Source organism: Oryctolagus cuniculus, chromosome 1, assembly GCF_051225735.1.
Source record: "Oryctolagus cuniculus isolate XC-2025 breed Fujian yellow rabbit chromosome 1, ASM5122573v1, whole genome shotgun sequence".
In the NCBI taxonomy this organism is placed as follows: domain Eukaryota; kingdom Metazoa; phylum Chordata; class Mammalia; order Lagomorpha; family Leporidae; genus Oryctolagus; species Oryctolagus cuniculus.
The window spans coordinates 106,714,164-106,786,252 of NC_142867.1; the positions used below are offsets into that span (position 1 = coordinate 106,714,164).

General features: G+C 40.1%; 1 protein-coding gene across 3 annotated transcripts; it reads left to right on the forward strand.

Annotated features, from left to right (window-relative positions):
* The first annotated feature begins 8,726 nt into the window (after positions 1-8,726).
* Positions 8,727-47,521, forward strand: LOC100357107 (NXPE family member 2). Of its 3 annotated transcripts, none has more exons than XM_089312786.1 (6): positions 8,727-8,954; positions 10,426-10,531; positions 21,404-22,164; positions 36,912-36,973; positions 38,829-39,044; positions 42,089-47,521. In XM_089312786.1, the coding sequence occupies exons 1-6, from the start codon at positions 8,929-8,931 to the stop codon at positions 42,229-42,231; spliced, it is 1,314 nt and encodes a 437-aa protein (XP_089168912.1). In that variant the 5' UTR covers positions 8,727-8,928; the 3' UTR covers positions 42,232-47,521. The 3 variants fall into 3 exon arrangements, with proteins under 3 accessions (XP_089168912.1, XP_051705073.3, XP_002708459.3); XM_051849113.3 differs by having other exon boundaries at positions 8,727-8,979; positions 39,418-42,169; XM_002708413.4 differs by having other exon boundaries at positions 39,418-42,169.
* The last annotated feature ends 24,568 nt before the right edge of the window (positions 47,522-72,089 follow it).

Sequence of the window (72,089 nt, forward strand, 5' to 3'; positions counted from 1 at the left end):
GAAATTTTAAAGGAGTGATACCTGATCCAGTCTGAAACCAGAAGTTCAGAGTGGGACCAGAAAGTGCCCTAGAGAGTTTCTTGAAGGTGGCCACCACAGGATTTTATAATAGGGATGAGGAGAGGACCAAAAGGCAGAAGCCAAAGGACAGAAGGAGATATCCGTGCCTTCCTGATGCTATCAGTGCAGAGGCAGTGAACACTTCCTCACAGGTACTCAGAATAGACCCCCAAGGCCATGTCCCATTATAAAGGAGATCATTGGAAGTTTAACTGCCCCTGAAGGCCAAGAACTCCATGGTCAGGCATCTCCACTAGACCTCCCACATGGGACTGAAGGGGCCTGAAGGGGCCTTCTTTACAGGCTCTGGTGACACAGGAGATTGGTACCCAGGAGCCCAGGGTAGTTCTGATAGTGGAAGGAAGACGTATAAATTTCATTCTGGACACTGGAGCAACTTTTTTCTATTCTCCACTCCAGCTTTGGGACTCCCTCCTCTTGTACTGCTACTGTAAAAGGTGTGTCGAAAGCACCTCAGGTTAAATATTTCACCCAACGTTTAGGCTGTGTCAGGAATGATCTAATATTTACTCACTCCTTTTCAATCATGCCAGGAAGCCCAGAACCTTCACTAGGTAGGGATCTCCTGGCCCAGATGAAGACCACAGTTCTTACAGGACCAGGGGAGATTTTATGCCTCCCTCTGACAGAGATGAACAATCCTGAAGTTCGGAGTACCTATTTGGGTTGGGCTATAACTGTTCAGCTTGTTCATCTTTTTTAAAATTTATAATGTTTTAATTGACATAAGGTAAAAAATTTTCATGTATTTCCTAAATATAGATTTAAGAGCACAATGACATTTCACACTCTATGCTCCCTCCTGGCCTGCCCAATGATATATTTTCAGATTATTTTATAATCACAGGCTTACTCCTCCACAAAATAAAAAATTCAAAAGTAGTAAGTGGAAAAACCACAGTTCCTCAAGAGTATATACAATGGTGGTAAGCAATAATCAAATCTCAAAATGTCAATTTTTGTGCACATATATGACATTTTTTTGTGTTCAGCATATTAATTAAAAATCAGGAAAAATATATTTGTCCTTTGGGGACTGTCTTATTTCACTAAGCATAATAGTTTATAGTTGGATCCATTTAGAATCAAGACAGGATTTCATTCTTTTTATTTATGGCTGAGTATAGTGTATATATACCACATTTTCTTTATCCAATCATCAACTGATGGGCATCTGAATTGATTCCATATCTTAGCAATTGTGAATCAAGCTGCAATAAACATGGGGGTTCAGATAACTCTTTTATATGCTAATTTCATTTTGTTTGGGTAAATTCCCAGGAGTGCAATGGCTAGGTCATATGGTAGATCTAGCTTCAGATTTCTGAGGAAACTTCATATTCTCTTCCACTGATTGCATTAGTATACTTTCTCACCACAGTGTATTAGGGTACCTTTCCCCCCACATCCTCAGCAGCATTTATTTATTTATTTATTTATTTTTGATTTTGGATGATAGCCATTCTAACTGTGGTAAGGTGAAACCTCACTATGATTTTGATTTGTATTTCTCTTATGACTAGTGATCCTGAGCAATTTTTTCATGTGTCTGTTAGCCATTTGAATTTCATCTTTTGAAAAATGCCTTTTTAAAGCACTCTGGCCTCAGAACCAGCCCTTAAGGCATTTGGATCTGGTTTTAGCCCATGAGAGTTACGCAGGCATGGAAAGCCAAGACACTGTGGCAAAAAATGACCTAAATGAAAGATCTCTACAAGTGAGATCCTAGTGGAAAGAATGGGCCATCAAAGAAGGAGGTACCTTTCTCTGAAGGGAGGAGAGAATGTCCACTTTGATTACAGCCCTTTCTAAATAATGCCATAGTTTGTGGACTCAAGAGGCTTCCATAGCCTTGGCAGCTCATGACAAGAGCCTTGGGTGATTACTGACATCATAAATAAGAGTGTCATTTGTTAAATCAACAACGGGAGTCACTGTGCACCTGCTCTCCATGTAGGACCTCTGTCCTTAATGTGTTGTACTATGCGAATTAATGGTAAAACTACTACTCAAATAGTACTTTATACTTTGGATGTCTGTGTGGATGCAAACTGTTGAAAATCTTTACTTAGTATAGAGTTGATCTTCTAAATATAAAGATAATTTAAAATGAATCTTAAGAAGAATGGGATGGGAGAGGGTATAGGAGATGGCATGGTTTGGGGGTGTGAAGGTGGGTATGGGAGGAAGAGGCACTATAATCCAAAAGTTGTACTTATTATGTATTTATTAAATAAAATCTTTCTATAAAAATAAAACAAAATACTTTTGTAAGCAAAAAAGGAAAAATGCCTGTTTAAGTCTTTTGCCAATTTCTTTTTTTAAAAAGATTTATTTATTTGAAAGTCAGAGTTGCACAGAGAGAGATGCAGAGAGAGAGAAAGAGGTCTTCTATCTGATGGTTCACTCCCCAATTGGCCACAACAGTCAGAACTATGCTGATCCGAACCCAGGAGCCAGGATCTTCTTCTGGATCTCCTGTATGGGTGCAGGGTTCCAAGGACTTGGGCCATCTTCTACTGCTTTCCCAGGCCATAGCAGAGAGCTGGATCAGAAGAGGAGCACTGAGACTAGAACTGGTACCCATATGGGATGCTGGTGCTTCAGGCCAGGGTGTTAACCCACTGTGCCACAGCATCAGCCCTGCCAATTTCTTGATTGTATTGTTCCTTTTGTTGTTTTAGAGTTTATTGAACTCTTTATAGCTAGTGGATATTAATCCTTTATCAGTTGCATAGTTTGTATATATTTTCTCCCATCTGTCAATTGCCTCTTGACTTTATTGAGTGTTTCCTTTGTAGTGCTGAAGCTTCTTTGCTTGATGTAATCCCATTTATCTGTTTTTGCTTTGATTACTTGTGCTTCTGGGGTCTTTTCCAAGAAGCCTTTCCCAATTCTAGTATCTTGCAGAATTTCCCCAATGTCAGTGATTTGTTGGTATCAGGTCATAGATTTGGATCCTTGATCCATTGTGAGTTGATTTTTATATAAGAGGTAAGGTAGGAGTATTGTTTCATACTTCTACATCTGGAGATCTAATTTCCTCAGGACCATTTGTTGAAGAGATTATTATTGCTCCAGAGATTGATTTTAACTCCTTTTTCAAAGGTTAGTTGGTGTTACATGCCTGGATTGATTTCTGGGGTTTCTATTCTATTCCATTGGTCTGCAAATCTATTTTTATGCCTCTACAAGGCTTTTTTATTATAGAATGTGTTAAAAATCTTGTATTTTTATGCCTCAGAATTTGTTTTTGTTGTTTAAGATTGCTTTAGCTATGCAGGGCCTCTTGTGCTTCAATATGAATATTAGCATCATTTTTTGTAGCTATTCAAAAACAATTGACTCATGTTGTTCAGACTCCATATGTTTGCATATTTTTTGGAGTTTCTTAAGTTGTTAACTTCCAGCTTCATTCCATGTGGTCAGAATCGATACATGTTATGATTTCCATTTTTTGAATTTGCTTGACTATGATGTGTCGTCATGAAGGTGTTTTCTGTTCATGTCTATTATGAGTTCTATGTGCTTTCTGTACTTGGGTGTATCTTTCTTTCCCCCAATTAGAGAAGTTTCCTGTTATTATTTCGCTGAATAGGCCTTTTAATTCAGTCTCTCTTTCCACACCTTTACAAACTCCTAAGAGCCGTATGTTATGTGTTTTGATAGTATCCCATAAATCTCAAACACTGTTTTCAGTTTTTCTAAATTTTTTTTAGTCTGAAAGAGATATTCAAATATTTGTCTTCTATCTAGGACATTCTTTCTACCTCACCAAGTCTGTTCTTAATGCTTTTCACTGTATAGTTATTTGACATATTGACCACTTCACTTCTAATATTTTGAGTTGATTTCTCTTCAATATCTCTTTCTCTCAGTAAAAGTTTTCATCCATGTTGTATATGGATTTCATTCTCTTGAATTTGTTTCTCATTGTTTTGAGTAATCTTATGATCTTTCTTTTGAATTCTTTTCAGACATTTCATCAACCTTTTCTTCTTCACATTCTAATACTGAATTACTCTGTGTTTCTTTGAGGAAGTCACATTGTCTCTCTTCTTCATTTTTTTTCTTGTGTTTCTATTTTTTAGGCATTTGTGGAACCACTTGTTCATTTTCTCTTCTGATGGCATTTATCTTTGAAATATGCCTCTTGGCTTAGTGAGTGTTCCTTCAGTGGATATTCAAAGGTGTGTTGGTGGGGACAGGAAGCTCCAGTCAGTGCTTGGGAGTGGTGCAAGTGTCCAGGGTGATACCCAAGTTGGGCATGATAGATCTTTTGTATTGTCAGCAAGGTGGAGTGTATGATCACATCAGCTGGTGTGAGCCTTGCTTCACCCTCTCTCTACCAAGGTATTCAATGACTAGATTGAGCCCCCAGTGTCTACACAACACACCCAAGCAAGCACATCTACCACACTAAGACATAAAGACCTGTGTGGGGCTCAACGTGAGCATGTTTCCCTCTGTAATAACTCACTATAAGCATTTAGGGAACTCTGAGCCTCTGAAGCCTGACAGTGATTGCTGAGAGACCCAGCAACATCCCACACATTGTCACGAAGTCACAGAATTCCCATAGTCATAATGCACAGGGCTCCCACAGTCACAAGGAACAAGAGATCCACTCTTAGCCCAGTGAGCCTGCTCCACCCATGGAGAGAGCTGAGGGATTCCCAGAGCCTGCTGCCTGTTGGTGTTTCACCTTGGTAGTTTGAGAGTACAGTCACCCATGATAGAGATAGGATAGGGGAGCACCTCACAGTCTTAAGTGGGTGCCCAACCCCCTTCTAACTCCCCTGAGAAGACTCAAAGTCAGTAGTGACCATGGATTTATCCCTCAGATAAAATCCCCTACTTGTACATGCATGAGCTACAACTGCCTGCACTCGCCTTATCAAGACGAGGCCTTCTCCCTGCTCATTGCCGGGAGTCTTTAGGAGGGGATGGGAAGCAGGCGATGTGCTTTCCTTTCATGGGGTTGGGTGGGCACCCTGCCTCTCCGCCAGATTTAAACTCAGTGTGGTCTGCAAGGTTCTCTCTAGACAATATCAGCAGGGACAGGGTTGCTGCACTTTCTGTTCTTTCACTTCTAAGAGGAATATGTCTCCTGGCTGCTCAACATTTCGCTGCTGGGTGTGGCACTTTGTAGGGATCGGGGAAGGGAAGGAAGCAGTTTCCCTGCTCTAAACCCAGCAGTTGCTCACGTCCCAGTCAGCTCCCCAGCTCCACATGATAAGAGATTAACACCCAAAGTATTTAAGAAATTCAATTCAATGGTAAGAAAAGAAATAATCTGATTAGAAAATGGGCCAAGAGAATGAATGAACACTTATCAAAAGAAAACATGCAAATAGCCAACAGATATATGAAGAACATGTTCAACATCAGTATACATCAAGGAAATGCAAATTAAAACCACAGTGAGGGGCCAGCACTGTGGCTCACTTGGTTAATCCTCCACCTGCGGCACCGGCACCCATATGGGCGCCGGGTTCTAGTCCCATCTGCTCCTCTTCCAGTCCAGCTCTCTGCTGTGGCCCGGGAGGGCAGTGGAGGATGGCCCAAGTGCTTGGGCTCCTGCACCTGCATGGGAGACCAGGAAGAAGCATCTGGCTCCTGGCTTAGGATCAGCATAGTGCCAGCTGTGGCAGCCATTTGGGGAGTGAACCAACGGAAGGAAGACCTTTCTGCTGTCTCTCTCTCTCTCTCTCTCACTGTCTATAACTCTACCTGTCAAACAAACAAACAAACAAAAAAAATCCATAAAAAAAAAACCACACTTAGACAACACCTTAAATGTGTTAAAATGACTATTATCTAGAAGAGAAATATATAAGGGTGGGAAGGATGTCTTGTAAACTGTTGGTGGGAATGCAAATTAGTATATCCATTATGGAAAACTGTGGGAAATAAGAATGCCTGAAGCCACCCACCCACCAAAGGATGGACTCAGAAACATGAAATAAGCAGAAAGTGAGGCTTCTATGGCTACCTGGTCTAGAGAATGGTGACAAGCAGGTGGAAACATGCAACTCCCTCAGAGCCTCAGCTCTTTCTATCCCTGGTATGCAGAGGTCCTTTCCCCCAGGTTTCTCATTGGATGGGAAACTTTGGAGGTACAATAAAAACCCAACATGGCACTAAGGCAGGGTGTGGGAAGGGTAACAGGGGTGGGTGTCGCTGGGCAGATCTAGGACAGGGGAAAGCATCAAGGCTCCAGGAACTGAGGTGCAAGAGCATAGTGTGACAGGCATCCAGTGGCTACAGATTACAGAACTGCTGAAAGTTGCTAAGATAACAAGTGGTGAATGGTTTGCAAAGCCACGCAGCCATTGATCTCCTTTGGGTTTGCAACACTCTCTCCTACATGCTACTGAAGCCTAGTATCTTGACTTCACCAAGGTAAGTTAAATTTTTATGAAAGTACTCCATGATCACTTCTCACAAAACTATGTGGACATTCCTCAAATTTAAAAATTAGATCTATCACATGATCCGCAATCCCACTACTAGGTATATATTTAAAGGAAATGATGTCAGTGTGATGAAGACATATCTATACTCCCAAGTTCATCAAAGCATTATTCACAATAGTAAAGATAGGGAAGTAACCTGATGAATAGATAAAGGAATCTATGAATAGTTTTTTTTTATAATATGGCTTTGCATAACCTTTTGGAAGTTTCCTTAATATGCATGGATTTGAAATTTTTTTGTACCAACATAAATTTATCTTTTAAATCCATCTTTACTCAAACTTTTAAAAAATATATATGTATTTATACATATATATGTACATACATATGTTATACATACATACGTACAACATATATATGTACATACATATGTTATACATACGTATGTACATATATATGTTTTTCAGTCTTATACAAAAAATAAATCCTGTCATTTGTAGAAACATGGATGAACCTGTAAGACATGCAAGTAGAATGATCCAAGCACAGAAAAACAAATATTGCATGATCATAATTACATGTGGAATCTTTAAAGTCAAATTCATAGATGTAGAGTAGAATGATATCTGTCAGGGGCTGGGAGGAAAGAGGGGAGAATAGAGAGATGTTGGTTGGAGAATACAAAGTTTCAGTTAGGGTGAATAAGTTCTGGAGATGACTGGTACCTACAGTTAGTAATAATGCATTTCATACTTGACACAAATTGCTAAGAGAGTAGATCTGAAATGTTCTTACCATGTCAACAAAAATGGTAATGTGAAATGATATAATTATATTACTATAATACATAACAATATATTATATAATATTAATATATTATGTTAATTAGCTGATTTTAGTAATTTCATAATGTATGCTCATGTGTACTAGACATGTGCATTTTTTATCTCCAGCAGCATCTCAATAAAGCTGGAGACAAAAGGAATCCTGAACCTCTGTCTTAATTGTCACAATAATATAGGACAAAGCAGTAGAGAGAAACAAGAAAGGAGAGAATTATATTTATTTATATAAATATATATATTTATATATTTATAATTATGCATTATAAAGTATGGGGAAAGATTGGAAGGAACTATAACCCTTTTCTTTGAGTAAATTCCTCTAGAAATTATCTGCTGACACCTGGTGATCACAATCCTGTTATCCATGCAGTTATAAAGACATGTACCTGGAGGGACTGGATCAGATGCAAACAAACATGATGTATTTTGAGATACACACACACATACACAAATATGAAAGACAAGCCTGTAAATATATGTATCTGTACCTACAGATCTATCTATCATCCATCTACACCAGTATAGAGAGAGCTAGATCAAAGGCCCCTCATGCAAAGTAATGTAGACTGATGTACCATGGCCACTTACCACCATTAATGTCATGCTATCTACAAAACACAGTTTGCTCTTTTGGATTCTCTCCTTTCTTGTTCCATATGCAGAATTGCAGCAGGATTTAGACTGGTGGCTACTCCTCTTACAGCCTGACATTTAATTTAAATCTTTAGGGCTGGAGTGCTTTTTGTTTGCAGTGGTTTAGAACAAGGAGGCAGAGTTTAAAAAGAAAGTACTCGGCCGGCGCTGTGGTGTAGCGGGTAAAGCTGCTGCCTGCAGTGCCAGCATCCCATATGGGCACCGGTTTGAGTTCTGGCTGCTCCACTTCCGATCCAACTCTCTGCTATGGCCTGGGAAAGCAGTAGAAGATGGCTCAAATCCTTGGGCCCCTGCATCCACGTGGGAGACCTGGAAGAAACTCCTGGCTCCTGGCTTCATATCGGCTTGGCTCTGGCTGTAGTGGCCAACTGGGGAGTGAACCAGTGGATGGAAAGCCTCTCTCTCTCTGCCTCTCCTTCTCTCTGTGTGTAACTCTGCCTTTCAAATAAAAATAAATCTTTTTTTCAAAAATAAAATACTCCAAATGTTGAGAGGAATCAGCTAAAGTGATTCTCCGGTGTTCTGAAACTGTGGACCAGGGCTTCTGTTTTTCTTGTTTCCAAGTTTTCAGGTATTTCCCCTTCTAATGTGGAGGTGACTACACATCACAGTCAAACAAAGGCATAAGCAAGGGAAGTACAGTTTGCACATAAATATATAATGCCTCAACCAACTGTTGACCTTGCCCTGCAATTAGCTGTCTGTTCTTTAAAAATCAAGCTTTGGAGCTTCCTCCTGCCACTGGCTGTGTAGAATAAACAGGAACAGATCCCTGAAAAGGAGAGCTGTGACTCCAGCTGGCACTCTGTGGACACAAATAACATTTCAGCTTTTGATTGATGAAGCTTATTGGGAAACTCTAACCCTGAAACCAAGGCTTCGATCAAGGAGACTGTGCAGCTGTCATTCATTGGAGATAAAACGAGAAAATGACGGAGAAGCTATGCATCCACAGGTGCAGTGCCTTCCAACTTTTGCTGGTAGGCTTTAATGGAGTGGGGAGAGGGCAGAGAGCTGTAGACCAGTGGTGCTTTGCAAATGGCATGTCGCAGCCCTTTAGGGGGATGGTCAAATTGTTTTATTTGGGTATTAAAAATACTTTTAATGCAGAATACAACTGGGTGGGATAAAATAGAATAACTAGAAAATATCCAAGTACATCACATGTAGTTAGGGTAAGTATTGTTTTAGAAGGATTGTGGTTTGTGTGTGTATGTGTGTGTGTGTGTGCATGTTCATGTGTCCTGAATTGGGACTTGGTGTGGTTTTATTCACTCTGGATCCCAGGAGGTAAATTTGAGAACCACAACCATAATTTAGTTCTTAAGCCACATATTCACATACTTTTGGGATTCTGAGTTTAAGAGATAAGCCAGACACAGAAGGACAAGTACTGCATGTTCCCTTTCATATATGGAAGCTAAAACAATGTCAATGTGAACTTAAAAAGGTGCTTATAGGAAACTGAGAAAGTGGTGGGAGGAGGGGTAGATTTAATCAGCTTTGCTGCCCTACAGTCCAGTGGGCAACTGTGATCCACAATCATGTATTCTACACATATAAAGAACTGGAGGAAAGGAGCTGGTAGGCTCCAAATACAAAGAAAAGATAAGGAAATTTAAAAGGCAACTGCCTGATTTAGTCAGCTGATACTGTATTTATGTGCTGAAATATTGTACCATATGCCATAAAACTCTACAACTCTTTCATGTTAATAAAATTTTAATTAAAAACTAGAACTAAAATATTGAGCTACCAAAATTTTTTGTGTTTTTTTTTTATATTTACTGAGCTTTTCTTGAGACTAAGTTTTTAAATTTTTTTTTTAGTGAGCTTTTCTAAAGACAATAACTCTTGGGCTTTTTGGCACTGTTTACTGACAACTTTGGCATGAGGGGATAAAACCCAAGATGGAAACAAGTGTCCTAAAAATATTAATGGGGGATTTATTGTGAAGCCTCTGGGGGCAGAGGAGACATGAGAGGGAGTGCATCAGAAAACTTGTGAGTATGCGTGTGCACATGTGTGTCAGAAAGATTTACAAACCAGGGTTTAGTAGAAGACATTTACTTTGGGTTAATGAAGCATTTACTTGGGTAAAAAGAAGCATTTACTGGGGTCAACAATGCTACAGCTTGCTGTCCACACTGAGTCTTCAATGAGAGAAGATGCAGAGGCCTGATGTGACTCCACACTTGTAGAAATAACTTGAGAGTCAGAAGCCAGGAATCCCTCAACTGGTTCTGATTCCTGCCCCAAGGAAGAACTTTGCTTCTTATTTCTAATAGAACATAGAAGGAACATTCTGAAAGCCTAGGAGACTCTCACCCTGTTCCAGAGATTACTGAGGAGGAACCAACATACCCAGACCAGTGCCATGTCTATTTGATTTCTTGTGTGACTATTTCTCCTGTCCTGTCTTGCAGGATATTCGTTTTGTTTCCAAATGCCATAGCTCGCAAGTCACTGGTGTTACTGATATTTACAATAGTTTTCTGGGTCATATACTTGGCTTCGGAAGACCACATGAAGGTAGGAATTGATTCCTTGTGTAAACTTTCACATAAAGTCACAATGAATGACTTCATTCTAATACCCCCTGCCTGAAAGGCAAGAAATAAAAGTTGAGAGGGTTCCCTAGTCAGCATTGCTCTTTTGGACAATATGTACTCCGTTGTTGCTATTTCTTAGGGGCAGGTGGAGCGTGGCCATCTCAGTGGTTTTTGGCACAGCCAACCAGCCCACCTTTCAATCCTTCCTTCTTTAGCCTCGGACACTGTACTCCAATTATATCTCCAATTAAGTTCCCTGTCTTATTCAGAACATTTTCATCATCTTTGTGTAGTCTGATTAACATGTGTCAGATTTTTCTTTTCCTGTGGTCTGTCTTTCTTTGTTCCTTTTCTTATTAATTTTTTCCAGTTTTTATTTTTTATTTATATAAGATGAACTCTGGCCTCATAATCAGCCCTTAAGGCATGCGGATCCGGCTGAAATGCCCATGAGAGTATTTCAGGCATGGAAAGCCAAGACACTCTGGGGGAAAAAAAAACCTAAATGAAAGATCTCCACAGGTGAGATCCCAGTGGAAAGAACAGGTCATCAAAGAAGGAGGTACCTTTCTCTGAAGGGAGGAGAGAACTTCCACTTTGACCATGGCCTTGTCTAAAAATTATCAGAGTCAGTGAACTCAGGGGGCTTCCATAGCCTTGGCAGCTCATGACAAGAGCCTAGGGTGATTACTGATGCCATAAACAAGAGTGTCAATTTGTTAAGTCAACAACAGGAGTCACTGTGCACTTACTCCTCATGTAGGATCTTTGTCCTTAGTGTGCTGTACATTGTGATTTAATGCTATAACTAGTACTCAAACAGTATTTTTCACTTTATGTTTCTGTGTGGGAGCAAACTGTTGAAATCTTTACTTAATGTATGCTAAACTGATCTTCTGTATATAAAGAGAATCGAAAATGAATCTTGATGTGAATGGAAGGGGAGAGGGAGTGGATAAGGGCAGGGTTGTGGGTTGGAGGGACGTTATGGGGGGGAAGCCATTGTAATCAATATTCTGTACTTTGGAAATTTATATTTATTAAATAAAAGTTAAAAAAAAAAGATAATGGGAACTAGCAAAAGAGCTTAGAGCATACTCAGGAGGTTTCTCTTCTTGGGTCATCTCTCCAAATTCTGAGTTCTTTAGATTTCTTCCTTTGATCTTCTTTTCTTGCACACTTGTAGGACTTCATTCATACCCCCCATACTCCTTTGTTACCCGTATTAGTGTTTCTTAAAGTTAGACTTGAGGGCTCTCTGCACCAGAACTTCCATGTTTGTGCCTGTGTGTGTATAATGCAGATTCCTGAGCCCTACTCCAGAGTTACTGAAAGTTTGGGGGTTGAGCCTATGTTGTATTCACAATCTCCCCTGCTGATTTTATATAATGCTGAAGCTTAACAACCTCTACAGTGTGTTCCCAGAGCAGAAGCCACTTCTGAGACCCACTGCTGTACATGTGTTGTTCATTGGATGTCTCCACTTAAGCCTCTCAAAAATGCTGCCCCACCCACATACACAAATACACAGTATGAGTGGGCCTTTGAACTTGTCATTAAGACACTTGTATCTCATATTTGAGTACCTGGGTTTGAGTCTATCTTTGGCTCTGGAGTCCAGCTCCCTGCTAGTGTAGATCCTGAGAAGCAGCAGGTGATAGCTGAAGTGGTTGGGTCCCTGCCACCCAGTAGGGAGACCTGGATGGAGTTCTTAGCTCCTGACTTCCACCCAGTTCAGTCCCAGCTGGTGTGAGCATTTGGGGGGTGCATTAGACCAGAATTCTCTACCCCCTCTCCACCCTCTCTGCCTCTTAAATAAAAAAAGAAAAGGTGGGCAAGACATATTTAAAAACACACTCTGAATCTGTTCTATCTCACACCATCTTCCCTTGGAAAAACAAACAAAACAAGTCTACAAGACCTAATGGAAAGAAATTTCCTGTGCTTTCCTGTATCTCTCCTATCTTGACTACTGACTGCAGACCATGTAGTCAACCAAGCAAAAACTCTCGACTAGGTAAAAACCAGTAAGTGTTAGAAAACCTGCCTCTCAAATCAGACCTTTTTTTCTCCATCCATATTCCTTGCTTTAAAGTTTAGTCCTTTGTCATTTCTCACTTAAAGTGCTGAAAAATAGCTACTAATTAATTTCCCTGCCTTCAGTCTCCATCAGTTCTAACCATTCATTCAACAAACATTTGCTGTTTGTACATTGTTTCAGGTTTTGATATAGACACAATATCATGGTTGTTTTTAATAATTTGAAATTACACTTCTAAAGGAAAATTTGAATATGGTACTCTAATCACCTTTAGTTTGGTATAGGTGAAATTCCTTGGCATATTGTTTCATTTAGTCTCATTTGGGTAAACGACACAGAACTTCCATTGTCCCAAGACATTCTTTCACTGCTGTCTCATCTACCTGCTCTTCCTTCAGGAGTCCACAAAGCTAACTTTTTAAAAAAATTATTTATTTTACTTGAAAGTAAGAGTTACACAGAGAGAGAAGGAGAGGTAGAGACAGACAGACAGACAGAGAGAGCGAGAGAGAGAGAGGAAGAGAGAGAGAGGTCTTCCATCCGCTGGTTCACTCCTCAGTTGGCCGCAATGGCCGGAGCTGCGCAGATCCAAAGCCAGGAGCCAAGAGCTTCTTCTGGGTCTGCCACGTGGGTGCAGGGGCCCAAGGACTTGGGTCATCCTCTACTGCTTTCCCAGGCCATAGCAGAGAGCTGGATGGGAAATGGAGCAGCAGGATCTCGAACTGGCGCCCATATGGGATGCTGGCACTTCAGGCCAGGGTGTTGTTGCACCACAGTGTGACCACAAAACTAGCTTATTACTTCCTTCAAGTCTTTCCTCAAATGTCATCTATTTGATTCTAGAAACAGCCCATCCTAACCTCTTAAAATTCCTCCTACCCTTTTGACTTCCTTTTTGCAATGGTGCTTTTCACTCCCTGCTGTACTCTATGAGTTACTGACTTATTATGTTCTTTGAATATTGTCTATCTTGATCTACCATAAGGTAACATATAAGAAGGAAAATATTTTTGTATTTATTTGTTGTTAACTTCCAAGTATCCAGAATATTGTGTGGCAAAAGGAGGTGCTTAATAAATAATTGATAAATAAAGAAAGATTGTTCAGTGATCTAGGTGAACGGTAATGGTAACTGAAAAATAGAACTAACAATAAGGATGGAAAAAAATCAATGAATTTGAAATAGAATTGGCAACAATAATGATTGGCTAGGAGGGTAAATGGTGGAGTTAACCAGGAACTGCATTCTAGGTTTGCAGAGCTATAGGGCTGTGATAACTTTCATTGAGTATATGAATATGTCAGAGTATGAGAAATACTGTTGAAGAACAGAAAATTAATTTATACAGAAACAATTTATATTTGAGATCCTTTCAGATCATCAAAATGGAGATATATCTTCAATAGACTATTGAATATGTAGATCTGAGTAAAACATGGTTTAATGGGTTAAGGTGCCATTTGGGAGGCCTGCATTCCATATTGGAGCACTTCGAGTCCTGGGTAGTTCACTCCTGATCCAACTTCCTGCTAATGCACCTGGGAAGCAGCAAGTGATGGCTCAAATACTTGGACCCTTGCTACCCATGTGGGAGACCTAGAAGACATGTTCCTTTCTTGGCTTCAGCCTGGCCCAGCCCCAGGCATTTGATTTTTCCATTTGAGGAGTGAGCCAGTCAATGGAAAGTCAATCCCACTCTTATTCTTACTGATTTCAAGTAAATAGTAAAACCTAAAAAAAGCACTGGGCTGAGATGTGAGTTGTAGGAGAGAAAGTGGGGAAAAGGGATGGAAGAGAACTTGCAACATATAATTGGCAGGAGTGGTGACTAAGTGAAAGCATGATAGTTAAAGGAGAACTGGAGTCTCAAAAAAGCACTTTGTTAATATGGGAGATACTTAAGTACATTTAAATTCTTATGGAAAGAGGCTAATGGAAAAAGTAGGAAGTAAACAAGAAAATATATGGTTATATTAAGTTAAACAGGATACTAGGAAGTGTAATTGCCAGCTAAGTATCATGGGTCTACAATGCTGACAAGTTTCAAAAAAAAAGAGATATTGGTACTGGAGGAGTACCTTCAACATAGATCTATTTTCAGTTAACTTTATACTCATAAGATTAACTCTACACTAAGTAGAGGGATTAAAAAGTAGTATGAAGAAAAATGTAAAAAACAAAAACAGACAAAAAACATTGTTCCTCAACAGTCAAGACAAGGGCTGGTCAAAATCACTGCATCACAAAATGTCAATTTCACTCCAATAGATTACCTTTTAGGTACTCTATTAGCTACTACAGATTGGAGAGACCATATGGTGTTTTTCTTTTTGGGACTGGCTTATTTCATTTATTTTTTTTTTATTTATTTTATTTTTTTATTTTATTTTTTTTTGACAGGCAGAGTGGACAGTGAGAGAGAGAGACAGAGAGAAAGGTCTTCCTTTGCCGTTGGTTCACCCTCCAATGGCCGCCGCGGCCGGCGTGCTGCGGCCGGCGCACCGCGCTGATCCGATGGCAGGAGCCAGGAGCCAGGTGCTTTTCCTGGTCTCCCATGGGGTGCAGGGCCCAAGCACCTGGGCCATCCTGGGACTGGCTTATTTCACTCAGTACAATGGTTTCCAGTTGTATCCATTTTGTGGCAAATGACAGGATTTCATTTTATTTTTTTTACTGCTGTGTAGTATTCAATAATATGCACATAGCATATTTCGATATTCAGTCTTTAGTTGATAGACATCTAGGTTGAATTCATATCTTAATATTGTAAATTGAGCTACACTGAATATGGCGTACAGCTGACTCATATACTGATTTCATTTCCTTTGGATAAATTCCTAGGAGTGGAATGGCTGGGTCATATGGTAGGTTTATATTCAGATTTTAGAAGTACCTCCATACTGTCTTCCACAGTGGCTACAACAGTTTACACTGCCACCAACAGTGGATTAGGGTACCTTTTTCCTAACATCCTGGTCAGCATTTGTTGTTTGTTGATTTCTGTATGAATGCCTTTCTGACAGGGGTGAGGTGAAACCTCACTGTGGTTTAGATTTACATTCCCCTAATGGCTAGGTATCTTGAGCATTTTTCATGTGTTTGTTGGCCATTTGAATTTCCTCTCTTGAAAAATACCTGTTCGAGTCCTTTGCCCATTTCGTAACTAGATTGCTTGTTTTCTTGTTGAGTTTCTTGAGCTCTCTATATATTCTGGATATTATTTTTTATCACTTGTATAGTTTTCAAATATTTTCTCCCGTTCAGTCAGTTACCTCGTCATTTTGCTGTGTTTTGCAGTGCAGAAGCTTCTCAGTTTAATGTAAACCCATTTGTCTATTTTGGGTTTGATTGCCTGTGATTCTGGGGTCTTTTCCAAGAAGTCTTTGCCTATGCTAACTTCTTGTAGAGTCTCCCCAATGTTCTCTAATAATTTGATGGTATTGGGTCATAGATTTAGGTCTTTGATTCATTTTGAGTGGATGTTTGTGTAAGGTGTAATGGAGGGGTCTTGCTTCATACTTCTGCATGTGGATATCCAGTTTTCCCAACACCATTTATTGAAAAGACTATCTTTGCTCCAGAGATTGATTTTTGCTCCTCTGTCAAAGATAAGTTGGCGGTAGATGACATGGATTGATTTCTGGATTTTCTATTCTGTTCCCTTTGTCTACATGTCTATTTTTGTGCCAGTACCAGGATGTTATGGTCATAACTGCACTGTAATATGTCTTGAGATCAAATATTGTGATGATTCCAGGTTAGTTTTTGCTTTTTAAGATTGCTTTAGCTATTTGGGTTCTCTTGTGTTTCCATATAAATTTTAACATCATTTCCCCAAATTTTCCAGTTTTGATTGGGATTTCATTGCATTTATACATTGCTTTTGGTAGTATGCACATTTTGATGATTTTGATTCTTCCAAACCATGAACCTGGAAGATTTTTCCACTTTTTATGTTTTCTATTTCTTTATTTAATGTTTTACAATGTTCATTGCAAAGATTATTGACATCCTTGGTTAAATTTATGCCTAGGTATTTAATTTTTTTGTGGCTATTGTGAATAGGATTGATCTTAGAGGTCTTTCTCAGCTCTGGGATTGTCTGTGTATAAAAAGCTACTAAGTTTTGTGTGTTAATTTTATATCCTGCAACTTTACCAAACTCTTTTATGAATTCCAATAGTCTCTTAGTGGTCTTTTGAATCCCCTATAGAATCATGTCATCTGCAAATAGGGATAGTTTGACTTCCTTCTTCCCAATTTGTATCCATTTGATTTATTTTTCTTGTCTAATGGCTCTGGTTAAAACTTCCAGGACTATGTATTTTTTAAAGATTTATTTTATTTATTTAAAAGACAGAGTTACAGAGAGAGGTAGAGACGGAGAGAGGTCTTCCATCCACTGGTTCACTCCCTAGATGGCTACAATGGCTGGAGCTGTGCTGATCTGAAGCCAGGAGCAAGGAGCTTCCTCCGGGTCTCCCATGTGGATGCAGGGACCCAAGGACTTGTGCCATCTTCTACCGCTATCTCTGGCCATAACAGAGAGATAGGTTGGAAGAAAGCAGCCAGGACTAGAACCAGCACCCATATAGGATGCTGGCGCTTCAGGCCAGGGCTTTAACCCACTGCGCCACAGCGCCAGACCCAGGACTATACTGAATATCAATGTTGAGAGTGAGCATCCTTGCCTGGTTCGAGATGTTAGTGTGAATGCCTCCAATTTTTTCCCATTCAATAAGATGTTGGTTGTGGGCTTGCCATGCATTTCCTTGATTATGTTGAGGAATGTTCCTTGTATACCCAATTTAATTAAAGTTTTCTTAATGAAAGAATGTTGTATTTTATCAAATGCTTTCTCTGCATCTATCAAGATAATAATGTGGTTTGTTCTTCCATTTGTCACATTTATTGATTTGCGGATGTTGAGCCATCCCTGCATATCAGAGATTAATCCCACTTGGTCAGGTGGATGTTCTTTCTGGTGTATTGTTGTATTCCATTGGCTAGAATTTTGTTGAGGATTTTGGAATTTATGTTCATCAGGGAAATTGGTCTATAGTTCTTTCTCTGTTGTTTCTTTTTTCTAAAAAAAAAAGATTTATTTATTTATTTGAAAGAGTTAAACAGAGAGAGAAGTAGAGGGAAGGAGGGAGGGAAGGAGAGAGAGAGAGAGAGAGAGGTCTTCCATCTGGTGGTTCACTCCCCAACTGGCCGCAACAGCTGCCAATCCAAAGCCAGGAGCCAGGAGCTTCTTCCGGGTCTCCCACGTGGGTGCAGGGGCCCCAGGACTTGAGCCATCTTCTACTGCTGTCCCAGACCATTTCAGAGAACTGTCTCAGAAGTTGAGCAGCTGGGACACAAACCAGCACCCACATGGAATGCTGGCACTGCAGGCAGCAACTTTACCTGCTCTGTCACAGCACTGGCCCTGATGTTTCTTTTCCTGGTTTTAAAATTAAAGAAATGCTGATTTCATAGAAGGATTTTTGAAGGGTCCCCCCCCTCCAATATTTTTGAGTAGCTTGAGAAGAATTGGAATCAGTTCTTTAAATGGCTGGTAGAATTCAGCAGTGAAGCCATTGGGATCTGCGCTTTTCTTTGTTGGGAGTATCTCTATTACTGATTCAATCTGTGCTTGGTTCTTGGTCTCTTTAGCTGTTCTATGTGTTTATGGCCCAATTTTGGTACATCGTACGTTTCTAGGAATTTATCCATTTCTTCTAGTTTTCCCAAATTATTCTATGTAGTAATTCCTGATGATTCTTTTTATTTCTGTGGTATCTGTTGTTGCATTTACTTTTTCATCTCTGATTTTAGTGATTTGGGTCTTCTCCCTCTTTTTTGGTTAGTTGGCTCAATGGTGTGTCAATTTTGAATTCCATTTCAAGCATTTCATCAATCTCTTCATCTTCACATTTTAATATTGAAGTACTGTTGTGTTCCTTTGAGGGGTTCATGCTGTCTTCCTTATTCTTGAATTTCTGCATTTATTTATAGGCATTTGTGAAGATACCTGTGGTTTTTTCCCTCTGATGGATTCTATCTTTGAACTATATGCTTCTGTGGCTTAGTGAAATATCTGCTCTTTCAATGAATTCCCAGAGGTTTATGCTGGGTTTGGCCAGGGAACTCTGGTCAGTGCTCCAAGGTGGTAAGAGTATCAAGGGTGACACCCAAGTTGGATGTGGTAGATCTCTTCTTGTTAACCGAAGGGGGCTAGGGTCACTTCCGTTGGCACAATCACACCCTCACCTCCTTTTCCAAGGATATCAATGCCTGGGTATTAGCCCTCAGTGAGTGTAACACTCATCTGTGATTCCTCATGAACTCTACAAAGGATCTGTGCATTCTTCAGTGTGAAGAATCCCGCTGCAATTATCCCTCCTAGGCAATCAGGGAGCTCTGATTATGTGGAGTCGCCTATAGTCATTGCCCCATGCCCTCTTGTGCCATCACAAAATTTCCACAATCTCAGCCCACAAGGCTCCCACAATCATGGGTTGCAGAAGATCGTCTCTGCCCCACTAGCCTGTCCCATCCACAGAGAGGCAGAGACAGTCCTAGGCCAGCTGCATGAGTGTGCTCCACCGAGGCAGTTTGAGTCCCAGTCTGCGGAATGTTGAGCGGCAGGGTCTGCATCAAAGTCGTGCATGTCCCAGGCCCTATCAGTGGGGAACACAGATTTTCCCCTTTGCTATAATCCCTGGATCACACTCATGCAACAAAAGTTGCTGGCTTAATGTAGCCTTCTCCCCAACAGTTGCTGGCTGCATGCACTGGAGCTGCTGCCACCAGTACTGCTGAGAAGACAGCATCTTGTCTCAGCCAGTTTCTGTGCACATGCACAAGAACTTCTGCAACAGCCTCTTATGCCCCAAATGGTGTCCACCCTCTCAGCTGGTTGCTGGGCACTGCTGTGGGGGGATGGGTGAGGTGAGAGAAACGTGCCCCCTCCCCTTTTTACTGGGTCAGCAGGTACCCTTTTCCCCTTTAGGGCTCCAGGCTGGACTCACACCTTTCTCTCCCTCTGGCTATATCACCAGTGGCATGGGTGCTGTAGGCTAATCTCACCTTAGTCTCCAAAGCTGGCACTTTCTCTGGCTCTCAGGTGCTGGGGTTGTGTGTTGTGTCTGTGTTCCTGTTGCATGTCTGCACCTTCCACATTCATGGCATTCCTCTTCCTTTGGTAGAATTTCCACTGTGATTTTCTACGTTTCCCCTGAGAACGTACTTCCTACACTTTTTTTTGTGTGTGTACTATTTATACCTTGCCTAGAGTAGTTTGCTGTTCCCCATTCTGCCATCTTGGGATCACAAAGTCATCAAGATTTGTAAAAGTTTTCCACTGATCTAATTATTAGAGTATGACATACATGATGCTATATCTTTTCTTTCACATAGCCAAATATCTTATTACAGAAGAAATTTTGACAGCAGTTAATGACAAAGGAAATAGCATTCATATACTTGGGCTTCAAGATTTTCTGTTCAATGGCCAGAGTTGGGCCAATTCAAAGCTGGGAGCCAGGGAATTCTTCTAGGTCTCCCACACAGGTACAGGGGCCCAACTCTTGGGTTATCCTCCAATGCTTTCCCATGTTATCAGCAGGGAGTTGGATCAGAAGTGGAGTAGTTGGGTCTCAAACCGGTGCAAAAATGGGAAGCTGGTGCCGCAGGCAGAGGCTTAACCTATTACACTACAGCTCTGGCCCTGTCTAAACACTCTTATTTTGAGAATATCTTTGATAATCAACATGAAGAAAAATGTTATCTTTTGAACTGATTGGTACTTAACACGATAATAAGTGATCTGGTAATTCTATCATGAGAAATCTATTATAAATATGTAATCTTATCTATATAAAGTTGGAAAATATCTCAATGTTCTGTAAAATGAAAACAAATAGATACAGTTCAATTGTACAATATTGTTGGCTACACAATCCAGGTTATATAAGCAACTGAAAAATAATGATCATAATAAGTAAATGACAACAACAACATAGTTATAGTATGTGATATTAACTGCTAAAAAGTGTTAACACTATATTTAGTATGACTAAAATTACACATGATATATACATGGGAGGAGAAAGAATGGACATAATAAATCAAATATGCAATAAAACAAATAAAAGTTAGGTACAGTCATATTTAAAAACTTGCTCTGGCTCTGGCTTCCAATATATATTAAATGATTTTATAAAGAAAAGATAAGTGAGGGAATGAAAGGAAAAAAATTAAAATTCAATCATAAAAAATTAAAATTCAATCATGAATCAAATCATATCAAGTTTTAAAAAAATGTATTTGAAAGTCAGAGTCACAGAGAGAGGAAGAGACAGAGAGAAAGAGAGATCTCCCATACGCTGGTTCACTCCCCAAATGGCTGCCATGAAGTCAGGAGTCAGGTGCTTCATCTGGGACTCCTATGTGGGTGGCATGGGCCCAATTACTTGGACTATCCAGCATGGAGCTGGATGGAAACGGGAGCAGCCAGGACATGAACTGGCATCCATATGGGATGCTAGTGTTGCAGGCAGTGTTCTTATCTACTACGCCACAACGCCGACCCTTATTGAGTTAATTTTTAAGCCAGGCCTCCCCAACAAAGCCATCTACTAACAGCAGGGGAGATCACACTATATGGAAATTGATTTTAGTGATTCCATAACTGAAAAATAGTTACAATTGATTTTTGATATGTAATTTCATCCCACTGAGATGTGAAATGAACCATAATAATTTGTATTGAAAGCAAGCCTTATTATTTGCTGATGCTATGCTTTTTCTCTTCCATACTTCAGCTCTTCTTCAGCTTGAGAAACCCTGCCCCTTTAATCCAATGGAGTATCTTCAAATGGAGCATTTCTCCATCTTCAATGGAGTATTTCTCACTCTCGGAAGCACTACTGAATCCAGTGGTTCCAGCAACAGAGACTGAGCTGAGAGTAAAGGAAATCCTGGAGAAACTGGATCGGCTGATCCCACCCAGACCTTTCACCCACGTGAACACCACCACCAGTGCCACACACAGCACAGCCACCATCCTCAACCCACGAGACAAGTACTGCGTGGGGGACCAGCTGGAAGTCTTGCTGGAGGTGAGGGACCACTTGGGACGCCGGAAGGAATATGGTGGGGATTTCCTGAGGGCCAGGATGTTCTCTCCAGCCCTGAAGGCGGGAGCCTCAGGAAAGGTGACCGACTTCAACAATGGTACCTACCTTGTCAGCTTCACTCTGTTCTGGGAGGGCCGGGTCTCCCTGTCTGTTCTGCTCATCCACCCCAGTGAAGGGGCATCAGCTCTCTGGAGGGCAAGGAACCAAGGCTATGATAGGGTGATCTTTGTGGGCCAGTTTGCTAATGGCACCTCCCAGGTCTTCTCTGAATGTGGCCTGACCCTAAATACAAGCAATGAACTCTGCCAGTACCTGGATGCCCGAGACCAAGAAGCCTTCTACTGCGAGAGGCCTCAACATGTTCCCTGTGATGCCCTGACCCACATGACCACCAGAACTAGAAATATTTCCTATCTTAGCAAAGAAGAATGGAACCTTTTCCACAGGTAAGCAGGCCCTCAAACACAATGATAGAGAAAAAGTATACTGAAGATTAGATCCACTGTGCCTAATATGAAGGTACTTCAATTGCTTCTCAGCCTTTTGGCTAAGATAAAGTGTAATATGAAGGTACTTCAAGAGATTTATAAGAAAGTGGAATTAAAAGCATGAATTTATTCTGATACAAAAACTTTTTGAAATCCATGCATAATTTTCTCATATTATACTCTTTCACATAATATGAGAAAAATTGCACCAAAATGAATGCATATATTTAATTCTATTTTCCATATACTTAAAAATAGTTTTTTATATTATTATTTGAGAGGTAGAGAGAAAGTGAGAGGGAGGGAGAGAAAATTAGCTTCTGTCCACTGGTTCTCTTCCGTCCTCCAATGTCTGCAATGACTCCAGCTGAGTCAGGGATAAAGCTGGGGGGCAGGAATTCAATCCAGGTCTTTGACTTGTGTGGCAGGAATCCAATTATGTGATCTGTCACTGTGGCCTGTGAGAGTCTGCATCAGCAAGATGTTGGAATCAGGAGTTGACCCTAGGCACTCTGATGTGGGATGTGGGTGTTCTACTCTGACTCCCTAGCTGCCAGGGCAAACACTTGCCCACTATGAAATTTTTGAAGTTGCCTGATAGCTTTAGCTTTTATCATGAAAATTGATGTTGTCTGAGTCCAATGTTCAGAGCTGATTCTGGTAATATGTTCACAAGACCCCACACAGGTCACCTCTAGAAACATTTGCTAAAAGGAGTATGACCAGTGGAACTCTTTCTATAATATATACTTATAATTTTTCATGGTCTATGATACTGACACATTCAGTAGGGCTGTTTTGTAGGCCAGCTTTTCCTATAATGCGTTCTATGAATATTAATCCTCCATAGCACTAACAGACAGTATGGAAAAGAAAAATGTGGTAAATGGTATCATTATTCAATCTCCTTTATCCTTTATATGTAACAAGTCATCAAATTCGGTAAATTATACCTCCCAACTCTCTCCCACACTCAGCTATTTGTATTGTTGTCGCTACTAGCCTGTATAAACTAGTATTATTCCTCAACCAGATTATCACAAAACCTCCAGAGCTGATTTCCCTGCCTCAGTCTTGCTTCTTCCTATCTAGTCTCCAAACCACACCTAACTAATTTTTTTAAATGCAGATTTGTCTTTTATTTTTTCATGTTTAAAAACCTTAACATATTAAGTTGTTCATCAACAGTCAGGGCAAGGGCTGGTCAAATCACCATTTCTCATAGTGTTCATTTCACTTCAAAAGGTTTCCTTTTTGGTGCTCGGTTAGCTGTTACCGATCAGGGAGAACATATGATATTTGTCCCTTTGGGACTGGCTTAGTTCACTCAGCATGATGTTTTCCAGATTCCTCCATCTTGTTGCAAATGACCGGATTTCATTGTTTTTGACTGCTGTATAGTATTCTATAGAGTACATGTCCCATAATTTCTTTATCCAGTCTACTGTTGATGGGCATTTGGGTTGGTTCCAGGTCTTAGCTAATGTGAATTGAGCTGCAATAAACATGAAGGTGCAGACAGCTTTTTTATTTGTTAATTTAATTTCCTTTGGGTAAATTCCAAGTAGTGGGATGGCTGGGTTGTATGGTAGGGTTATTTTCAGTTTTCTGAGGAATCTCCAGACTGACTTCCATAGTGGCTTGACCAGTTTGCATTCCCACCAACAGTGGGTTAGTGTCCCCTTTTCCCCACATCCTCTCCAGCATCTATTGTTCATAGATTTCTGAATGTGAGCCATTCTAACTGGGGTGAGGTGAAACCTCATTGTGGTTTTGATTTGCATTTCCCTGATTGCTAGTGATCTTGAACATTTTTTCATGTGTCTGTTGGCCATTTGGATTTCCTCTTTTGAAAAATGTCTATTGAGGTCCTTGGCCCATCTCTTAAGTGGGTTGTTTGTTTTGATGTTGTGGAGTTTATTGATTTCTTTGTAGATTCTGGTTATCAACCCTTTATCTGTTGCATAGTTTGCAAATATTTTTTCCCATTCTGTCAGTTGCCTCTTCACTTTCCTGACTGTTTCTTTTGCAATACAGAAAATTCTCAATTTGATGCAATCCGAAATGTTAATTTTGGCTTTGACTGCCTGTGCTTCTGAGGTATTTTCCAAGAAGTCTTTGCCAGTACCTATATCTTGCAGAGTTCCTCCAATGCTCTCTAATAATTTGATGGTGTCGGATTGTAGATTTAAGTCTTTAATCCATGTTGAGTGAATTTTTGTGTAAGGTGAAAGGTAGGGGTCTTGCTTCATGGTCCTGCATGTGGAAATCCAGTTTTCCCAGCACCATTTATTGAATAGACTGTCCTTACTCCAGGAATTGGTTTTGGATCTGATTTCAAATATGAGTTGGCTGTAGATGTTTGGATTGATTTCTGGTGTTTCAATTCTGTTCCATTTGTCTATCCATCTGTTTCTGTACCAGTACCATGCTGTTTTGATAACAACTGCCCTGTAGTATGTCCTGAAATCTGGTATTGTGATGCCTCCGGCTTTGTTTTTGTTGTAAAAGATTGCTTTAGCTATTCGAGATCTCCTGTGTCTCCACAGGAATTTCAGCATCATTTTTTCCAGATCTGAGAAGAAGGTCTTTGGTATCTTGATTGGTATTGCATTGAATATATAAATTGCTTTTGGGAAAATGGACATTTTGATGATATTAATTCTTCCAATCCATGAGCATGGAAGATTTTTCCATTTCTTGGTATTCTCTTCTATTTCTTCCTTTAAGGTTTTGTAATTTTCATCGTAGATATCTTTAACGTCCTTGGTTAAGTTTATTCCAAGGTATTTGATTGTTTTTGTAGCTATTGTGAATGGGATTGACCTTAGAAGTTCTTCCTCAGCCGTGGCATTGCCTGTGTATACAAAGGATGTTGATTTTTGTGCATTGATTTTATACCCTGCTACTTTGCCAAACTCTTCTATGAGTTCCAATGGTCTCTTAGTAGAGTTCTTTGGGTCCCCTAAATACAGAATCATGTCATCTGCAAAGAGGGATAGTTTGAGTTCTTCCTTCCCAATTTGTATCCCTTTAATTTCTTTTTCTTGCCTAATAGCTCTGGCTAGAACTTCCAGAACTATATTGAATAGCAGTGGTGAGCGTGGGCATCCCTGTCTGGTACCAGATCTCAGTGGAAATGCTTCCAACTTTTCCCCATTCAATAGGATGTTGGCTGTGGGTTTTTCATAGATTGCTTTGATTGTATTGAGGAATGTTCCTTCCATACCCAGTTTGCTTAGAGTTTTCATCATGAACGGGTGTTGTATTTTATCAAATGCTTTCTCGGCATCTATTGAGATAATCATATGGTTTTTCTTCTGCAGTCTGTTAATGTGGTCTATCACATTGATTGTTTTGCACACATTGAACCATCCTGCATACCAGGGATAAATCCCACTTGGTCTGGGTGGATGATCTTTCTGATGTGTTGTTGCATTCCAATGGCGAGAATTTTATTGAGGATTTTTGCATCTATGTTCATCAGGGATATTGGTCTGTAATTCTCTTTCAATGCTGCATCTTTTTCCGGCTTAGGAATTAAGGTGATGCTGGTTTCATAAAAAGAATTTGGGAGGATTCCCTCTTCTTCGATTGTTCTGAATAGTTTGAGAAGAATTGGAGTTAGTTCTTCTTAAATGTCTGGTAGAATTCAGCAGTGAATCCATCTGGTCCTGGGCTTTTCTTTGTTGGGAGGGCCTTTATTACTGTTTCAATTTCTGTTTCAGTTATGGGTCTGTTTAGGTTTTCAATGTCTTCCTGGTTCAATGTAGGTAGGTTGCATGTGTCCAGGAATCTATCCATTTCTGATAGGTTTCCCTTGTTGCTGGCATGCAAGTCCTTGTAGTAATTTCTGATGATTCTTTTTATTTCTGTGGTGTCTGTTGTTACATTTCCTTTTTCATCTCTGATTTTATTGATTTGGGTCTTTTCTTTTTTTAGTTAGTTGGGCCAATGGGGTGTCAATTTTGTTTATTTTTTCAAAAAACCAGCTCCTCTTTTGGCTGATTTTTTGTAATGTTTTTTTGGATTCAATCCTGTTGATTTCTTCCCTGATTTTAATTATTTCTCTTCTCCTACTAGATTTGGGTCTGGTTTGCTGTAGGTTTTCTAGATCCTTGAGGTGAATTGAAAGCTCATCTATTTGGTGCCTTTCCAATTTCTTGATGTAGGCACCTATTGATATAAACTTTCCTCTTAACACTGCTTTTGCTGTGTCCCGAAAGTTTTGGTATGTTGTGCTGTTATCCTCATTTACTTCCAGAAAGTTTTTGATTTCTCTTTTGATTTCTTCTATGACCCATTGTTCATTCAGGAGCCTGTTGTTCAATCTCCATGTGTTTGCGTATGCTCTAGGGATTCCTGAGTTGCTAATTTCCAACTTCATTCCTTTATGGTCTGAGAAGCTGCATGGTATGATTCTAATTCTTTTGAATTTGCTGAGACTTGCTTTATGTCCTAGTATGTGGTCAATCCTAGAGAAGGTTCCATGTACTGCTGAGAAGAATGTGAAGTCTGCAGATGTAGGATTGAAAGTTCTGTATATATCTGTTAGATCCATTTGGGCTATAGTGTCGTTTAAATCTACTGTATCCTTGTTGATCTTCTGTCCTATTGATCTGTCTATTTCTGAGAGTGGAGTATTGAAGTCCCCCAGTACTATTGTATTGGGGTCTAAGTCTCCCTTTAAGTCCGTTAATAAATCTTTTAGATAAACTGGTGCCCTGTAGTTAGGTGCATATACATTGATAATTGTTATATCTTCTTGTTGTATTGATCCCTTAATCATTATGTAGTGCCCTTCTTTGTCTCTCTTAACAGTTTTTGTGGTAAAGTTTATGTTGTCCGATATTAAGATGGCTACGCCCGCTCTTTTTTCATTTCTGTTGGCATGGTATATCTTTTTCCAGCCTTTCACTTTCAGTCTGCATGCATCTTTGTTGGAAAGATGCTTTTCTTGTAAGCAGCAAATAGATGGGTTTTGTTCCTTAACCCAATCAGCCAATCTGTGTCTTTTAACTGGACAGTTCAGGCCATTAACGTTCAATGTGACTAATGATAAGTGGTAACTTTGCCCTGCCATTTGCCAAAGATAAGTTCTAATATATGCTTTGAATTCCCTGTGATCTTTTGCTGTGAGGTTTCCTTCCTTTACCTTCTTTCCTATTGATGACCGTGTTTCTGTGTTTCTGTGTGTAACACATCTTTAAGCATCTTTTGCAGGGCTGGACGAGTGGCGACAAATTCTTTCAATTTCTGTTTGTTATGAAAAGTCTTTATTTCACCTTCATTCACAAATGATAGCTTTGCAGGATATAATATTCTGGGCTGGCAGTTGTTCTCTCTTCGTACCTGGGCTATATCTCACCATTCCCTCCTAGCTTGTAGAGTTTCTGATAAGTCAGCTGTGAGTCTGATTGGAGATCCTCTGAGAGTAATCTGACGTTTCTCTCTTGCACATTTTAGGATCTTTTCTTTATGTTTCACTGTGGAGAGTTTAATTACAATGTGTCGTGGTGAGGATCTCTTTTGGTCGTGTTTATTAGGGGTTCTGTGAGCTTCCTGTACTAGGATTTCTCTGTCCTTCTCCAAACCTGGGAAATTTTCTGCTAATATCTAATCCTTTCTAATCCTTTCTCCCTCTCCATGCCTTCAGGAACTCCTAGAACCCGAATGCTGGGTTTTTTAATAGTATCCTGAAGATTCCCGACAATATGTTTTAGATTTCTAATTTCCTCTTCTTTTCTTTGGTCTGACTGTATCCTTTCCTGTTCTCTGTCTTCTAAGTCCGATATTCTCTCTTCTGCTTCACCCATTCTGTTTGTAAGGCTCTCTAATGTGTTTTTCATTTGATCTATTGAATTCTTCACTTCAGTCACTATCACAGTTTCCTGTTGTACTAGTTGTTTCGTTTCATTTTGATTCCTCCTTAATATTTCATTTTCACGAGAGAGATTTTCTATCTTGTCCATTAAGGATTTCTGTAGTTCAAGAATTTGTTTTTGAGAACTTCTTAATGTTCTTATCAATTTTTTGAGATCTGCTTCTTGCATTTCTTCTATCTCATCATCTTCATAATCTTGAATTGGGGTGTCTTTTTCATTTGGGGGCATCATGGTGACTTCCTTGTTTTTATTATCTCGGTTTTTGCATTTGTTATTTGGCATATTGGAGATATTCGGTTTCTTCACTGTGGTGCTTTTTCTTGTTATACTATGACTCTAGATTAAGTGGACTGTCTGTTTTTGATGGAGCCTTAGAGGCTTGAGATGGGTGTGGCCTGAGAGCTCTGTTTGGTGTGCCAAAGGTGACACTCCCAGGTTAGGCGTGGTAGATCTCTCTCTCTCTTTCTTTTTTTGATTCAAAAGGGAAGTAATTCCGCACAGCTGAACGAAGTTGGAGGTAGTTAGCAGGCAAATGATATACCCACAGGAGCCAGAGATCGGAAGCTCTTTCCCAAGGACCACACAGGGAATCTGTTCTGCCCTCGGAGTGGGCTCAGATTCTCCTTCAGTCTCCCACTGGGTTGCCAAAGTTACGGAATTGTAGCGTCTCTGGAGAGTACTCACGTGAATTCCGTGAGTTCTCTCCCCCACCATCTCTTTTTTCACAGTCTCAGTTCAGTAGCACCACAAACTTATTAGGTCCTAATCTCCTGTTAATTCGGCCTGCCCAGAGTCAGGTTTTTCTGCTAGGCTCAGGGCTGGTGCAGACCTGAGGTCGCTCTGCTTATGACGTATGTCCAAGATGGCGCCTGCTCTTTGTCTTGCTTGCCCTTGAGAGGTGAGCAGAGAGAGAGAAACCCGTGCCCGTACCAGTCACCTTTTTTTTTTTTCTCTCTCTCTCTCTTCCAGTTAGCCTGGTGAACTTTCCCTCCCCGGGGGTCGTTCCCTCTAGTCTCCTCTCTCCACTTGCCTGCCGGTGTCTCGGGCTATTGAGGTTCAGCTCACCTCGCATTCCAGCGCTGGTGTGTTGAGTCTGCCGCTGGTGTCCCGAACTGTGGGCTCCCACGCTCTCCACGCAGGTCCACTGTGAATCACGCATTCCGGAAGGGTTTCTTCTGCTGTTTCCTCCCCACTCTTCCTTGAATCTGCAGTATCTCCACTTTTATTAAACTGTCTCTCCCCAGACTATCAGTGTGCTCCCTTCCTATTCTTCCATCTTGCCTCTCTCGAGACATCATTTCTTCCAGGAAGCATTCCATATCACTTTGCGAATTGCTGGTTTTATATTTTTCTATTGTGTTTTGTTCTTCACCAATAGAACACTTACTACACTATTGAATTTTCAATTTAATTTTTTATGTCCTCTGCTAAATTATAAGCTCTGTGAAGCAAGAGTATTTATCTGTTTCACCATTTACATATCCAATTTATAAATAGCACATTTTACATTCCAGACATAGCTCTCCGTGTTAGGAATTAACATTCTAGTGGGACAGAAAGATAACAAACATATAAATAAATAACAAACATATAAATAAAAAATAACAGAAAGTCATTATGATAAGGGATTTTTAAATATCTTTATTTATTTATTTGAGAAGTAGAGTTAGAGACTGAGAGAGACAGAGAGAAAGGTCTTCCATCCTCTGGTTCACTCCCTAAATGGCCACAACAGCCAAAAATGAGCTGATCCAAAGCCAAGAGCCAGGAACTTCTTCCAGATCTCTCATGTGGGTGCAGTCTCCCAAGTAATTGGGCTATCTTCTGCTGCTTTCCCAGACCTTAAGCAGGGAGCTTGATTGGAATGGGAGCAGATGGGATATGGACTGGCGCTCACATGGGATGTTGGTGCCAGAGGTGGAGACTCAGCCTACTGTGCCACAATGCCCACCCTTATGGTAAAGGATTTGAATGCAATGGTTTTAAAAGGTGCTCAGGTAAGATCTATTTTGAACAGTAGCCTGAATGTAGTGAGGAAGTTAGCCAGGTGAATTTTTGGAGAAATAACATTCTCTAGAGAAGGAGTAGGAACTGAGGCAAGAACATACCGGAATGGGATTGGGGAAGGGGGATGACGGAGACTTTGAGGCCAACTATGTGTTACTGTTGTGTCAGAGGTCTAGCACAATGCCTGCTTCCAAGAATGTTCTCACTACCTGTTTGTTGAATGAAAGTGAATTACAATCTGGGAAAATCACTAAATAGCTTTCTTTATAGTAGGATTTATCAGAAGCTTTAATGTGTGTCTTTTTTTTTTTTTGACAGGCAGAGTGGACAGTGAGAGAGAGAGAGAGACAAAGAGAAAGGTTTTCCTTTGCCGTTGGTTCACCCCCCAATGGCTGCTGCAGCAGGCGCACTGTGGCCGGCGCACCGCCCTGATCCAAAGCCAGGAGCCAGGTGCTTCTCCTGGTCTCCCATGGGGTGCAGGGCTCAAGCACTTGGGCCATCCTCCACTGCACTCCCAGGCCACATCAGAGAGCTGGACTGGAAGAGGGGCAACTGGGACAGAATCTGGTGCCCCGACTGGGACTAGAACCCAGTGTGCCAGTGCCACAGGCGGAGGATTAGCCTATTGAGCCATGGCACTGGCCTAATGTGTGTCTTTTCAAGCAGGGGTAGAAACTAAACATTTCCACACATTTGTTTTCTGGATCATTTTAAGAAATTGATTCCAGAGTCTGGCAACTGCTAATGTGGAAAGGACTTGGTTTTCTGATACATGTTTAGAAGAGCAAACTGGATGATATTTTACCCTGGAAATTCAGATTCAAATCTAATTCAAGTGTTTTGATGACACAGGGGTTAGGGCATAACTGACCCTACATCTCTATAATATTTCCCTTCCAATCCTACCTCACCTGAGTTTATTTTTCTTTTCTGGATACAGGTACAGAAAAAATTCCTTTCTTCTATGGCTCAACCAAAAGAGGCTGGGCTTTTTCAAATAAATTTTTAAATTGTAAGCAAAAGAAAATTCATCATTGAGCCATAGAGAGATGGCTATTTCATCTTGAAGGTCTAAGAATTGTCCTCAATGTAGGTCAGGGACCATCTGCGCCTGATTCCATATTCACAGTTGGCCACATTTGATTCCCTCTTTTTGTAAAACAAAATTTATTTGAGGTATATAAATTTCATTTATTTCATGTTTGCAGATTTAGGAACACAGTGATACTTCCCTTCCTACCATCCGTCCCAACCATGCTCTCATTCTTCCTTCTCTTTTCTCTCCTATCCCCTCTCAATTTTTACAATTATCTAGTTTGTTTACTTTATACTCATAAGATTAACCCTGAGCATTTTTTCATGTGTCTGTTGGCCATTTGAATTTTCTCTTTTGAAAAATGTTTGTTCAAGTCCTTTGCCCATATCTTAACTGGATTGTTTGTTTTGTTATTGTTGAGTTTCTTGAGCTCATTATAGATTTGGGATATAAATCTTTTGTCAGTTTCAAAGTTTGCAAATATTTTTTCTCATTCTGCCAGTTGCCTCTTCACTTTATAGTGTTTTTGCAATGCAGAAGCTTCTCAGCTTGATGTAACCCCATTTGTCAATTTTGGCTTTGGTTGCCTGTGTTTCTGAGATCTCTTCCAAAAAGGTTTTGCCTATGCCAATGTCCTACAAAGTTCCCCCAATATTCTCCTCTAGTAATTTGATGATATCAGGATTTAGATCCTTGATTCAATTTGAGTAGATTTTTGTGTAAGGCGTAAGGTAGAGTCTTGTTTCGTACTTCTGCATGTGGAGCCCAATTTTCCCAGCACAATTTTTTGAGAGATTGTCTTTTCTCCATGGATTGATTTTAGCTCCTTTGTCAAAGATTAGTTGGTTGTAGATGCATGGACTGATTTTTGGAGTTTCTATTCTGTTATATTGGTCTACATGTCTATTTTTGTGCCAGTACCAGACTGTTTTGATTATGACTACTTAGCAGTATGTCAGAAATCTGGTACTGTGATGCCTCAAGCTTTGTTTTTTTTTTTTAAAGATTTATTTGATTTATTTGAAAGACAGATATACAGAGAGAGGTAGAGACAGAGAGAGAGGTCCTCCATTTGCTGGTTCACTCCCCATTTGGCTGCAATGGTTGGAGCTGCGCCAATCTGAAACCAGGAGCCAGGAGCTTCTTCTGGGTCTCTCGCATGGGTGCAGGGGCCCAAGGACTTGGACCATCTTCCACTGCTATCCCAGGCCATAGCAGAGAGCTGGATCATAAGTGGAGCAGCTGGGACTAGAACCGGCGCCCATATGGGATGCTGGCACTTCAGGCCAGGGCTTTAACCAGCTGTGCACAGTGCCAGCCCTTCAAGCTTTGTTTTTGTTTTTTTAAGATTGTTTAGCTATTTAGAGTCTCTTGTGTTTCCATTTGAATTTTTTCTTTTTATTTTTTTTAATTTTTATTTAATGAATATAAATTTCCAAAGTACAGCTTATGGATTACAATGGCTTCCCCCCCATAGCATCATTTTCTTCTAGTTCTGAGAAGAACTTCATTGGTATTCTGATTGGAATAAAATTGATTCTATAAATTGCTTTTGGTAGTATAGACATTTTGATGATATTTATTCTTCCAATCCATGAACATGGAAGATTTTTCCATCTTTTGTGTCTTCTTCTATTTCTATTTTAATTTTTTTTTTTTATTTTTCATCATAGAGATTTTTCACCTCCTTGGTTAATTGTATTCCAAGGCATTTAATTTTAATTTAGTTTAGCCAATGGGAGTCATAGAGTCCAATACAATAGTAATGGGGAACTTCAACATCCCCATTTTCATCAATGAACAGATCAACTAGACAAAAAAATCAACAAAGGAACAATAGAGCTAATTGACACTATCAACCAAATGCACTTGATATCTATAGGACCTCTCACCCCACGGTTGTAAAGTACACATTCTTTTCATCAGTGCATGGAATTTTCTCTAGGATAGACCATATGCTAGGCCATAAAGCAAATCTCAGTAAAATAAAAATATCAGAATCATACCATGCATTTTATCTGACCACAATGGAATGAAGCTGGAAATTAACAGCTCAAGAACCTTAGAACATATGCAAACAATGGAGACTGAAAAACTTGTTCCTGAAAGAACAGTGGGGCATTGAAGATGTCAAAAGAGAAAGTACAAAATTCCTGGAAACTAATGAAGATGACAGTAAAACCTATCAAATCTTATGGGATACAGTAAGAGCAGAGTTAAGATGGAATTTTATAGCAATGAGTGCCTATATCAAGAAACTGAAAAGGCATCAAATAAGTGAGCTATCAGTGCATCTTAAGAACCTAGCAAAACAACAACAAACCAAACCTAAACATAGTAGAAGGAAAGAAATAATTAAAATTAGAGAAGAAATAAACAAAATTGAAACAAAAAATAAACATACAAAAATCAGTGAAATGAAGAGTTGTTCTTTTTTAAAAAAATAAGCAAAATTGACATATTATTGGCCAACAAACCAAAAAAATGAGGGAGCAGAGTCAAATTAATAAAATCAGAGATGAAAAATGAAATCCAACAGCAAATGCCACAGAAATTAAAAAAAGCATCAGGAATTACTACAAAGAGCTATATGGCAACAATTTGGAAAATCTAGAAGAAATTGATAGGTTCCTAGACACATACAATCTACCAAAATTGATTCACAAAGACACAGAAAACCTAACACAGCAAGAATAAAGGCAGAGATAGAATCAGTAATAAAGACCCCCCAGCAAAGAAAAGCCCAGGACTGGATGACTTCACTGCTGAATTCTACCAGACATTTAAAGAAAAACTAATTCTAATTCTTCTCAAGCTATTCAAAATGATTGAAAGGGAAGGAACCCTCCCAAACTCCTTCTATGAAGCCAGCATCACCTTACTTCCTAAACCAGAAAAAGATACAACAGAGAAAGAACTATAGACCAATATCGCTGATGAAAATCAATGCAGAAATCCTCAACAGAATACTACATAATCAAATCCAACAACACATCAGAAAGATGGTTCACTCAGATGAAGTGGGATTTATCCCTGGTATGCAGGGATGGTTCAACACCCACAAATCAATCAATGATCACATTAACAAACTAAAGAACAAAAACCATATGATTATCTCAATAAAGCATTTGATAAAATATGACATCCTTTCATGATGAAAACCTTAAGCAAATTGGGAATAGGAGGAATATTTCTCAACACAATCAAGGCAACTTATGACAAATCCACAGCCAGCATCCTATTGAATGGGAAAAAATTGGAAGTATTCCCACTGAGATCTGGAACCAGACAAGGATGCCTACTCTCACCATTGCTATTCAATATAATCCTAGAAGTTTTAGCCAGAGCCATTAGGCATGAAAAAGAAATCAAAAGGATACAAATTAGAATGGACAAAGTCAAATTATCTCTATTTGCAGATGACATGATTCTAAATATAAGGGAACCAAAAGACTACACTAAGAGACTACTGGAACTCACAAGAGTTTGGTAAAGTCAAATAATATCAAATTAACGCACGAAAATCATTATGTACACAGACAATGCTTTGGCTCCCTCCTGAGATAGTTCTCATGGAAGCCTGGGTTGTAGGAACCATCTTTGCAGTTTCCTGGCTATGTTTCAGGATTCACAAAGTCCCTATTTTACTTCCCAATAGACACATTTCTTTTCCAGATTTCATGCTCTAAGATGTCAAATTTTTCCCACTGCATGAAGGATTGAGTGCACCTGTAAGCAGTACTTGGCTTCATAAAGATCATATATCTTAGACATCTTCTTTGACATTCTATTGTTAAGATGTAAGTCCCCTTCTGAGACCTAAGCAAGGTTCTTCTCAAAGTCCTCAAACTAAGCCCCTTTCCCTTTCATTTGTAACCTAGTTAATACGTTTTCTCACTAAATTTGTTACTTCCAACCCTGGCTGCAAAATCAGAGATGCTAATTCCTCATCTGATCACTTCTTCCAAGTTAAAGAAAAAGTCTTTTTCTTTTTTATTTAAGAGTCTTATGGATAATCATGTAAGGAAAACAATTCGGTTGCCATAAGAAAAGACATCATATAGGCAACACAATTACTCACAATTCTTTACATTTCTATTATGATCTAATATTGCAGGACCTCTTCAAAAATACACACACACAAAGACAGTAGGCACTAAAATTAGTGCTTTGTATCATGACACCATATTCTTAATCTAAACTTTAATACACCATCAAAGTTCAGCTTTGGTAACCAAATTCACACAGTAGCCAGGTCTTGGTCTCATTTGTTATCTTCATTACCTGTGATAGATGTGGGAGAACTATTGGTAAATCAACTTCATATTTTCTACTTAAACAAGTTTTAATTTCATGCCAAAGATAGGTCTCATGGGATCCTCAAAAATAAAAATTTCAGCCATTTGTTAAGTAACTACCATATGTTAGGATTTATTATGGTTGTGTCCCTTGCATTATACCTTTAACCTCAGGAAGACACTTTGGAGTGGTTATTATTATGATCATTTTATAGATGAGGAGATTTAATAACAGACACATTAAATAGGTTGTTCAAAGTCATGTATCAAGAAAGTGGAAAAGTCAGAATTGGGTCCTAGTCTACCCAACTCTAAAGTCAATGGGCCATAGCAACATCCCACGTGACACCACCACTCCATGTAGCCATCATTCACCTGCCACTGGCCTCTCATTTCTTCACTCAATGACCTCACAGACAAGCTATATTATTCCCATTTGACCTAAAAATTCCTTTCTTGGGATTCAGGTACATCTTCTCCATCTTGGAAAATACTTTCATTTTTCCTTTTGGAGGTTTTGGTGGCTCTGACTCTGAAATCCTAACTTCCGCTAGCTGGATTTAATTCTGATAGAATGAATTTTATTTGATCAGATATACCACCAGATTAATTGTCAGGAAGGACTGATACCTTGTAGTGAAATACACTGAGAAAATTACAATAAGTAAGACTGATCTGATTCCTCAAGGAGATAATAAACTATGGAAATTATTTCTGGTGAATTATGAACGTGATAAATGGACGAAGATGAAGCTGGAGATGTTGCTACACTCACAAGAGATTTGGTTTTTACCCTGTAGGTTGATGATGGAAAGTTGTGGAAAGATTTTGTACAAGGGTATGAAACAGACAACACAGAGGTTGTATTTAGATGTGATAAAGCAAAGATGGCAGAAAGATAATATCTTGATAATTTAGAGCAGTGTTCTCAAAGTAATGTGCCTGGAGCAGTAGCATCAACTTCACACACACAGCTGCTTGTTAGAAACCCAAATTCTTGAGTCCCAACATAGAACTATTGAAAGAAACAGTGGGTGATGAGGCTTGGCAATCTGAGTTGTAACAACTATTCCAGGTAATTCTGACTCATTCTCAAGTTTGAGACGCTTTGGCCTTGGAGCAGGTCACTAAGGGCTTGAACTGCTGCAGTAAAAAGATGGAGAAAAAGGATTGTGGTAGCGAATCACTTAGAATATAAAATTAAAGGATGATAGAAGGTAGACAGCGAGAGGATTTAATGGATTACACATGGAGGTGAGTGCTGCTCTCTGGATTCTCAGATGCCCTATCAGTAGCAGGATAGTTTCTGAGAATTCTGATCCATTTACCTCGCCCAGAATATCTTAAACACATCAAAATAATGAAAAACAAAGCATTTTCAGGGGATTAAGAGTGGTTCAATCCATCTAAACCAGTAATTCACTCTTACATTATTGTTTGGACAAATATTAAGCTCATTTGTTTCCCTATTTCTTGAAGGTCTAATATAGGAGTTGAAATGATGAAGAATTTTATCTCCATCGAGGTCTCACCATGTAACAGTAAGTCTGTGCTATTGCCTACCGTGTCCACAGGTTCTTCATTTTTAAAAAACTATTTATTTATTTATTTGAAAGGTGGAGTTAGAGGGAGGCAGGGAGGGAGGGAGGGAGTGAGAGAGAGAGAGAGAGATATTCCATCTGCTGATTCACTCCTCAAATTTATTCATTTAAAGAACACTATTGAGGCTGGCGCTGTGGCTCACTAGGCTAATCCTCTGCCTGCGGCACCGGCACTCCAGGTTCTAGTCCTGGTTGGGGCGCCTGTTCTGTCCCGGTTGCTCCTCTTCCAATCCAACTCTCTGCTGTGGCCCTGGAAAGCAGTGGAGGATGGCCCAAGTGCTTGGGCCCTGCACCCGCATGGGAGACCAGGAGGAAGCACCTGGCTCCTGGCTTCGGATAGGCGCAGCGCACCGGCCATAGCGGCCATTTAGGGGGTGAACCAACGGAAGGAAGACCTTTCTCTCTCTCTCTCACTGTCTAACTCTGCCTGTCAAAAAAAAAAAAAAATCTTGAACCCTGTCCTAAAGCCTACAACCTCTGAAAAAGACTGATCTCTTCTCTAATGTGGCAATCACAATCCACACCCAATTTTTACATCAAAGAAAGCACTTGGATTCTTAAGCTAACTTGAGTCCTCATAACTCCTCTTTTGTTTACCTCTTGCCTGGATAGTTCTTTGTAGTAAAGGCAGGCAGGTTCCTAGAGATGGTGCCCAACTTATTTTTTGGAGCCACTTACAAACTTGATGTAATTGGATATGGATAATGCATGTTATTAAACTTATACCCCGGGGCTGGCACTGTGGCTCAGTGGGTTAAAGTTCTGACTTGCAACACTGACATCTCATATGGGTGCTGGTTCGAGTCCCGGCAGCTCCAGTTCCAATCCAGTTCCCAGCTAATGCACCTGAGAAGGCAGCAGAGGATGTCCCAAGTGCTTGAGCCCCTGCACCACATGGGAGACTTTGACTTTGGTTTGGCTCAGTCTTGGCTGTTTCAGCCACTTGGATAGTGAACCAGTGGGTGGAAGATTCTCTCTCTCTCTCTCTCTTGCTCTCACTCTCACCCTGTCTCTCCTCTCTCTCTGTAACTTTGAATCTAAAATAAATAAATAAACCTTTAAATTTATACCCCGAACCTAAGCAATGCAGGTGGATGATGAAGACATGCTTTCTAAGCAACCAGGGTAAAAATGGCCTCAGAATCTCACCTGAGTTCAGCCTCCAGCAGAGCCAGTGAATCCAGCTTAGGCCCTTTTAATGGTGGGACGTTTTCAACAAGGAAGCCATGGTCCTACTTTTTCCTGCACTTGTCAGAACACACTGAGAATATTACATTCAGTTCTAGACATAACAATTAAGCATTTAAGGGTTTGCAGGTTTTACTGTAAAACATGATTCTGGTACACACAAAATAAACAATTTGCAACAATGATTCCATAAATGCTCAAGCTTCTTTCATGGATAAGCGGTTTGAAGGGGGTTGGGGATTTGCAGCGTGGCAAAGCCAGTGTCGTTGGTGCAGTGTTCAACTGGGCTACTGAGCCCTGCTATTCCTCGGTCACACATGTGCTGGCTGTAGCCAGTTTTCTCATAGTTATGTGGCCTTGGGGACAAGGTGGAGCCCAGAGAGACAGTGTGAATGCAAAAGAGAAAACTCCAAGAAAAACCCAGTGAGAATTGTTAATTCATTCTTTGACATGATCTTACTCAACAAATATTTGGGGAAGGGAGGAGGGTAGAAACATAGACCAAGAGCTGGGTAAAGGAAAATAACAGGAAGGCAGCGGTGAGGAGAGTGTTTTAAAATAACCCGTGGTAATAAAAGTGACTGACTGTGGGCCTTTTCATTGCCAGACAGTGAGAACATCAGAGAGAAATGTCAGATTGGGATGAAGAGTCCTTTCCCTAGTGGTTATGCTTTGAAGGGAAGGTGGATTACAGCATTTTGCAAACAGATCAAGTTCAGTGAAATAAAAAACATAAACGACTGTTTGGAAAGAAAACGTATTTACCTCATGGGAGATTCAACACTGCGTCAGTGGATACACTACTTAAAAAAAGTTGTGACAAGTATGTATTTTGTTATTATTTTGGAATTGTGATTGGCTTCTGAGGGTTATTTTTTAAAATCACCATTAGACTCCTTTGCTTTCCTCTTCTGATCTTAATTTTAGATTTTTTTAATTTATCAAACTCTTAGCTTTGAGTTTTTAATATAAAGTTAGTTTTCATTTACAAATATTAATTTTTCTTCCTCCTGTCTTCTGATAAATGTCCAAAGTTTTAGTTAAGATTTTAATTCATATGCTAAAATTCTTTACCTTGCATAGGCATCAATGCTATTATTTCAAATGATCTTGGTTAGAATTCTAGATACTGTATGAATTTTAAAATTATATCACTTTCTTCTTCTTAAAAGTCTTACTGATTTGTTTCCCATCAGCCTTAAAATATTTTGGTCATCATGGAACTAGAACCTTTGAAACACACATTCTTCTGGATGTTGAAAGACATATTTTGATTCAGTGGAAAAAACACAGTTATCCATTTGTTACCCTAAAGGTTTTCTCAGTGAAAGATGAAAACTATATTTCACGAGAAATTGACCGTGTGGCAGGTGACAAAGACACGGCCATTGTCATTACCCTTGGCCAACATTTCAGACCTTTTCCCATCAAGACTTTCATCCGCAGAGCCATCAATATTCAAAAGGCCATCAAACGTCTATTCCTGCGAAGCCCAGAGACCAAGGTGATACTGAAAACTGAAAATACCAGGGAGATTCATTCAAATGCAGAGATGTTCAGTGACTTTCATGGTTATATTCAGAATCTTGTCATGAGGGAGATTTTTGCAGATCTCAATGTGGGTGTTATTGATGCCTGGGACATGGCAGTTGCATATCACACTGATAACATTCATCCACCTGATTATGTGATTGAAAGTCAAATTGATATGTTCTTAAATTATATTTGCTAGAGGAAAAATACAAAGAAACAGCATGAGTCATTCTCTGTAGATGGTCTCATATATATGGCAAGGATAGTTTAATGCAATCTGAGGTAAGAGTGAACCGAATTTAAAAAAAATAAATTGGGGGTTGGTGCTGTAGTGTAGTGGATTAAGCCACTGCCTGCAGTGCCAGCATCCCATATTGGCACTTGTTCAAGTGCCGGTTGCTCCACTTCTGATCCAGCTCTCTGCTATGGCCTGGGAATCAGTAGAAGATGATCCAAGTGCTTAGGCCCCTGTACACACATGGGAGACCTGGAAGAAGTTCCTGGCTCTTGGCTTTGGATTGGCCCAGCTCTGGCCATTGTGGCCATTTGAGGAGTCAGCCAGCAAATGGAAGACCTCTCTTCTCTTCTCTCTTTCTCTCTTTCTCTCTCTCTGGTTCTGCCTCTTTATAACTCTGTCTTTCAAATAAATAAATAAATCTTTTAAAACAATTAAATTGTTGCTAAATATACACAACTTAAAATTTTCCATGAAAATCTTTTTTAAATTTGTAATTCAATGGCATTGGGTACATTCACAATGTTGTGCAGCCATTACCGCAATCCTTCCCTAGAACTTTCTCATTATCCCTAACAGAATCTCTGTACCTATTAAACAGTAACTCCATATTCTCCCCTACTCCTGGTTCTTGGTGACCACCATCATACTTTCTGCCTCTATGAATCTGACTATTCTAGGTAGCTCATATAAATGAAGTCATAGCATTTGTCCCTTTCTGTCTGGCTTATTTCACAGAGGATATTGCCTTCAAGCTTCATCCATGTTGTAACATGTGTCAGACTATCCTCCTTTGAAGATTGACTAATATTCCATTATATGTATAAACCACATTTTGTTTATTCATCTATTGACTGATATTTGGGTTGTTTCTATCTTTTTGGCCATTGTATATAATGCTGCTATGAAGAAAAAACAAAAATAAAAGATATGTCTTCAGTGCTGAGCACATCTGAATAGCAAATTGTCATCATCCATGATTTAATTTAAGAAACAGACAGCCTTGTAGCTGGTGTTGTGGCACAACAGGTTAAGCTGCCACCTGCAACAAAAGCTCTGCTTTGAGTCCTGGCTGCTCCACTTCTGTTCCAGCTCCCTGCTAATGTGCCTGGGAAAGCAGGAAAGATGGCCCAAGTGCTTGGGCCCCTCCATCAACATGGGAGACCCAAGTGGAGTTCCAGTCTACTGGCTTTGGCCTGGCCCAGTCCCAGCCACTGTGGCCATTTTGGGGGTGAACCAGCAGATGGAAGATCTCTCGTTCTCTCTCTCTCTCAACTCTGCCTTTCAAATAAATAAAACAAGTCTTTAATTCCAATGTATGTGTACAATGCTGATCAAAACAGGGTAATCAGTATTTCCCCTTCTTTGACCATTAAAAATGAGTGGAGGTTTGGAGCCTCTATTTGTTCCATAAAATCTGTGCTAGGTTATTATCTACTACACTGTGCTGCGTACTACTAGTAGCTTCTCACTTTGATCAAAATCCAATTTGGTAGCCATTTTCCAAATTCCCTCTAACCTCCCTACCTCTCCCAGCCTCTGTTAATTACCATTCTGTGTTCAGATGGAGATGTTTGTTAGTTTTTTAGCTCCTTCATGTAAGGGAGAACATGCAGTGTTTCTCTGCCCAGCTTATTTCACTCTACATGATATACTCCAGTTCCACCCACTTTGCTGCAAATGACAGAATTTCATTCTTTTTAAGGCTGAATAGCATTTCTTTTTTTAAATTTTTTTTAGTACAGCTTATGGATTACATTGCCCCCCCCAACTTCCCTCCCACCTGCAATCCTCCCATCTCCCGCTCCCTCTCTCATTCCAGGCTGAATAGCATTTCATCATGTATATATAACATATTTTCTTTATCCATTCATCTGATGATGCACAAGTTAGTTGATTTCATAGCTGAGCTATTGTTAACAGTGCTGCACTAAACATGGTAGAGCAGGTATCTTGTTGATAAAATGATGTCATGTCTTTTGTATATATATTCTGGTGGAATTGCTGGATCGTATGGTAGTTCTATTTCTAGTTTTTCAAAAAGAAAAATTCATGCTGATTTATTTCTTTTTCTTTCTTTTATGATGTTTGTTTTTTAGATTTTAGCTGCCACATATCAGAGAGAACATGCAGAAAAAGAAAGAAAGAAAGAAAGAAAGAAAGAAAGAAAGAAAGAAAGACATGTGTGTATCAGTATTGCTGCAAGTACCATTTTGTAAAACTTTGTTTTATACCTTTGTGAAACTAATGGTTAAGAACGATATGTCCTTTTCTTTCTTTCTTTCTTTCTTTCTTTCTCTTTTTTTTTTTTTTTTTTTTTTTTTGGACAGGCAGAGTGGACAGTGAGAGAGACAGAGAGAAAGGTCTTCCTTTGCCGTTGGTTCACCCTCCAATGGCCGCCGCGGCCGGCGCACTGCTGCTGGCGCACCGCGCTGATCCGATGGCAGGAGCCAGGTACTTATCCTGGTCTCCCATGTGGGTGCCGAGCCCAAGCACTTGGGCCATCCTCCACTGCACTCCCTGGCCACAGCAGAGAGCTGGCCTGGAAGAGGAGCAACCTGGACAGAATCCAGCTCCCCAACTGGGACTAGAACCCGGTGTGCCGGCACCACAAGGCGGAGGATTAGCCTAGTGAGCCGCGGCGCCAGCCAAGAATGCTATGTTCTAGTGATTACTTTAAAATTTACTGTATATGGGTGAAATGACCATTTTTCCATTCAATTATTGTTTATTGCCTTTGTCTATATTTTCACCAAAGTAGGGTTTCTTTGCTTTTTGCTTGTTAAAATTCTTATTCAGTGACATATTAAGCCTTTTTTTGTAATGTAAATTTAAAATATGTTATCACAAAAACTAAAAAAAAAAAAAAACAAAAAAAGGAATAAAAGAAAGAGGGTTGGAAAGAGAGGGGGGAGGGAGGGGGTAAGGGAAGAAAGGAATATCATGTTCTCTGTATCTGCAAACCACATTGAATCTGTTAGAACTAATTCAGAATTAAAAATAAATAATTTAAAGATAAACAAAATAAAATAAAGAAAAATCCATGCTGTTTCCCATAGTGACTGTACTCACTTACATTTCCACCAATAATGTATGAGTTGTCCTTTCTCCACATCCTCACTAGCATTTATTACTTTTTGTCTTTTTGATAATAGCCATTCTAACAGGTATGAGGGGATATCTCATTGTGGTTTTGATTGGTATTCCCCTGATAGTTAATAATACTGAGTATTTAAAAGTTTATTTGTAGGTCATTCATGTTTAAGGAAAATGTCACTGATAAAAGATCCTACTTAATGGGATCGTAATAGCAGTCTTCTTGCTTAGGAAAATTATTTGGAACTTTTAAGCCAGGATTCATCTGATTCCGTAATACTCATGGGCCACAAATCGACAAAGCTCATTGAGAGAAAGCAACTTACTGTTGTCAACACATGGACCCTGATACCTCGATTCTTGCTGACTCTAAAAGTTTGATGTGGAATCTCTTCTGAGAGAATCTCTAATGACTAAAGAAGTTTGCCTCAAATTCTTCCTCCCATTATAATATTATCCTTTCTTTCCATTTTTATAAACTGTAGATCTCAAGAGTTAGAATGTTGCCTTCTGAAGTAAGCCAGACCCAAAATGGCAAATACCATATGTTTTCTCTAATTTGTGAGCGCTAATATAGAGAGTGCTGAAAAAAAAAAAAAAGCCCTTATATATAAGGACTGAAATTGACATCTTGCGATTTGATTATTGCTTATAGCCTTGTCTATACTCTCGTGGAACAGACTCTTTCTACTTTTTACTTGTTGAACGCTGTATGTAGTGGAACATTAAGCCTGTGATTATAAAGTAAATTGAAAGGAAGGAAAGAAGGAAGGAAGAGAGAGGGAAGGAGGGAAGGATGGATGGATGGATGGAGAGACATGTTGTATTCTTAGAATTATGTCTACAAAATACATGAAATCTGATCTCTTTATATTAATAGAAAAGAGAGATGGAGGCAGGAAAGTCAGAGTTGAGAAGAGGTGTGCTAAGGAAGCAGAGGTTGGAGTAATGTGCTTTGACTGTGGAGGAAGGGCCCCTAATGCCGATTGCTTCTGCCCCTGAAAAGGGTTCCACAGATTCTCCTGCAGAGCCTCCAGAAGGAACCAGCCCTGCTGGGACCTTGACCTTCAGCCTAATGAGACGAATTTTGGATTGATGACCCCCAGGACTGTAAGATGATAGATTGGTATTGCTTTTGAGTCCCCAATTTGTGCCAATTTATTAAAACAGTGATAGGAAACTAGCACATCAACTTTGGTGATAAACTGAGTGCTTGGTGAGACTTACCTATAAGGAAAATCTTTTTGCATCCTTCTAAATAAAAATGCTAAAGAATATTAACAAAAATAATTAAAATGTTGTGAATGGAGTGAAATTGTAATGCTGTAATATCAGGACAAAGTTCAAGTCACACAATTTAGGTCCAGACGCCTCTGAATAAGGGAACACAGACTAGAAATTCCTCCCTATACACAGCTAACCATCAGTTCTAATTCTTCCTGTAAGACACTTTCAGAATAAATCTAATTATTTCTCCAATCACAGAATTGTTAATTGCTTAAATGAGTTATCATTTTTCCACCAAGGCTACCTCAAATCCTTTCAATTTAGTTCTTATCTGGTACAGTTTATAATTGTCTTCCCATTACTCTTCAAATGTACTGAGGTTTGTCTGTATCACTTTGCAACATGACTTCCACTCCATTTTTCTGCTCAACAAGTTGAGTGCTCTAATTTAAATGTGATCAAAAAGCCAGAATAATGAGACTCTATTACTTCTATTGTTCTGAAGTTGTGCAGTACAATGTAACAGCAATTAGTCACATGAGGTTGTTTAAATTAAATTAAAAATCAGTTCTTTGGTTGCACTAGTCACATTTCAGGTGTTCAATAGGCAAATGTGGACAGTGGCAGATGTAAGTGTTTGATTGCATGCTTCTCCAGGGAGTGTTTTTCTTTAGGTTTGTTGTAGTATTTGAACATGTTTTAAAAATAAGTACACTGATATTTCATAATTTTTATGGTGAGTATAAAAGAACTCAAATGCTGGTAAATGTCAAACTCCTGATTTTAAGCCATTTATTTGTTGCTCATTATTTTAAAGAAATACTGGAATCCAAATATCTCATAATGTTTTGTCCTTAAAGTGATAACTTTAGGTTACCACAATTAATAATTGTATTGTTAATATACAAGATGGAACAAGCCATTTGAAACCATAGAAATGCTCTTTATTGGTATTGTCAAGTCCCCTTTACAAATTCACATATGCACAATGAGATGAAATCAAACTAGAAGGCAATAGGGACTTGAATCAGTGCCCACATGGGATGCCGGCACTTCAGGCCAGGGCATTAACCCGCAGTGCCACAGTGCCGGCCCCAGTACTGGAAATTCTATCCAAAGTAATTAGACAGGGAAAAAAATAAAAGGCATACAACTGGAAAAGGAGAAATACAATGATCTCAGTTCACATATCCTTACATTTAGCAAGCCTTAAAGATTCTGCAAAAATCTGTTAGAAATAAAAAACAAATTTATTAAAGTTTAAGTATACAAAATCAACACCCAAAACCAGTTGCATTTCTATATACAACAATGACCAATCTGAAAAGGAATTAAGAGAATAATATGATTTACTATAGCAATACAAAAAAGACAATACCTGGGAATAAAATTAACCAATGAGGTAGAAACATATACACTGAAAATTACAAAACTTTGCCAAGAAGAATCAAAGAGATAAAGTAAACGGAAATACAGCCCACATTTGTATTTTGAAAGTCATCATATTGCTAAAATGTCATATTACCCAAATTGATCTACTGAGTAAATGGGATTCCTTTCAAAATCCCAATGGCTTTTTTTTTTCCATAAAAGGCATTTAAAATCATATGAAATCTCAAGGGACCTCAAGCATTGCAGCGTTACTCACGGAATCCAAGAGGTAAAAATAACCTGAACGTCAACCAGCATGTGAATGAATAAAGCTAACATACTATATATGTATAGTTGAATATTATGTGGTCTTTAAAAATAAGGAAATCTTTCATATGCATACAAGGATGAATCTTGAGGACGTTGTGCAAGTGAAATAAGCCAGTTATAAAGAGACAAATACTATAGGTCCCACATGTACATTACCTCTAATACTAAAAATCATGGAAACATAAGGTAGAAAGGTGATGGCCAAGGGCAGGGGATGGGGAGAGAGTAAGTATCCAGTGGTTAGAGTTTCATTGTCAAAGGATGTAGAAGTGCTAGAGGCTTGTTGCAACAATGGCAATGTACTTAAGGCCACTGAATTGCCCACTTAAAAATGGTTAAGATGGTAAATTTAAGGTTGTGGGGATTTTTTTCCCAATATAAAAATGAAATCTCATGTATATTATCTTAAAAAATGTTTATTTATTTGAAGGTAGAGAGACAGAGGCAGATATGGGGATTAGGGGAAAAGAGAGAGAGAGAAAGAGAGAGAGAGAGAGAAACTACTATCCTCTGTTCACTTCCCAAATGCCTACAACAGACAGGACTGAGCTGGGGCTGGAGCCAGGAGTCAGGAATGCAACCCAGGTCCCACAGGTAGGGGGCAGGGACCTAACTACTCGAGCCATCATTACTACCTTCCATGCTACACATAAGTGGGAAACTGGAGTCAGGAGCCAGAGGCACTCATTAAACCCAGACACTCTGACACGGGATGTAGGCACCTTAACTGCTAGTCCATGCCTACCCCCATGGGTATCCTTCCATTTCATAGCAAATTAAGTTAAATGTAAAAATCAACGGTATTTTTATTATACTACCATTAAATAATAATAATAATAATAATATAGTATGCTTTTACCTATTATGCTGAAATGAAATAACCTCAGTTACTTATTAGCCATGAATGACTTCAAGTCTTTGTTTTCATCAATAGTGAATTGACATTAGGTCTATTTTTTGGAGCCGAGAAAGGAGCATGTGAATAACCATTCAAGTCTGTGGCACACATGGCTGCTATTTTACTAAAAGTAAGCACAACGTTCCTTTCCAGTCTATCATGGGTCACAAAATCCCTTACATGAAGAATGTTCCCACATAGCACAAATTTTCAATGACAACTTGTGGCAAAAAGTCATCAAGTGCTTCAACTCTTATCTATGTGCTCAGAAGCCAGGAATTTATTCATATTCTGCATATCAGTGATTTCAACCTACTATAAAGCTTAATGAGTTCTAGTACACATCTTTTCGTTTATGTTATATGTGACTGAGATTGTATTTTTAACACTATTGTTTGATACAGGAATTTTGCTAAAACTCCTTCTGACTTAGCATTAACTACATGTGTCATTAGTTTGTGGTTGGTTTTATAAACTTCTTGCCACTGGTTTAGGTTGTACCTTTTTTTTTTCTTCACTGTGAAGAGTGCAAAGCACTGATAACTTGGTGTTCTAGTCTTTTTTGTTCATTTTTAACTTCACTGGTAAGTTTTGTTGTTTGTACTGGAAGACAATTTTTTTTTATTTTCTTTATAGAAAATAAATTGCTTTAGCAGAGATGTGACTGCTTTGCCTGACAAATATACAAAAATTTTTGTTAACTTTAGTCTTCAGAAGTAGATTGGATTTTTCATGGGTGATAGAAATGCACTTCAAAGGAGCTGATGGAGGACGGGGAAGCCGCGTTTTCGTCCATAACTGAAAAGTGCAGGGAGAGTGCAGACAAGCTGGTGGATGTTGAATCCAGGTGCTCTCATGCTCTCCAGCCTCTTTCTCTCCCATGCTGCCTCTGGCGGCCACACTGTTCCATTGGTTTTGTTTTCAGAGAGGTCCTTTACTTGCAGCAGCTGAAAGATTGCATGAACCTTGTCATGTGTGGTCTCAAAGTCAGAGAACTCCTCCTAGCATCCTCATGTAGATAAAAATCAGAAAGGACCCTCTGTGGGGCCCAGTTTGGGTCATGTGTCCATGTTGGAGCCATTAAGAGTGATCAAGGGGACCGATTATTTTAATTACTAAGTCTAAGTCCTATGCCCACCCTGTGGCCAGCTTTTCTTGCTAAACAGAAGAAATGCAGTTGGAAAACATTTTTCTTCCACTGCAAATAGTACCTGATAGTTTAAAAAATACTCAAGGAGCAGATAGATTAGTGATCTAATAAAATTCAATTATCAGAGAATCATGACTGTATTTCTTTTTTCCATTTTCTTTTTTACTTAATTGCACAAAATTACCATATTCACAGATAATTTGAAAAGAAGTTCTTTTTATGATTAGACAATTATTCTGAGTTGAAGTATTTGTGTTACTGATGTTGTCAAATATGTGTACATCTGATAATCCATTCTAAGCCTTTGGCTTATTTATTTTATAGGGAATATATAAAATTATATGATAGAAATTAATATAATGTAGATGTAACACATGCAAACAAAACCCCACAATGATGTAAAAACTTTTATGAAGACTAAACTGCTCCAGGTTAACTGAATATGAGGATTAGTCAAGGTTAACTGGCTGAGCAGAACTTATGATTCACGGACTGCCTTTTAAAAAGCAGCGATTGCAAAAGCTGGAGAGAAATTGTGGGAAAATCATAGTTAGGCTACCATTTAGTTAGGCTATTATTTAGTATAAACTAAATAATAAACAAATGGTGAAATGTTTCTCTTTGAGGGCTAGCACGACTTTGACCTTGACAGACCTCTGCAGGCAGCACTCTGAGGATTAACCGGTTTACCTCTAAGGGCCTTTGCAGAGTCAACCTTCCCTATGCCCATGAACCACAAAACCCTCAGAGGCTTTTATTTTTATTTTATTTTTAAAATAGCTCTTTAAAACGGCTTACTTATTTTCATCTGCTTGAAAGGCAGAATATATATATATATATATACACATACATATATACATATATATATATATATATATAGAGAGAGAGAGAGAGAGAGAGAGAGGATGAGATATCTTCCATCTGTTGGTTCACTCCCCAAGTGAGCACAACCACCAAGAACAAAGTCAGGAGCTGGAAACTCCACCTGGGCCTCCCAAGTGGGTGCCGGGGGCCCAAGAACTTGGGCCATGTTCTGCTGCCTCTCAGGGTGTGTTAGCAGGAAGCTGGACCAGAGGTGCAGCAGCTGGGACATGAATAAAAACTCAAATATGGGATGTGAGTGCTCCAAAAAACAGCTTAACCCACAGTGCCACAATACCCACCCTCTGAGTAGATTCCCAGAACTAACTTCTGATTCATCAAATCAGACTTTTCTTGGAAGCCACAGTGTTTAATTTCCCAACATAATTCTTTTTTTAAATAAATTTGATTTTACTTTCTTAACATTTAAAATTTTTTTATTAAAGATTTATTTATTTATTTATTGACAGACTTAGACAATGAGAAAGAGACAGAGAGAAAGGTATTCCATCGGTTGGTTCACCCCCCAAATGGCTGCTATGGCCAGCGCTGCACTGATCTGAAGCCAGGAGCCAGGTGCTTCTTCCTGGTGTCCCACACTGGTGCAGGCACCCAAGCACTTGGGCCATCCTCCACTGCCTTCTCGGGACACAGCAGAGAGCTGGACTGGAAGAGGAGCAACTGGGAACGGAACCCAGTTGTCCATATGGGATGCTGGTGCCGCAGGTGGAGGATTGACCAAGTGAGCCTCAGCTCCGGCCCCCTATTAAATATTTATTTGTTTATTTGAAAGTCAGAGTTACACAGAGAGAGGAGAGGCAGAGAGAGAGAGAGAGAGAGAGAGAGAGAGAGAAAGGGAGAGAGAGGTCTTCCATCTGATGGTTCACTCCCCAATTGGCTGCAATGGCCGAAACTGCACAGAACCAAAGCCAGGAGCCAGGAGCCAGGAGCTTCTTCAGGGTCTCCCACGTGGGTGTAGGAGCCCAAGGACTTGGGCCATCTTCTACTGCTTTCCCAGACCATAGCAGAGAACACGATCGGAAGTGGGGCAGCCAGGACTCGAACCGGCACCCATATGGGATTCTGGCACTGTAGGCAGCGGCTTTACCCACTATGCCACAGCATCGCCTTCCCCACCCCCAACATAATTCTAATACGTACATCCTGGCACCTGGCAGTAGGCCACTTCAAGAATAACACTCCTAAGTGTCCTCATTCCACTGTATTCCCTGAGGACTCACGCTCACTTCCCCTTTCAAATGCACCGTCATTCTCTGAAACCTGTCGCCGGGCTGAGCCCTCACCACCAGCTCTCCTGGATGGAACAAGGAAGTGGCTCTCCAGGCAGATGACCCCTAACTCATGCCAGAGTGTTGTCCTCGACCGGGTCCTCTGGCAGCGTGACTCTGCCTTCATCTGGTCTGGATCCAATGACGCTAACTCCTTATGCTCCTATCTCTACTCCATTTCCCGAAAGCCGGATTCTGGTGCTTAGTGAAAATCACTCCATTTCCTATGCACTAGTGACCCCAGGCAAAGGAGAGGAGGGATGCGGGGTAAACCCAGAGAGAAATAGCTTTGTGTCACTTTTGAGGCATTTGGTCAGTATGGCAGCAAAGCAGAGAAATCTCAGTGCTGTCGGCTTTGTCTCGACTATTCAGCTCTGACCCCAAAGTGCGCGTCCCACTAAACCAAATGGAAGCTCTGAGATTTGCAAGGACTGTCCCACTCAGAAGCCCCATTCAGCCAGGCCGCTGCCGCTTGATTACGTCCTGTAAGGGGTGGGAAAGTGGCATTTCAATGTGTTACACTCTAAGCAGTTGGCAAAAGCATTGCTTCCAATACCAAGAAGCACTTTCTGGGGCTGCTGTTGTGACGTAGTGGGAAAAGCTACTGCCTGCAACACCAGGCGGCATTCCATTTGGACACCAGTTCATGTTCTGGCTGCTCCATTTCTTACTCGGCTAACCGGCAGAGGGAGATGGACCAAGTGTTTGGGTTCTTGCCACCTGAGTTGGAGATCCAGTGGAAGCTCCCGGCTTCTGGCCTCAGCCTGGCCCAGACCTAATTGTCGCAGTTATCTGGGGAGTGACCCTGTGGATGGAAATTTCTTCTCTCTCCTGTCCCTCATTTGTTTCTCTCTCTCTCTCTCTTTCTCTTTCTATCTCTCTGGAATTCTGAATTTCAAATAACTAAATAAATCGATCAAAGCAACAAAATCAATAGTTTCTGTCTTTCTGTGTATTTAGTGCTAATTTATAGTGTGGGATCAGACCCTCTGGATGGCAGCCAAACCTAGCTTGCAGCCTGTTTTTAAACAGCCTATGCATTAAGAATTATTTTCAAAAAACCCTTTCAATGTTTTTTTAAGCATAAAACAGAGAATAATATGTGGTCTGCAAATCCTAAAATATTTACTTCCCAGCCTTTTACAGGAAAATTTGCTGAGCCTATCTTTAGAATGCTTTTAGACTGGTGTACCTGGTTACTGCCTGGCTGGGGCTCCTCTTAATCTACTCTTCTTGGTTCCACCATGAAGACCAACTAAGAGTGGCCTTGGACCTAGGTCACACAGCTGTCGTCCATTTTACTAGATCCCAGTGGTGTGCAGGTAAATATTCATCAATCAACTCTGCATATGTGGAATGTGCCAACTTCTGTGGTGCAAATATTCTCCTCCATGACCGATTTCAAGCAAGCTCCATGTCATCATTGAACATGGAGCATGGAGCATGGAAGGAATGTGCACAAGCAGATCTTGCTAGATGGGACCAGCCAGCTGCAGTGCAAGGCTGACTGATCCCACACATTCTGCAGAATCTGGCAAGGTGGAAAGAATGCAACTGTCAGCTGGTTAACCATTCTAAGCTCAGATTCAATCTCCACCACTTAATGAGTTGAATGACCTTCAGTAAGTCACTGAGAGTTTGTTTTCTCCCTTGTAGGTCTGAGATAATCTCCCTCTCTCTCAGGAAGAAGAGTTTGGGAGCACAGTTCCTGGTCTATGCTGTCCCCCTGCCCCTCCACTGCACTCACCAAGGCTGAGGAGGTTTCTCCTTCTTCCCAAGAGGTCTCTCTGTGTTCGCCAGGGCAGGATAGGGGCCCCAGCGATCCTCCAACCGAGTCTGCTGTAGTCAGAGAGTCACCTGAAGTGTTTGGATTCCAGGAAAAGTTTGATACCACAGAGAGCTGGCCAGGGCCTTAGGAGCAGAACAACTTGGAAGAGTAATTGCATAGGTTGTCCTGAAAAGCCCCCAAAGGATCCCACTTGAAGGACCGAGTTCTGCTGTTACTGGTGTGTGTATGTGTGTGTGTGTGTGTGTGTGTGTGTGTCTACAATACCTGGCTCACAACGTGACCTTAGTGGCCGCTCCATGGATAATTGCTGGGTGGATGAATGGAAGAGTGATGAGTGTACCTGGCGTACCGAATGCCATCTTGGTCATCTTAGAGATTGAGAACAAGGAGCAGCTTGGATTTGAATCCAGCTTTTTCCCTGCCTAGATCTCTAACATAAGTTGCTTCTTTCTCCTCAGTTTTATCATCTGTATAATGGATAATAATAATACTATCTACCTCACAGGATGGATTTAAAGCCATTAGTAAAATAAGTACTCAGTATAAGTACTCAATAATAGATGCCATCATTACCTTTATCATCAAAGCCCGCATGCATTCCAAACACGCATCATATTCTTAGTCAATGTATTAATCTGCTCATTGTTTCAAGGGAAGGGATCACGCTACATCATAAAAGTACCACTCTAATGCATCAGGACACCCATTTTAATAAGCCAGGTGTCTTACCTCTAAGTGTTTCTACTCTTCTGATTTTCATGCTCATCAGATGGAAGAAGCAGAATCTGCTGTGAAACCAAAGCCAGTCTGAATTATAGCTGCGAAAGAAGATTCCAGATCCCCCTGGCTCACTTCTGCCCCGGAAATGTTCTTTGCTTCACAGCCATGTTTGTCCTCACCTCATATATGTAACTTTCTAATTCTTTTATTTTTAAAAATTTTTAAAGATTTATTTATTTACTTGAAAGTCAGAGTTACACAGAGAGAGAAGGAGAGGCAGAGAGAGGGAGAGAGAGAGGTCTTCCATCTGCTGGTTCACTCCCCAATTGGCCACAATGACCCAAACTGTGCCAATCTGAAGCCAGGAGCCAGGAGCTTCTTCCGGGTTTCCCACATGGGAGCAGGGGCTCAAGGACTCAGGCCATTATCCACTGCTTTCCCAGGCACAGCAGAGAGCTGGATCAGAAGTGGAGCAGCCGAGTCTCCAACCTATGCCTGTGTGGGATGACAGCACTGCAGGCAGCGGCTTTACCAGCTACGCCACAGCGCCGGCCGCTCAATTCTTACATTTTATCTCTTTTACAAGATGTAGTATAGGTAATAGCTATGGCCTGAAATGTGTTGATGACAATGTTATGATGCGATTACTTTTCTCCTTTTTTTGGAGGAGGTAGTATGGGATTACATTAGACTTTCTCCCTCACTTGTCCTCCGCAACTAATGCCAAGCATGAATGCTCCGCACACTGCCGTCAGCCTTCACATCCTGGAACATGATCTCGTTTCCAGACCTTAATTCAAATATTTAAGTAGCACCAACTTTTTATGACCAATTTGATAAAAGAAATCCTGCAGTTAAACTTTGGATTTATGATTAAACAGCTAGATTTAAGCTGTGGCTCAACTTTGTGGTTTTATTGCTTGAGAGTTGGGCAGTGCCTAGGTAACAGCTGTCCCCATAAAATAACTTTGACTTTGGTTTGGGATAATTTCCTGGCTCCATTCGCAAAACATTAGATGATATTTTGGGGACTGTGACGTCATCCTTTAAATTTCCATTTCACAAAAATAGGAGATAAATATCTTATGCCATAATTGGTGACAAAATATAAATAAAGTATCATGAATTTATGTGGCGTTAAAGTAATGGGCAAAGGAGCTCTCGGGTGGGACTCGAGGATGCACTGGGGGTGATGCACGGGTGTCGTGGCAGATGTGCTCACAGCTGGGGACGGTGGGAAGAACCAGTCCAGTCTCTCTTTTTCTCTCTGCCACCTCTTTGTGTTTCTCTCTTGTTTCATTCCACCCCCCCCCCCCCATCAATTCACCACCTCCCCTTCTTTATGGCTGGAGCAGTATCTGGAACCTTTGTAAATGTCAAAATGCAAACTAAAACCAACTTCACCCAAGCTGCATGTACAAGGGAATTGGGGAGATGGTCCCGAGGTTAGCTCATGGTTGCTTTCTTATTTACTTATGTAAAACTCTTCCCCCTCCCTGCAATGTCTATTTGAATTTTCTCATAGATTTTTTTCTGTCCCCATCTTCAGTGTCACAAACTTTTCTTTTCACATTGGAAGGTAATTCTGAGGTCACCTCTCTTGATTATTTCAGACTTCTGGCAGTCATGAAGTTTCACAGATAATTCTTAACTCTTTTTTTGTAGACGAGAGATTATGGGATAAAATCCAAAGTTCCCTTACATTTGAGGGTCTGAAAAGGAACTAGAGTGGGTTCTGTTGAACAAAATGGGACAATTAACACTGGAAAGAAAATAATGATTGCAGTTGTTTAAAACACATTACATACACTGAGATATATTTGTTTGTGTGTGTCTGTGTGTGTTTATAATAGATGGGTAGATGATAGACAGGACATCTCATTTCTCATCTTTGTTCATAGGTAGTACAGACATACCATCACGGTCTGGGTTCACTATTGGTATTCCCCTTAAGTTCCTGTGTTGAAATCTCATCCTCAAGGTGAAGTTAAGGAATTTAGGGAATTGATTAAATCATTAGGTGGGTTCACTCATGACTGGGTTGAGCACCCTTTTTTTTAAACTTTTATTTTACAAATATAAATTTCCAAAGTACAGCTTATGGATTACAGTGGCTTTCCGCCACCCCCCCCCCCATAACTTCTCTCCTACCTGCAACCCTCCCATCTCCCACTCCCTCTCCCATTCCATTCACATTAAGATTCATTTTCAATTATCTTTGTATACAGAAGATCAACATAGTATATATTAAGTAAAGATTTCAACAGTTTGCACCCACACAGAAACACAAAGTGTAAAGTACTGTCTGAGTACTAGTTATAGCGTTAATTCACATTATACAACACATTAAGGAGAGAGATCCTACACGAGGAGTAAGTGCACAGTGACTCCTGTTGTTGACTTCACAATTGACACTCTTGTTTATGGTGTCAGTAATCACCCTAGGCCCTTGTCATGAGTTGCCAAGGCTATGAAAGCCTTTTGAGTTTGCCAACTCCGACTTATTTAGACAAGGTCGTAGTCAAAGTGGAAGTTCTCTCCTCCCTTCAGAGAAAGGTACCTCCTTCCTTGATGGCCCGTTCTTTCCACTGGGATCTCACTCACAGAGATCTTTCATTTAGGTGTTTTTTTTTTTTTTTCAGAGTGTCTTGGATTTCCATGCCTAAAATACTCTCATGGGCTTTTCAGCCATATCCGAATGCCTTAAGGGCTGATTCTGAAGCCCGAGTACTGTTTAGAATATCTGCCATTCTGTGAGTCCACTGTGTATCCCGCTTCCCATGTTGGATCGTTCTCTCATTTTTAATTCTATCAGTTAGTATTAGCAGACACTAGTCTTGTTTATGTGATCCCTTTGACTCTTAGTCCTATCATTATGATGAATTGTGAACTGAAATTGATCACTTGGACTAGTGAGATGGCATTGCTACATGCCACCTTGATGGGATTGAATTGAAATCCCCTGGCATGTTTCTAACTCTACTGTTTGGGGCAAGTCCGATTGAGCATGTCCCATATTGTACATCTCCTCCCTCTCTTATTCCCACTCTTCTATTTAACAGGGATCACTTTTCAGTTAAATTTAAACACCCAAGAAAGATTGTATGTTAATTACAGAGTTCAACCAATAGTATTAACTAGAACTAAAAAATACTAAAATGGATAAAGTATTGCATTGTACATTAACAGTCAGGACAAGGGCTGATCAAGTCACTGTTTTAAAGAGATTCCAGAATGCTGCCTTCTGCCTCTCGCACCCTGTGCAGACAGAGAGAAGATGCCGCTATGAACCTCAAAGCCCTCGTGGACATGAATCTGCTGGTGGCTTGATCCTGGAATTCTGCGCCTCCAGAACTGTGAGAGAGAAAATTCCGTTGTTCACGAATTACTCATTCACAGATATTTTGTGATAGCAGCTCAATGGACTGGCAAATATCTTATGATAAAAATCAATAATGAAAGTGGCAGAATTAAGCATTTGTCTTATTTTTGTTGTGTGAATTGCAATTAAGGGAGACCCAACAACTTGACCTGAAGCCACAGATAGTAATGGACCTATACTAGGTTATTTCCTGTATGTGCAAAGCTGTGATAACCCTAATGTTAGGCACAGTCAGATTAATAACAATAAAATGAATAATTTTAATAATATACCATAGTAAAAGTTATTTAAAACATGAATTTTTGTGTCTCTGTAATTTTCCATCTAATACTTTCAGGCTGTAGCTGACTGCAAATAACTGAAATTGTGGAAAGAGAAACCATGGCGAAGTGGGGATGACAGTGTACTGAGGTCTCAGACAGTAACAGTTTCATGTGAGGTCATCCAGTTTCATATTTTTTACAAAAATACTCAAATCAGCCTTTTTGACTGTGTGTGCCTCAGGGCACAGTAAATGATCTGTTAGTGTAAGATCAAATTAGAATTATAGGGAGAATACCCAGTTTTTGTACAGATGACAAAACCTGTTGCTACATTATTGTCCGTGTTGGTGGGTTTGAACTACATGTATATCCCCAGCAGCCGTTTCTTGTCTGGATTATGCCCCATTTCTAAATCCCCACTGTTGGGGAAAGAAATCCCGAGCACACCTGTGTCAGGAGGTGAAGTGAAGAGAAGCAAGGGTGAATTAGCTGATGGGAGGCAGAAGAGGGTGGAAATTTGATGTAAAAAGATGGGGCTACTTAACAGCTTTTGGAAGCTGGCCACCTGTCAGGCACTGCGCACAATGTTTCTAGTATCAATACATTGTTTGACTTTCCCCTAGTAATCCCTGAGGCAGGCTCTAAAATAATCCTATTTTTCAGAAGAGAAAACTGAGATAGTTCTGATGACCAATAGCAGGGTCAGGATTTGAACACAAGTCTGAGTCTAGAAATCGTGCCTTTAATTGCTGAACTAGACTGCCTAAGAATAGGGTGGGGGCCATGAGTGGGAAAGAGGCACATTAAAGGAACAAAGACAGGAAGAGGGAGTAAAATAAGGGTGTCCTAGAAATGAGAGCAGTGAAGAAGAAGTAGAAAAGCTTGACTTGAAAGAGAAGAGCAGTATAAAGAGGAAGAGATGGAGATGAAAGGGGAGAAATTAGAGTTTCTTTTTTTTAAGTTTTTATTTAATGAATGCATTTTTTCATAGATACAATTTTTGGAATACAGTGGTTCTTTCCCCCACACCCCCCCCCAACTCCCATCCCACCTCTCTCTCCCTCTCTCATCTCCTTCTTCATTATGGTTCATTTTTAGTTTGACTTTATATACAGAGGACCAACTCCATGCTAAGCATAGACTTCAACAATTTGTACCCACGCACACACACACAACATATAGAGTACAGTTTGGGTACAATATTTGCAGTTGATTCTCATAGTACAACTCATTAGGGACAGAGGTCCTATATACGGAATAAGTGCACAGTGACTTCTGTTGTTCCTTTAAAAATTAACACTCTTATTTATGACGTCTGTGATCACCCGAGGCTCTTGCCATGAGCTGCCAAGACTATGGAAGCCTGAAATTAGAGTTTCAACCTTTTCTTTATTATTTGGAAGATTCTTGTTCTCATGTTTACCAGAAAAAAATTCTATTTAAGATAATTTCCCCATATAATTTAGGAAGTTCTGTTACTAACACAAGGTATGCAGATGCAACTTTTCCCAGTGCAGTAACAGAAACAGGGAGACCTTGCCAGGAGGGGTACCTGGGCTTGGGGGAGCCAGGGGAAGCCACCTGTCAGGAGTGGGAGAGGTTTTTCCCACAGAGAGACAGTGGAATTCCACCTACAGAAAGACAAACGGACCTCTGAAGCTAACTCCATGCCAGGACTCTAAGATATCCTGACTTTCTGCTGAGGGTTCCTCATACATCCTTAAAAGAATACACAGCTTCAGAGATGCTACCAAGGAAACCCACAGGGAAGCATGGGAGAACTCGTGGCCTTCATCTTGTTCTTGGCCGGGGGAAGACATGTTCACTAATTCAAGATTAAACAGGAAAACAAAACTAACGCAGGACCTCCCATAAAGACAGATGTGTGCAGTTTGGCAAACAAAGGATTGTTCTTTGTTTTGAGATTATTTCTACCTTAGGACACTGAAGTGTCAGCTGTTGTTTGGTCAACAAAAAATTGAGGGGCCAGAGCTGTGGAGTAGCAGATTAAAGCCCTGGCCTGCAGTGCCGGCATCCCATAGGGGCGCCAGTTTTGAGTCCCGGCAGTTCCGTTTCTGATCCAGCTCCCTGCTAATGTGCCTGGGAAAGCAGTGGAAGATAATAAGTAAATAAATCTTTTTAAAAATTTGAAAGCTCTGTCCAAAGAGTATGAGGAAAAAATTAAAAGGGAGATTGCAGGACATAAATGGTATGAACTATGCATATAAAGTTTTAAAATCTCCAAGACAGTGTCATATATGTCCATGGTTATGTACATAAATGGTAAGGATTGGCACCCAAGTTCAGAGTCATAGACGCCCCTGGAAGGGTTTGGAGAGGCACTGGGTTGGAGATGGTAACCAGGAATCTTATTTTTATTTGAAAAGCTTTATTTCTTAAAGCAGGCAGTCAGTACATGGGTGTTTCAATGTATCTTTTCCTAAACTTTATGACAGTTGGAAATTTACTGAAAAATTTCAAGGAGAGAAAGAAGGAAGTAAAAGAAGGAAAGGGTAAAAAAAAAAGCAGGAGGGAAGAGAGGATCACTAGAAGTGACGTCAAAAACATAATAAGAGATCCAAGTGGGGAGGGAAGACATAGAAAAATTCAAGGTCAAGTCATAGGACAGAGTTCCCTGGGGATTCGGGAGGAAAGCCCTCCAAGGAGAGTCTTCCCTTATGCAGTGATGAATTCTCCTGAGCCTAATCAGCTATCACCCCATGTCTGGGTTCCTTCATAGAGAGAGAGAGAGAGAGAGAGAGAGAGAGAGAGAGATTTACCTTGGCTTGCCTGGACAGGTAGATTTTCAAATGATGGAACCATTCTCTACCATAATAAGAAAAATACTTTTTAACTTTACAATTAGGATGAACACAGATAATGAGAATTGTGGGGGCTGGCACTGTGGTGTAACTGGTAAGGCCATTGACTGCGGTGCCGGCATCCCATATGGGTGCCGGTTCTGGTCCTGGCTGCTCCACTTCTTATCCAGCTCTCTTTTATGGCCTGGGAAAGCAGAAGAAGATGGCCCAAGTCCTTGGGCCCCTGCACCAGTGTGGGAGACCTGGAAGAAGCTCCTGGCTCCTGCCTTCGGATTGGCGAAGCTCCAACCACAGCGGCCAATTGGGGAGTGAACCAGCGGACGGAAAACCCTCCCCCACCCCGCCTCTATCTCTGTGTAACTCTGACTTTCAAATAAATAAATAAATCTTTTAAAAAAAATTGTGTATGCTTTTCCTTCAAAATAAGAAACATGGTTATGAATTCTGTAATGGGTGAACATGTAGAATTATAGCAACATGGCACACTGAGGGCTCAATCTGTATTTCCACTAAATCTCTGACACACACAGTGCTCTCTTGACCCTGGGTTCGCGTTATTTCTAGATAACATCTCTTTTTGTTTTCTCAAAATGTCTAACAGGTTTTTTAAAACAATTTTTAAATTTTTATTGTTTTTAAATTGTATTTAATAAATATAAATTTCCAAAGTACAACTTTTGGATTATAGCAGCTTCCCCCCTCCCCCATAACCTCCCTCCACCCACAACCATCCATCTCCCACTCCCTCTCCCATCCCATTCTTCATCAAGGTTCGTTTTCAATTATCTTTATATACAGAAGATCAATTTAGTATATACTAAGTAAAGATTTCAACAGATTGATCCACACAGACACACAAAGTATAGAGTACTGTTTGAGTAGTAGTTTTACCGTTGATTCGCATAGTACAACACATTAAGCACAGAGATCCTACATGGGGAGTAGGTGCAGTGACTCCTGTTGTTGATTTAACAATTGACATTCTTATTTATGGTGTCGGTAATCACCCGAGGCTCTTGTCATGAGTTGCCAAGGCTATGGAAGCCTCTTGAGTTCACCAACTCCGATCTTATTTAGGCAAGGTCATAGTCAAAGTGGAAGTTCTCTCCTCCCTTCAGAGAAAGGTACCTCCTTCTTGATGACCTCTTCTTTCCACTGGGATCTCACTCTCAGAGATCTTTCATTTAGGTATTTTTTTTTTTTGCCAGAGTGTCTTGGCTTTCCATGCCTGAAATAATCTCATGGGCTCTTCAGCCAGATCCAAAAGCCTTAAAGGCTGATCCTGAAGCCAGAGTGCTGTTTAGGACATCTGCCATTCTATGAGTCTGCTGTGTATCCCACTTCCCATGGATAACATCTCTTTGTACCTTGGAATTCATTAATCATGCTTTCAAGAAAAGAGGAAAATCAGAAACTAAGAAATGTCTTATGTCTCCTCTAGGAAAAAAAGTCAAACTGGTTGAGTAAGAGTAACAGTCACATCCTGTAGGTGGAGATCATGATGCTCTCCATTTGACAGAGAGGAAACCGAATTTCAAAGGAGATAAGTAAACTTCTCAAGGTCATGTGAAGGGTAATTCAGTAACCTGAGATTTAGTTCCTTAACCAAATCCTTACCAACACACCATCCTGCTACTCACGCCGCCATGACAGCTCACTTCCCAGGTACAGCATCCTCTGCAACCCCTAGGAGAGATGCAGAGTATAAGTCTTGTTCCCCATATCCCACAAGGACAAGTGAGATCATGACATTGAAAATGTGTATTCCCTTATGTCTCATAACAATGTTATAGTCAGAAGATGGGTGTCAGGGTCTGTTTTCAAAGTATTTACTTATTTATTTAATAGGGAGAATGAGAGAGAGTGAGGGAGAGAGAGCATGAGCGAGCGAGCTTTCATCTGTTGGTTCACTCCCAAATGCCTGTAATGACTGGGGCTGAGCAAGGCCAAACTGGGAAGCCAAGAACTCCATCTAGGTCTCCCACATGGGTGGCAGGTACCCAAATACTTGAACCATCCCTGCTGCCTCGCAGGGTGTTTAGTAACACAAAGCTGGAATCAGGAGCAAAGCCCCAGACTTTAACCTAGACACTCTGATTTGGGATGAGGGCATCTTAACTGCGAGGCCATTTAGTATCCATTTTTTAAAGTGACATTGTCAGTGTTAGCATTTTTTTTACACAATTTGACCGGTCCTTTGCCATATGGAGTTCTGAAGTCTGAAAGGCACTGGACTACACCAAATGCAGACATTTTTACATTGACAGCCGTATTGAAGTGATTTGGGGCCTCTTGCTTGTACAAGTGGGAACTTAACAATCCTCCATTGATTCCCCCGCTAACAAAGTCCTCCCACCTGTTAGTCATGATCTCCAAATGGGTGCCTCATGTTTATCTGTGAGCCATCCTGCTGCCCTTACTTCCTGCCTTTCCCGTCCTCTGCTTTGACTCCTGCCAATTGATTAGCAATGCTGATGGAGTTACTTGAAGGAGCATTGCTATGTCTCCCTTGACTTTGTTTTACCCTATAAGTAATATTATCTTCAGACACTGTTATTTCCTAATGCTAACAAGGCTGGTAGACCTCAGGGTGCTACAATGGTTCTAGCTTTCAGGTAAAGGCTGGGAGAAAATTTTCTCTAAAGTTCAGTGCTATGCTTTTGCACTTGAGACCAGAAGCAGCATTGTCTGTGCCCTTGGGTTGTAAAATGATATTTTCCCCACCAACAGTTGCTGAGGTCTAACTTGGTCAGCCAGACTTCCTTATTTCATATTATTGTATCATGCAATCATAGATCTTCAAGGAGACAGCAAAGATCTTCCATATGAACCTTTATGGGGTACTAAATTCCCTTTGGGGTCAGCAATTTTCAAACTTTAGCAGGCATCAGAATCATACAGAGGGCTTATTAACAGGTGTTATGCATTTGTTCACTATACTTGCTGCCTCAGCATCTGTTTGTAAGCCAGATGTAAGTTGTCAGAATCCCCAGTCATGCCCCATCACCTTTGCCCTGGCTACAATGTTCCTCTCACTGTGTAGTTGTTAGTTATATAACACCATAATAGTTGTAGAGTTATATAATTATATATAGTCAATAATTATATAGTTATATAGTTAAGAGCTATATATTACTATATATAGTTAATCGTTTTGTTCCTCAAAACAAGCCCACATACCCCACAGCTGCTGAACATAATAAAACCCAATGGTCAATATCAAAGGCATGTAAGTTAGTTCCCCCCTTCTCATTTGTTTTCTTTAAACCAGCCAATCCACAACCCTCTTGGAAAATCCTGAGGAATAATGCCCATGGACTTGAACAAACACAGAGCTGCACAAGATCCCTTTCGTCCTCACTCCCCGTCTGCTGGTTAAGCTCCCCACCACCTCTAGACTTCCTGTCAGTCTGCCATCAGCACCACGCCTGTGAGTAATAAAGTGCTTGTTTCGTAAATTTTGTTTTCACCTCCTCATTGTGTCTCTTCTGACACACGCACACGAGGACATAACTTTCTCCTCAATCGGGCTCTGCTAGAGGGCTGCTAACTTAGATTATGGCTATTTTGCAAAGAGATACCTCAAGACCACATTAGAAAGAAACCATGCCAATAGAAATCACAGCCAAATGCTCCTTGCAGTATGAATCCACGGATAATAAGTGCTCTATCTTACTGTATCTGGAAGTGCTGCATTTTGCCTTCATTTTACAAGGATATTTTAGCAGGATATAGAATTCTGGGTTGACAGTTGTTTTCTTTAAGCACTTTATGGATGCAGAACCTCTATTTTCCAGCCACCATAGTTCTAAAATGTCAGCTCTCATTTGCTCCCTTTTTATGCAATATGTCAGAATTTTATAGTTGCTTTCAGTATATTCTCTTCATTGTTAGATTTTGGTAGTTTGAATAAAATATGCATAGGAATTTTATTCAGATTTATCTTGCCTCAGAGTCCATGAAATTCTTGAAGCTATAAATGTATGTCTTTAAATAAATTAAGGATATTAATTGCCAGTGATTTCTTTAAATTATTTTTCTTTATCCTCCTTCTGAGACTCCAGTTGCACATTAGAGTTGATGAGATTATTCCTGAGGCTTGGTTTGTTAAAACACCTTTCTAACATACTGGATATTTTCTACCAATTTATCATCAAGTTTCTTGAATCTCTAATATTATCTTTATTCTACTGTTGCTACATGTAGTAACTTAAGAAAACTTAGTTCTAAAATTTCAATTTTAAAAATGAGTCTCTGCACTGATATCTTCTGTTTCCATGAATAACATGTCATTAAGAAAAATTTAAAGTCTACTAATTCTAACAGCTAATTCATCTTGGATTCAGACTCCATTGGGTGTCTTTTTTTAATGAAAAATGGGTCGTACTTTTCTATTTATTTGTAAGTTGAGTGATTTGGGATTGAACACGGTATATTGGAAATGTTACATTGTGAAGAGTGGATTTCATTATGTTCCTCTGATGAGTGTTATTTGTTCTTACTACTTTACTTGCTTGGTTTCAAACTATGAACTGGTTCTTGGAAATCAGCTCAAATCTCAGTTCAGTTCTCTTATCCTTAGGTAGTTAGCTTGCAATCTGTGTTGCACATACATGGTCTGGGGACAGTCACATATTTGGTTAGAGACTTCATAGCATTTGGTACTCATTCTTTTTATCTTGCTCATTTCCAGGACTCTCCTCTCACTTTCCATTGACCTAATGACCATCTTCTGCCTCTTCAAGTCATAAGTGTTGAGGGTTTTAAGTATTTTGCAAAGCATGGATTAGCTTTTCCCTCAGATTACAAACCATCAAAGCAGAAAAATAACCCACTGCTCTTCTTGTTGCAAATGTCAACCCCCACCAGAATCTGCCTCATTTCAGTTTCCCTCACATACTACCTTTGGGTAGTTCCCCTTTGCATCAGTTTACAGTTGTTATTTATGGGAGGATTAACCCAACAGAAACCCATTTAGTCCTGCTGGAAGCAGAACCTCATTGGTAATTTGAATGATGTATATCATATTTGTCTTTTTTTGTATCAATCCCTGTAATGTTAATAAACACTGCTGTGAAATGAATGTTTGTATCCTCTAATTAAATGTTGATTATATTAGGAGCTAGGGCCTTTAGTAATTGATTAAGTCATAAAGGTAGCACAGCTTCCTGATAATATATAACCTGGGAGGCAGCAGGTACAGCTTAAGTACTTGAGTCCCTGCCACCCACATGGGAAACACAGAGTCAGTTCTGGAATCCTGCTTCCAGCTTGGCCCAGCACCAGCTGTTGTAGGCTTTTGGGGAGTAAACCAACAGATGGAATATCTTTCTATGCCTCTCTCTCTCTCTCTCTCTCTCTCTCTCTCTTTCTCACTTTAAAATAAAATGAGATTAATAAATTATAAAAGAGATTTAAAAAATCACCCAGACTGTGGCATTTTTACAGCCTCTCAAACAGACTAAGATATCTAAGAGAGGCACCATTAATTTTTAATTAATCTATATCTTATCCAAATCAAGACAAATAAAAACCAAGAACTTTACCATCATCTATCTAACTTTCTATCTATCTATCTATCTGGAGGTGGTAGGTCCAAAAAAAGTCCAAACCTAGCAAAGCAACTCCAGGATATCATAAGGCTCAAAAATAATCCTTTGCCTTCAGTCCCTCTGGGATGGCACTGTCACTCCCACAGCCCACCAGGGCTGCACATGCATCGTAGCCACACCCATATGTGATTCTTGCTTGAGAAAGAACTGTTTCTCCAGAATTCCACTGGGTAGTCTCATCTCCAGGGCTCTTGAGATTGTTGGTCCCCTTTGTATTCAAAGTGAAGGCAGCTCTGCCTGTGCACTCTGGGACTAGTGGGAGTAGCAGCCCTAATGATCTCTAAATTGCTTTGGGGGTCTTTCACCCCTTTTCTTGAAGAATAGCACATATTCATAGCAACATCATTTTATACTCTGGCCCCACAGGATATAAGGAATATGTATTAATTGGCTTTTTGTTACTTTAACAGATACCTGACACATACTCCTATGAGGGAGGAAGGTTTACTTCAACTTATGGTTCTGGAGGTTCACAGTCCAAAGAAAAATAAAAACACCTCTGGGTCTGAGGTAGGGGCAAAGTTTTGGCTACTTATACCATTTCCTCCATGAATACAGTCTTCTCATTTTGATCATTTGCATTTGGCTTGAAAATCATCCCCTTCGTTAGATCTTTTGAAAGGATATAAACTTTACTTTGTAAGTACGTATAATTTAAAAACTCTGCTGCATAGGGTACTGATATGTCTCATATGTACTGTAAATACTTTTTATTTGTGTAATGAACAACTTTTAGGACAAAGACTATTCATTTTATTTTCTCTATGGTGTGTAAGCACAGTGCTTTATATGTCTCTTTAGTTTCCTTTTTAATCTCTTTGAAAGTTCTCATTGTTCCGCCATTGGTCATGGTTCAGAAAACCAAGACTTATTGTCAATACCAGGTGCGTGGCTAATAATTCACTTTCCAATTTACTGTTGACCTTTAAAGCTGTGACTATGAATAGGAAGTAATGAAAGTTGGTGTGACTTCCAATTTACTTAGTTTCACAATTACATCTCTCCTGGATATGTTATACCTTTGTAGATTAGTAGGTTGGATGTGTTTGGTAGCCTGTCCAGGGAAAGTAGGCATATGTCCCTGAGTAGCCATGTCTATGATGTATAACAAGGGGGTTACTAATAATCTTTGCACATCTCTTCCTCCTGTGCTGCTTGGAGATTTTTCTTAGAATTTCAGAAAGCAGGGTAGAGTTTTGTTTTCTTTAAAGCATATTCAAAATAGCCTACACAAAAGCTTCATCTCTTATTATACTTCGAAGAGTATGGGGATCTATTTTTTTTCCTTCTCTGCTGTTGGGATCATCCCAAATCCACTTTGTATTAATGGTTTCCTCTTCTCACTGTATAACAGAAGCATTTCTTAGATCTTATCTAAGAATGTTTCTTCCTCTCAGATTAGCCATACTGGCATCCTGTATCTACGAGTTACTAGTTATGGGAATGTGGGCACATCACTTGGCCTCTCTGAGAACGGTTTCTCTTTTTGCAAAAGTGTATCCCTTCACGGGACTGTTGTGAAGGTGAGAGAGGGACATGCATGTATATTGCTTTGCTTAGTCTGCAAGGATCAGTAAGTCTTAGGCAGAGGTGTCAGTCGCTGTCATCATCATCACTGCTTTCCTTCAGTATCCTGTGAAACTCGCAGCTTCAACTTGCAGGGGATGTTTGGGGAGATCCCCTCCAACAGGAAACCGACCTTTGTTGCAGATACTCGTATCTCTATCTCCATCTCCTTGTTCTTCTGCCGAGCGATCCTGCAAGAGCACCCCCTGTGCCTGTTTGCGGTGCTCCTGGGAAGTGTGTTTCTAAAACCGTATTCCTCACTCTCTCTGGAAGTGATAACCTGCCAACCTCTGAGTGCTAGCAATTTGCAAGGTATCGATTCACTTGACTCTTGCACTCCCTTCTAGAACACACACATACATTGTAAAACTTGTTTCTTCCTTTCTACAATTGGATTCCTCTTATTTCCTATGTTCTGACAATAGTACCCTTTCGATCTTTGCCCTCGAATTTTAGTTCTGTGTTTTCCTTTTAAACCATTTCTTTTAGCACTGATATCAGCTAATGCCCCAAACTCACCTCTACTGATATCAGCTAATGCCCAAACCCATCTCCACCAAAATCAGCTAATGCCTAAAATCCCTCTCCCAGGGATGGGAGTGGAGATGGGTTTGGGGTATTCGTTGACATCAGTGCTGAAAGAATGAGTTTAAAAAGAGGCAGAGCAATACATTTTTGCAGCAAAAATTAAAATAAAGCATAAAATAAATTTAAAATATCAAATTATAAATATAATAGGCAGCATTTCCTGAGTACATAGAGTCTGCCAGTTATTCCACTACATACTTTGATTGTGTCACACCATGTTTTTCTGCCTAGAAATAACTGCTACTATTACCCCTTTTAATGGATGAGAGAAAAGAGACTTGGAGGTACTGAATCACTAACTCATTATCACACACATCTATTGTACAGTGAATCCTAGACACAAGTATGGGGCCAGGTAGGGTCTAAAAATAACTACAGGATTCTCATTGATTTCCCCACTCGAGTTCCTAACCCATTGAGAGTCATACATTATTCCAGGATTGAGGTAGGAGAAATGGAGTAAATCTTTGTATATTATTTTTATTACTGATGAAAACTAGATGTTATGATATAATTTGAGTGTTTAATCCAAGCGACTTCCTATACTAAACCTCAGAATTGGGCAGACTCAGGGCCCTGCCACTATGTAAGACTACCTTTATGGGCAAGAATGCGAACTCTCTAGGGCCTCCAGCAAATTCTTCCTGACCCTGTTCCTCTGATGCCACAATTCTTGTTCAATCCTTCCTTGTGACCTACAGCAGTTGAGACATGCCTTGGCCAAGGTTGGGGTCTTTCCCTTTTAAGTCCAATTACGTACTCAGAGTTTTTCCATCTGTGATCCCAGACTCTTGTTTCTTCGACTGTCTTGGAAGAACCAAGATGTATCAGCTGCTATCATGTCTACATTGCTACCTGTAAGAACCACTTGATACTGTCATCAAAAAGAACAGAATCATAGCCTGTCTCCTAGAACCCCTTCCTTTTATTTTTTTAAAATATTTATTTATTTGAAAGGCAGAGTTATAGAGAAGTAGAGAGAGAGAGAGAGAGAGAGGTCTTCCTTCCGCTGGTTCACTCCCAAGATGGTTGCAACAGCTGGAGCTGTTCAGACTTAGTAGAAGAGCCAGGAGCTTCTTCTGGGTCTCTCACGTGGGTGCAGGGGCCCAAGCACTTTGACCATCTTCTACTGCTTTCCCAGGCCATAGCAGAGAGCTGCATCAGAAGTGGAGAAGCTGGGTCTCTAACCAGCAACCAGCGTCCATATGGGATGCTGGCACTTCAGGCAGCAGCTTTACCCACAGTGCCATCTCCACCCCTTCCTTTTAACTTATACTAGTGGAAGGTTTGAGGATATTTTTGACACAGTTTGGCTCATCCTTATTCACACTCATTACGTGGTGAGATACTGTTTGTGTCTCTTAAGTTCTACTACGATGTTGTCTTAAAAATTGTAGAATTTGTAAATATTAATACTTACTACTGACACAATGTACTAACCATAAAGTTCAAGTAGAAAACAAACTATTTAAAAGCAATTGCTTCTTCATAATTGGGAGATAATTTAAGCAAGGCATCCTAGAACATTTCATAGAGGTATAGTGCCTCAGCCTGCAATGATGCTGCTCTACCAGCAGATGGCGCTGCAAAGCTTCTCGGGTGTCCAGGGAGATTATTTACCAATGGCTTTTGGGATATCTCAATTACCTTTAACTGATAAACTCATATTATAATTTATTTTATAAATTATCTTTACTGTTATTTTTGCAATTACTCTTTTTTATTTCAGCATAATTGACATAAAATTTATATATATTTAAGATATGCAGCATGATGTTTTCATATACTCACATGTAGTGAAATAGTTAATACAATAAGGATAACCATCAACGTAGTGATGTGTGTGTGTGCGTGTGTGTGTCTGTGTGTGTGGTGAGATTTAAGATTTAATCTCAGCAAATGTCAAGTGTATGATATTGTAATCCATTAAGTCTTAAATTTTCAATTCTGTAAATATCTCAATGACATAATATTGATTTTGAGGTTGCTGTAAGCTGTTTATCTGTTGCTCAAATTAAGTCTATATAGGTTTCCTAGCTACAGGATGATGTGACATAACGGGTTAACATTAGATTTCAGAATTACTCATCTCTTAACTGGAAGTGTGTACCCTTTGACCAACATATCCCCATTTCTCCCATTCCCTGATACCTGGTAAACACCCTTCTACTCTCCGTTTCTATTGTATTTAAAATCTTTAGATTGTACATATAAGTGAAATCACACAGTGTTTGTTTCCCTCTTGCCTTTCGTAGCATCATGTCTTACAGGTTCATTCCTGTTGCTGAAAGTGTCAGGATGTTCTTTCTTTTTAAGGCTACAAAATATTCACATGTGCACGTGCACACATATATACAGACCTACGCATGTTTGGCCTTCTACTCTCCATGGATTCCACATCCGTGGATTCAGTCAACACTCAAAATACTAGGAAAACTACTAAGTCTGAACCTGTACAAACGTTTTTCTTCTCACAACTTCCTAACCAACACAGTATAACAGCTGCAGAATTTACATTGTGCTAGGTATTATAAGTAATCTAGAGATGGTCTGTAGCATACAGGGTGCCATAGATCGTTACATAGTTATATACAAGTGACTTGAGCATCCATGGATTTTGGTAATCACAAGGGAAGATGTTCTGGAATCAAAGTATTCCCAAAGGATACCGGTGGCCAGGTGTACACACCCACGCCCACACACACACATACACACAAGTGTGTAGCATATATTTTATTTATCCATTCTTTCATCAATAGACACAGATTATTTCTATGTATTGGCTGCTGTGAATAATGCAGTAAATGACAGGGCACAGATATCTCTTTGACATACTGATTTCACTTCATTTTGGATGAATACCAAGGAGTGGGACGGCTGGATCATATAGTGGCTCTATTTTTATTGTGTTTGAGAAACACCCATACTGTTTTCCATAATGACTATATCAATTCATATCTCCATCAACAATGTGTAAGGGCTCTCATTTTTCTACATGTGTTTTCCCCTCCAAAACTCATGTAGAAATTATTCACAAAAGTCATGCTAATAGTATTTGAAGGTGGAGCCTCTGGGAAGTAATTAGGATTAGATGAGGTCATAAAGGGGGGCGTGATTGCTTTAGTGGTTTCATAAGAAGAGGAAGAGAGGGGCTGGCATCATGGCATAGCAGGTAAAACCACCGCCAGTGACACCAGCATCCAATATGGGTGCTGGTTCATGTGCCAGCTGCTCCACTTCCAATCCAGCTCCCTGATAATGGCCTAGGGAAAGCGACGGAAGATGGTCCAAGTGCTTGGGCCCTCACATACACCTGGGAGATTTGGATGAAACTCCTGGCTCCTGGCTTTGACACAGCTCAGTTCTGGCCGTTGTGGCTACTTAGGGGAGCAAACCAGGGCGTGGAAGACCTCTCTCTCTCTCTGTCTCTCCCTCTTTCTCAGTCACTCTTTCAAATAAATAAATCTTCAAAAAAAAAAAAAAAAAAGAAGGAAGATTCACCTGCATGGACACACATTTGTTCTGTCTCACCACGTGATGTGCTGTGTTCTCTGGGACTCTGCAGAGAGTCACCACCAGTAACAAAGCCTTCACCAGATTTAGCTTTCAACCTTGGATCCCACAGCTCCCAAGACTATGAGTTGAACAAATCTTTATTCTTTATATATTACCCAAACAGTGGCACTCAGTTATAGCAACAGAAAATGAACTAAGGCATTTGTCAGCACTTGTTATAAAATTTTGAAAAAATATTTATTTGAGATAGAGAGAAAAAGAAAGAGAGAGAGAGAGAGAGAGAGAGAGAGAGAGAGAGAGACTGACTCTCAAGCGCCTGGAGCTGGGCCAGACTGAAGCTGGGAATTCAGTCCAGGTCTCCCACATGGGTGGCAGGAACCCAAATACTTATATCATTGCTGCCTCCCAAGGTCTGCAGTAGCCAAAACTGCAGTCAGGAGCAGGGGCTGGAACTCCAGCACAGTCGCTTCAATGTGGGACATGGGTATCTTAACCACGAGCTAAATACCAGCTTCTCTATTGAAGTTTTCTCTACTGAAGTCCCTTCCCTTCCCTTCCCTTCCCTTCCCTTCCCTTCCCTTCCCTTCCCTTCCCTTCCCTCCCCTCCCCTCCCCTCCCCTCCCCTCCCCTCCCCTTCCCTTCCCTTCCCTTCCTGCCAAAAAACTCTAACAACTGTTTCCAGGACTACGTTGAATGCACCTGGAGAATGGCCATCCTCCCCTTGTTTCTGATCTTAGAGGAAACCCTTTCAGCTTTCCCCCTTGAGCATGATAGCAGCTGTGATCTCAGCATACATGGACTTTATTGAGATATGAGAGTTCTTCAAAAATTCATGGAAATACAATTAAAAGAGAAGTTTACATTGATGTAAAATTTGAGGTCTGTGCATATGAGGCATCTTTAATGGTTTATGGAAAATGCATATTATATCTGCATGAATTTCAAAAATTTTTTCACCAAAAGAAGCTTACCTTACTGAATTTCATGTTCATAAACTTTTTGAGACGTCCCTGTACATTCCTTCTTTTTTATTTTTATTTTTTGGCCAGGCAGAGTTAGACAGTGAGAGAGAGACAGAGAGAGAGTTATAGACAGTGCAAGAGAGACAGAAAGAAAGGTCTTCCTTCCCTTGGTTCACTCCCCTAATGGCCACTACAGCCGATGCTGCGCCAATCCAAAGCCAGGAACCAGGTACTTCTTCCCAGTCTCCCATGTGGGTGCAGGGACCCATCCTCCTTTGCTCTCTCAGGCCACAGCAGAGAGCTGAACTGGAAGAGGAGCAACCAGGACTAGTACCCGGTGCCCCAACCGGGACTAGAACCCGGGGTGCCAGTGCTGCAGGTGGAAGATTAGCCAAGTGAGCCACAGCGCCGGCCAGTGTACATTCCTTCTTAATTTACCCAGCTTTATCAAGAAAGTATGTCAAATTTTGTCAAATGCCTTTTCTACTTCTATTTGGATGACTATATAATTTTTTATCTTTCATTCTATTAATGGGTGTGTCATGTTTATTGATTTGTGTACTTTGAAACATGCATACATCATGGCAATAAATTTCACTTGATCACGATGACCTTTAACCATTCTACTGATGCAGTTTTCCAGTATTTTGTTGGGGAT

Coding starts and splice junctions, on each gene's coding strand:
- LOC100357107 (XM_002708413.4), top strand. CDS start 8,929: ATGACGGAGAAGCTATGCATCCACAG. Junction 22,165..36,911: donor GAATGGAACCTTTTCCACAG/GTAAGCAGGCCC, acceptor TATTTCTTGAAG/GTCTAATATAGGAGTTGAAA. Junction 36,974..38,828: donor CGAGGTCTCACCATGTAACA/GTAAGTCTGTGC, acceptor TTTCATTGCCAG/ACAGTGAGAACATCAGAGAG.